The 72,089-nt window shown below is 41.1% G+C and overlaps 1 protein-coding gene and 1 long non-coding RNA gene across 8 annotated transcripts; both read left to right on the top strand.

Annotated features, from left to right (window-relative positions):
• Positions 1 to 3,280: 3,280 nt before the first annotated feature.
• Positions 3,281 to 3,855, top strand: LOC124858532. Its single transcript, XR_007035863.1, has 2 exons — positions 3,281 to 3,693; positions 3,773 to 3,855. It is a non-coding gene; the product is annotated as an uncharacterized LOC124858532 (long non-coding RNA).
• Positions 3,856 to 31,076: 27,221 nt separating this feature from the next.
• On the top strand, positions 31,077 to 55,647 carry pfkpa (phosphofructokinase, platelet a). 7 transcript variants are annotated; one of them, XM_047349493.1, is made up of 23 exons: positions 31,078 to 31,332; positions 33,647 to 33,720; positions 35,547 to 35,624; positions 35,875 to 36,064; positions 38,399 to 38,564; positions 38,642 to 38,686; positions 38,782 to 38,890; positions 39,505 to 39,600; positions 40,906 to 40,998; positions 42,008 to 42,133; positions 42,894 to 42,958; positions 43,151 to 43,220; positions 45,424 to 45,570; positions 46,459 to 46,529; positions 47,969 to 48,056; positions 48,788 to 48,940; positions 52,392 to 52,556; positions 52,656 to 52,717; positions 52,917 to 53,028; positions 53,787 to 53,886; positions 54,177 to 54,182; positions 54,662 to 54,767; positions 54,859 to 55,647. In XM_047349493.1, the coding sequence occupies exons 1-23, from the start codon at positions 31,239 to 31,241 to the stop codon at positions 55,013 to 55,015; spliced, it is 2,373 nt and encodes a 790-aa protein (XP_047205449.1). In that variant the 5' UTR covers positions 31,078 to 31,238; the 3' UTR covers positions 55,016 to 55,647. The 7 variants fall into 7 exon arrangements, with proteins under 7 accessions (XP_047205453.1, XP_047205449.1, XP_047205448.1 ...); XM_047349492.1 differs by lacking the exon at positions 39,505 to 39,600 and adding an exon at positions 39,065 to 39,160; XM_047349494.1 differs by lacking the exons at positions 39,505 to 39,600; positions 48,788 to 48,940 and adding exons at positions 39,065 to 39,160; positions 50,951 to 51,103 and having other exon boundaries at positions 31,079 to 31,332.
• Positions 55,648 to 72,089: the final 16,442 nt, after the last annotated feature.

Genomic DNA, 72,089 nt, shown 5'->3' with positions numbered 1-72,089 from the left:
TTTATTCAGAACACATCTCTGAATACATCTTCATAATACAAAATCCCAAAGAATCCCAAATCCCTGACACGAGTCAGGGCGTACATACAAAAGTCATATATCGTTGTGTATGTGAAACCCTTGACAAGTCCGATGTATCCTATTCATTTACGCACATCTTATGGCACACCCAACATTGGACTCTTAACAGCAATTACGGGAATACAAGAATCAGATCACAGCTAGACATCCAAACCGACCTACGTGACAGTTAGACAATAACAATCTCATTACTCTCATCACTCCCTTTATTTCAAGGCTGGACTGGACAGCTGTTTCACTTTTTGGTCTAACAAGGGTCAAAACCAGAAGTAATTAAATGATGGACAAATTGATAATAATGTGAGAAAATACCAGTGTCAAAAAAGTGGTCTGTATTTTAGGTAGCCTTAGCATGTGGCAATACAACTACAGAAATACCTCAGGGTAACCTTACATGCTCCAACTATTTGTTTCTGTAACAGGAGAGTTAAAATTGAACCAGGAATCCGCATGTCACTGTTCATTAGAAGAAAAACATACTTTGCATCATTACCTTTGGGTTTAAAGAAATATATTCTGTTTTCTGTCCAAGGATTATGGCCTGGGCTTATTTTACTGCAGAACAAGTAAACATATCCTGAATGTCACGTACGTTTCATGATTGTTAATCCCAGTTTGTCGAGGCTCAGAGTAATACAGGTCCTTCTCAAAAAATTAGCATATTGTGATAAAGTTCATTATTTTCCATAATGTCATGATGAAAATTTAACATTCATATATTTTAGATTCATTGCACACTAACTGAAATATTTCAGGTCTTTTATTGTCTTAATATGGATGATTTTGGCATACAGCTCATGAAAACCCAAAATTCTTATCTCACAAAATTAGCATATTTCATCCGACCAAAAAAAGAAAAGTGTTTTTAATACAAAAACGTCAACCTTCAAATAATCATGTACAGTTATGCACTCAATACTTGGTCGGGAATCCTTTGGCAGAAATGACTGCTTCAATGCGGCGTGGCATGGAGGTAATCAGCCTGTGGCACTGCTGAGGTCTTATGGAGGCCCAGGATGCTTCGATAGCGGCCTTTAGCTCATCCAGAGTGTTGGGTCTTGAGTTTCTCAACGTTCTCTTCACAATATCCCACAGATTCTCTGTGGGGTTCAGGTCAGGAGAGTTGGCAGGTCAATTGAGCACAGTGATACCATGGTCAGTAAACCATTTACCAGTGGTTTTGGCACTGTGAGCAGGTGCCAGGTCGTGCTGAAAAATGAAATCTTCATCTCCATAAATCTTTTCAGCAGATGGAAGCATGAAGTGCTCCAAAATCTCCTGATAGCTAGCTGCATTGACCCTGCCCTTGATAAAACACAGTGGACCAACACCAGCAGCTGACACGGCACCCCAGACCATCACTGACTGTGGGTACTTGACACTGGACTTCTGGCATTTTGGCATTTCCTTCTCCCCAGTCTTCCTCCAGACTCTGGCACCTTGATTTCCGAATGACATGTAGAATTTGCTTTCATCCGAAAAAAGTACTTTGGACCACTGAGCAACAGACCAGTGCTGCTTCTTTGTAGCCCAGGTCAGGCGCTTCTGCCGCTGTTTCTGGTTCAAAAGTGGCTTGACCTGGGGAATGCGGCACCTGTAGCCCATTTCCTGCACACGCTTGTGCACGGTGGCTCTGGATGTTTCTACTCCAGACTCAGTCCACTGCTTCCGCAGGTCCCCCAAGGTCTGGAATCGGCCCTTCTCCACAATCTTCCTCAGGGTCCGGTCACCTCTTCTCGTTGTGCAGCGTTTTCTGCCACACTTTTTCCTTCCCACAGACTTCCCACTGAGGTGCCTTGATACAGCACTCTGGGAACAGCCTATTCGTTCAGAAATTTCTTTCTGTGTCTTACCCTCTTGCTTGAGGGTGTCAATAATGGCCTTCTGGACAGCAGTCAGGTCGGCAGTCTTACCCATGATTGGGGTTTTGAGTGATGAACCAGGCTGGGAGTTTTAAAGGCCTCAGGAATCTTTTGCAGGTGTTTAGAGTTAACTTGTTGTTTCAGATGATTAGGTTCATAGCTCGTTTAGAGACCCTTTTAATGATATGCTAATTTTGTGAGATAGAAATTTTGGGTTTTCATGAGCTGTATGCCAAAATCATCCATATTAAGACAATAAAAGACCTGAAATATTTCAGTTAGTGTGCAATGAATCTAAAATATATGAATGTTAAATTTTCATCATTACATTATGGAAAATAATGAACTTTATCACAATATGCTAATTTTTTGAGAAGGACAGAGGGCTTACAGAATCAAAACCTTTAAATACTGTAACAATAGACTTTTCCAAGACTATCAGGTAATGTTGCATCCTGTGATACTCACTCTACACACATTTATAAATCACTAAATAATGCATGCAATCATATCACCATGATTTTAAAAAATCCATTGCTTCATTAAAATTAAGCCTGATTTATATGCGGAAATTGATTGCGCTGTAGACCAACAATATTATTTAAGGCTGCAAATAAATTTTCTGATGAATTTATTTTTTCCTTGATTGTTACAGAACAAGACAAGCATAAGGAGACAAAACCACAAAGTCTGCTTTGTCCAAGCATAACCAATGAATGAAATGCAATGTGTTCAAATATCTGCCTGTTGAAGGTTGGTTCCCAAAATGATCTACAGTGTATTAGTTAAACACCACAAAAATTAAAGAGTATTTTTCTTACAGGATTACTTTAATTACTTCCTTCAAAAGTCAGAGGTTTACGGTTGGTGAGTTTACTGTTGTCATATCCACGGTGGTTTGTGTACAGGCTGCATGCAGGCTGTGCTTGTGTGCTGTGTTCTCTCTGTGCAGGGTGTGACTGGCAGGTGCTGCTGCACAGGTGTTGCTCATCTGAGAGCAATCAGCTGGGCTACTTATGGAGTGGAAACCCAGAAGGAGGCGTCTGTTTTAAGGAGAGAATTTGTAGGTATTAAAGAAAATTTTATATTGAGAGATATTTTGCAAAGAAGTTTAGGTAGCAAACATATTCAAATTATAATTAGATTTTTCAAAAGCACTAAATTAATAAATAAAATTTGATTGTTGTAATAGTAAATAAGATTTAAAACCATGAAGAACCACACTCCATACCAGTCGGTGGCGGTAATGCACATCTTCAAGTTATTTGCCAACTGCCAAAAAACAACACAGAAGAAGAAGAAGGAGGCGTCTGCCCGTTTTCTCACTTGGTGTGGTAACAGCTAGACCTCTGCATCTCTGCAGTCCTGCTTCCAAGCAGTTTCTGATCTCCTTGTTTTTCTTCCCCTGCTTTGCAGATCCCCCTTCGCTGAAGGAAGTTGTGGAACCTTTATGGTCTCCATTTTCACTCATGTCATGTTCAGAGGAGTTTGGGAACTCCAGCCTTGACACCTCAGCCCTGAGCCTCCTCTCTGCGTCCAATTCAAAGTGCAGCTTCTCAGGAGCCACCTGAGAACGACCGGTCAACCTGACTGTCCACCCTCCACGTTAAAACTCTCCAACCATAGTGGAGTTTCCTGAAAGAGAAGAAGCAAAGCAATTCATCCTCCGAAAACTGTTCACAGCCTGTCAGCCTCAAGCCTCCGTGGAGAAGGACTTATCTCCCCCGGTCTTGCCAAGAACCCAACCCGTGTAAGTCAGTATCTAATGAACACATTCACAGTTTCTCCGTTTCCACCCAGAGTGTTTACCAGCTTCTGTCTTTCTCCAGAGAGACCCCGCGTTTCTCCACCAGCTACAGCCTTGGTTCCAGGACAAACTTTATCAGTGTTTCTAAATAAACTGTTAAAATGCTGTCTTTGTCCACGTGGTTGTGTATCTTAGAATCTAAGAACACCCCATTATAACAACTGTGCTTTTAACCAATGCGTGGAAGCCAAGGTGATGTCACAGCCTCTTAAGCTTTTAAATGCTTACTCCAGAGCAAAAAGAAATCAGCCAAAATATCAGGAATAGAATTATGGATCTCCACAAGACTAATTTATCCTTGGGTACAATTTACAGTTGGCTGACTGTTCCACGTTTATCTGTTCAAACAACTACACACAAGTATAAATACTGTTGGAAAGTTCAACAGTCATACAGTATAGATTCTGTGTCCCAGAGATGAGTGTGTTTGGGTGTGAAATGTGTGCATCAACCCCAGAACAAAAGCAGAAGACCTTGCAAAGATGCTGGCTAAAGCTGGTAACGGAGTGTCACTATCCACAGTGAAAGAAGTCCTGTACCAATATAAGCTGAAAAGGCTGTCGGAGAGGAAGAAGCCAATACTTGAAAAGCAACATTAAAAGCCAGACTACAGGTTTTGTTTTTTTTACTTTTAATTTGTCAAAAACATTCTCAACAAGCATTTGCTGAAAATAAAGTGGGCAAAGACTGTAATATAATTAAAAGTAGCTTACAGGTCATTGCTTGCACTTCAGGTCATTGTCTTTTCTCCCCATTCTTCCAGACACCAAATTACATCAATTTCTACATGTTATTTACATATAACATTCTCTTTTTATGTAATTTATAAAGAAATCATAAACCACTGCTAATAAAGATGTGCTCTGAAGAATTTGTATTAACCCTTGTGTGGTGTTTGGGTCTGTGGGACCCATTTTCCTTATTTATTAGGCAAAATGATACAATTAATGTAAATTAATTGTAAATTTGTTTCCACTCATTTCATGATTTCAATTAAGTGTTTGATTGTGAGGCCTTAAAAATCACAAAATGCAACGGGTCCACCAGACCCAGAAACATTGGCTGAGTAAAAATGATATGAATACCACACAAGGATTAAACTAAATGGGGATCATAGATTTTCCTTTCACTTTACTGCCAAGATCCTGAAAAAAAGCTGCAGGGTGGCAGACAGGATATATACAGATCCTAAAAGTCACAATAAGCAGAACTTAATTTAAAAAAGAAAAAGGTTATTTCATTTAGATCTAGCTCCATCTTAGTGACACTGATAAGAATATATAGATATGCCAGGTTTTTTTTTCTTGGGTTTAGCCCAAACTCTATCTTGATTATTCCTCGAATCTGTTCAAAAATATGTTTATTCACCTGTGAGAAAAGTAGAGCTCTGGATTTCTGTTTGCCATTCTTGAGCGGATGATTATCCAACCACTTCCACATGAACACACAGATTTTCAGAGTCAAGAAGCATTGGTAGAGGTTTTAAGCTGGTAAGTGTTGCTCTGGAACCTCTGGGTATGATCTCTAAATGTTAAGGTTACCGACTCCAGTTAATCAAATATTCTGTTTTGCACCTGAAAGTCTGTCATGAAAAAATTAACCATGGTATTGTGTTTCCTCTCCTTGTAACCGTGTTTTGTTTTTGTTTTTTTTAATGACAAAGATAATATTTAGAGTTATCAGATGTATTCCACAGTCCACCACCAGATAAAAGGCAAAGCAAATTGTCTTACCCTTTATAAGATAGAAAATATGAGCATATAAAACAGATATGGAGTTAGGCTAAAAATGATTACTGGCAGATTGAGATTTAAACTAGTTTTTTGATTTAACCAACCAGTGTCTTCTGCCTAAAAGGGATATTAATGTTTCAGAGTGACCCAGCCAGAGTCCTGGCCTGAATCTGATAGAGAATATGGGGAGAAAGCTAAAGAGTGTAATGCCAAGTAGGCATTCCAAGCTCAAACACATCAACAAACATAAATAGTCAAAATACCAGTGGAAAAATGCAGAAAGCTGGTCAGTAATTAAATGAAGCATTTACTGGAATGTGACTTCTTGTTTTAATGAAAACAGAGTTTTCAGAGACAAACATGCTTCAACAGAATTATTTTTTTAAATAAACTCATGAAACAGGCCTGGACATAAATGATGGTACCCTTAACTTAATATTTTGTTGAACAACCTTTTGAGGCAATCATTGCAATCAAACGATTCCTATAACTGTCAATGAGACTTCTGCACCTCTCAGCAGGTTTTTTGGCCCACTCCTCAAGAGCAAACTGCTCCAGTTGTCTCAGGTTTGAAGGGTGCCTTTTCCAGACGGCATGTTTCAGCTCCTTCCAAAGATGCTCAATAGGATTTAGGTCAGGGTTCATAGAAGGTCACTTCAGAATAGTCCAATGTTTTCCTCTTAGCCTTTCTTGGGTGTTTTTAGCTGTGTGTTTTGGGTCAGTATCCTGTTGCAAGATCCATGACCTGCAACTGAGACCAAGCTCTCTGACACTGGGCAGCACATTTCTCTCTAGAATCTCTTGATAGTCTTGAGATTTCATTACACCCTGCACAGATTCAAGACACCCTGTGCCAGATGCAGCAAAGCAGCACCAGAACATAACAGAGCCTCCTCCGTGTTTCACAGTAGGGACAGTGTTCTTTCCTTCATATGCTTCATGTTTCCGTCTGCGAACATAGAGCTGAAGTGCCTTGCCAAAAAGTTCAATTTTTGTCTCATCTGTCCATAAGACATTCTCCCAGAAGCTTTGTGGCTTGTCAACATGTAGTTTGGTAAATTCCAGTCTGGCTTTTTTATGATCTGTTTTCAACAATGGTGTTCTCCTTGGTCGTCTCCCATTAAGTCCACTTTGCCTCAAACAATGTCGGATGGTGCGATCTGACACTGATGTTCCTTGAGCTTGAAGTTCACCTTTAATCTCTTTACAAGTTTTTCTGGGCTCTTCTGTCACCGTTCGTATTATCCATCTCTTTGTTTTGTCATCTATTTTCCTCCTGCAGCCACATCCAGGGAGGTTGGCTACAGTCCCATGGATCTTAAATTTCTGAATATGTGCAACTGTAATCACTGGAACATGAAGCTGCTTGGAGGTGGTCTTATAACCTTTACCTTTATCAGTCAGTCATTTTCTACCGCTTATTCCATAGTGGGTCGCGGGGGAGCTGGTGCCTATCTCCAGCAGTCTATGGGCGAGAGGCAGGGTACACCCTGGACAGATCGCCAGTCCATCGCAGGGCAACACACAAACAACCAAGCATACACTCATTCATACACCTAAGGTCAATTTAGAGTGACCAATTAACCTAACAGGCATGTCTTTGGACTGTGGGAGGAAGCCAGAGTACCCGGTGAGAACCCACGCATGCACGGGGAGAACATGCAAACTCCATGCAGAAAGACCCCAGGCTGGGAATCGAACCCAGGACCTTCTTGCTGCAAGGCAACAGTGCTACCAACTGCACCACCGTGCAGCCCCCCTTTACCTTTAAGAGCTGTCTCAGGAGATTAGAAAGAACCTTTACCTTTATGTTCTTTCTAATCTCCTGAGACAGCTCTTTCCTTGGTTTCCTCTGGTCCATGTTGGACCACTTGTTTGCTGAGTATTGGACTATCTGCATGTTGTTGGACGTCACTGTGCCTCTCCAATGGCATCGGCCATTTTGTATCCAGGACAGCCCGCTACTACATATCCCGTCGAGCACTGCGACTGATATGACGAGCATCTCAAGTCTGACGTCACAAGACGCTATATAGGAAGGCCTCCATTTTGAACACCCCACCTTCAGCTGGAGATCGTGACCCGATCACCAACATCTGAAGCATCACCTGGAGAAGAGTCCTGAGTGGATTTCATTTATTCTCTCTCGTTGGCCAACAAACAATTCATAACTGAGGTTTCTGGACTAAGAAGGCCAGAAATTTCACTTTGCCGATTGAAGACGTGAGTTTAACACGTAACTAAAAACACGGAGTTCGAGGAAACGAACCGCCACCGTGTTTCATCCCAAGTCGACTTGATGGTCAGATCATATTTTTCCTTTTCGCCAAGAAGGCCAAAGGACGAGAACTGACCGCTTACTTGGAGTTTAACTGCGTACGCAAAGCAACGCTTCACCCCCCCTTTTTTTTTCATCTCACTCGCTGCCCCAGAAGGAAATTTCACCAAGTAAAACCCATCCTTTATTTTAATCGTTTATTTCTTTATTAGGAATAGCCGGGCAGGGTAGAGGAGATTTTTAGTGCAGTCAGAATCTAATGTGTTCTGAATGATATGTGCATGTAACCTTGTTTAATGAGACTTTGATGTGCTGTGTTGATGTCTGAAGCCGCTGCGCTCCTAGGTCTGGGCGTGTTTTACCATCTGCGCCCCACCTCCACTCGCCACCACACCCCTTTTTTATATTCTCATCCCTTCTTTTTTTTTTTTTTTGCCATAACTGCTGGTTGATTCAATACACACCCACTGCTGTTTGCTTTATTTTTGCTTAGTTAGATGTGTTACCCTTGTTATGTAGAACTTTGCATGTTGAGTAGGTGAAGATTAATAAATATTCACATAGATGGTAACAGAAGGTGTTTTGTGTTCATTGTGTGCAAAAGTGATTCGTCAGTCAAGATAAGGTTAAAGTTCCACACGTTTCGACAGAAACTGTCGATTAAACAGTGACATCTCCGGCAATAGTTATTAATTATTACGGAGTATTTAACGGTTGTAATTGTCAAAGGCGTTGAGCCACAATTACAACACCAGAAACATCTCTGGTCTCAATTCATAAATGAGGATTTTGGTTAAGAAGTTGATTTTGTCAAATTATGATTTTTAATTATAATTATTGATAAAGATTACTTAATCAATAATCATACTTCCAACATCCATGTTGAGTGTGGTACACACCATGTCACCAAACAGCGCAGTGACTACCTGTAGCCCTATATATAGGCCCACTGACTGATTACAAGAATGTAGACACCTGTGATGCTAATTAATGGACACCTTGATTTAACATGTCCCTTTGGTCACATTATTTTCAGGGGTTCCATCATTTTTGTCCAGGCCTGTTTCATGAGTTTATTTTTTTATATAATTCTATTGAAGCATGTTTGAAAAGCAATGTCTGACTTTCATTTGTTCATTTTCATAGATTTTTATTCATTATTACCTTTGTCAGATTCAAGTTATTTCTGTGACCATTGTGGATTTATCTTTCTTTAACCGAGGGGTACTAACAATTTTATCCACGTGTGTATTTTTGGAAATTAAATCTGAATTCTGAAAAGGTTGTCAGTTTGGTTTTCTTATTCATATGAATTAAAGAAAAAAACAAAAATGGCTTTATTTTGCTTTAGAAAATCCGTGTATAGTTTGGTTTTCCATTTGAAAATAATACCAAAAAAAAATGAATAATGAGGCAATTTTTTGTTGGTTTTTTTTTGTTTTAAAATTAATTTAGAAAAACGATTTCAAATTTTTTTTAAAGTTTGTGGTTTTCTAATTTTAATGGTTAAAAGAAAGACATGTTTTATATTTTGTTAGTTCACCATGTAAGACATTTTGGCAGAGCCAGATACTGCCAATGGCAGCACTCAAACCCTGCACTGGTTAAAGAACTTGGGCGAAATTCTGTTCCCCTGGTCACACAGCACCGATGTTATACCATATTACTACATGTATTTCTCCACAGAGTTCTTTAGGTTTAGGTATGAGTCCTAAGTCTTATTTTCCTTGAGTATTACTTCTTGTTTAAGTTTACATTACAGTGAGCTTGTAGGATATTTGTAAATGACTTTAATTTGAGGTCTGTAGTGTTGTTATTATACTGTAAACCAAATTACTCCCATTGTTTAGCGTCAACCACATTGAATTATGACAAACACGGTCTGTTTTGCGGTCTGTTTTGTGCCTCTAATTATATTACATTTCCATATTTTTGAGTATTGGTTACTCTGTATCTGTCACTCTATCATTTCAAGTTCAGTGTAACCTGTGCAGTCAATGGGCCCATTTTCACTGTGCCAGATATAATACTCACACTTATTTATGAACATTGTTCATAAGTGTTTGCAGGGATAACCTCTATTTGTAGATGTCTATTTAATTTATTTGGAGCTAAAGTTAAAGCTCGTCTAAAACGGTTTAATTCTTTGATTCTTCTTTAAGTTAGATATTCTGATGATTCATACGAATCGGAAAACCAAACTGACGCCTTTTCCAGAATTTGATTGTACGTCCAAAAATAGAATATTGAATGAATGCAAAAGTACATGGACCCTAAGAGTGCAGGTTCTGCAAAACAGTTTTTTCTATTTAAAATCAAAAGACAACAAGAAGTGCAATTTACATTTCAAATTTGAATGTTTTAGTGATTATCACCGCTGACCTTACTAACACGGCAGTCATTGCATTAATTCCCTAGAAAAGTTGTTCTCAAACTTTGTTTAACCAACACCACAGCAGTAAATAACAGATTTTCCAGGTTCCACCATACTGACACACACTTTAGATAGTAGAGCCTAAAACACAGTGGCTTCATACAGACCACGCATCAATGCATCAAATTACACTACCTTGGAGTAGATTTCTACTTTCTTTGAGAAATTATACTTTAAATAATGGGGCTGTACAGTGGCGCAGTTGGTAGCACTGTTGCCTTGCAGCAAGAAGGTCCTGGGTTCAATTCCCAGCCAGGGATCTTTCTGCATGGAGTTTGCATGTTCTCCCCGTGCATGTGTGGGTTCTCACCAGGTACTCCAGCTTCCTCCCACAGCCCAAAGACATGCCTGTTAGGTTAATTGGTAACTCTAAATTGCCCTTAGGTGTATGAATGAGTGTGTGCATGGTTGTTTGTCTGTAATTTGTCTGTAAGTACACTGTTGTGATCCTAAACTGAGCATGCATCCAGCCTGCCCATAATAGTCAAACTGACAGTTGCTGTCTAGATCTATTTTGCAGATTCACGCACATAGACTAGGACCATATTTTGAGTTTGAGCTTTGAAAATAGATGCCTAAATCACATCACATAAAAGTATAATTGGTAGGCCAAGACCTAGATCTATCCCACGCACTGTTCTGGTGATGTGCAAAAATCAATAAACTACTCTTCTTTGAGTATACTCTATAATCACATTTGAGTCTCTTGAATGAACCTTTCAAAGCCTAAGCCAAATCTAATATCCCTCAGTTGTTTATAGACCAGTTCTTGCTCTGTATTTTTGTACAATTAAAGAACTGAAACTGTCGCTCAACAGTAATTCCACGTCTTCCATGGAAATGCCATAACTGATTAATCTCTCGTGCTGCAGCTGTTTATCTGGAATGTAAATAGGCTTTCATGACTTCTGCCTAGACAATAAATGCATGAGAAAACACGATACCAGAGAGGATCCCCCTCTCCTTTCTTTAAGCATTGATTTAGGTAAAAAAAAAGGTGAAAATATAACTTGACTTGAACATCATTAAGAGATTAATTGAAATAAATGAGATGAGTTTGGGCTGGCAGAGTAGAGAGATGTTTGCAGGCTATAATCAGGGTTTTGATTGCAGACCTAGCAACTGATTGAGAGACTTCAATCAGCAGACTAAATACATCTCTATAAGCAGTCAGGTGAGAGAACTTTCAATCATCATTTAATCAAATAAGTAATATTGACGAAGAAGAGATGCGGCTCCAGTGCAAAGCTGTAGATACTGCGTGAAAACAAGACACTGAACTGACAGTGAAGATGTGTGAACTTCTTAAGAGACTAAAAATATTCAGAGCTGGGTTCGTTTTATTTAGAAAGGCAGAGGCTTTTTTTTCACTCTTTAAGACATAGGGAGTTGAGCATATCCCTGAGCAGCTGAAGAAAATGCAGTAGAGATGGAAGTGTGCTTCTTTGGTTAACAGTGTGTATTCACTTTGATAGGAACTGAATGTGTGTATCAGACTTAAATCCAAAGAATAAACTGATTGGTCGGAATATGAGTGTTTTTCCTTGCTCCTTTCCTCAAGCCATTTCTGTTCCCAACTGTTTTTCCTTTCTTATATTTCCATTACAAAATAATTGTATTTTTTTTAGATGCTGGATTAACTGTCGCAATGCAGACCACCAGTGCCTAACAAAAGTGTCTACACCCCTCTAACTAGCACTAGTGTATTTAATTGGGCTTTTATATGATAGACCAGCACAAAGCAGCACATAATTGTGAAGAGGAAGAAGGTGAAAGGGGTTTTTCCAAATAAAATCTGAAAAATGTGAGGTGTGCATACCCAGCACCCCGTTCTTTAAAACCCCCAAATAAATTCCTGTATTCCAGAAATGCACAGCTCACAGAAGACGATCCATCAACAGGACAAATACATTCTATGCTTTCGTTATTCAGCCATTGTGAAAAAGGGGTCAGAAGAAAGCCACTACTGAACGACAGCCATAAGTTGTGTAGGGGATAGAGCTAACGTGGGAGGCAGATAATTAACTCTGCATATCCCAATGAACATACCAACTATGAAACATATTGGTGGCAGCGTCATACTGTGGGAATGTTTTTCTTTAACAGGGACAGGGAAACTGCTCAGTGTTAATGGGAAGATGGAAGGAGCTACATATAGGGCAATCCTGTAAGAAAAGCTGTTTGAGCCTGTGAAATACATGGTACCGGGGCGAAGGTGGGGCTTCGTGTTTCAGCAGGAAAACGATCCTAAACATATAGCCAAATCTATAATTGGATGGTTTATATTCATGTGTTAGAATGGTTCAATCAAAGTCTAAGCCTAAATGCAACTAAGAAAATGTGGCAAGACTTGAAAATGAATGTTCTCAGAAGCTCTCCATCCCGTCTGACTGAGACCGAGCACAAATCTGAGCCTGTAGATGTAGAAAACTGGTAAAGGCATCCCCAAAAAAGACCTGCTGCTAGAATTGTGGCAAAATCAGGTTTTGCTAAATATTGCCTCAGGGGGCAAGGCACACTTTCAGATTTCTATTTTTTAAAGAATTGAAAAACAATTGAGCATTTACAATATTACGTTACTATCAGAAAAACTCTTACTAACAGTATGTGGAAATAAGATGTATATTTTAAGCTACTGTAGATGTATACACTTCATTTGAAACACTGAAACTCACATTTAGCAGCTAGAGAAAGAATACCAGATTAAGTGCTTTATAAATAAACCTGTTTAGCCAGACTTATTAAGCTTTACCAACAAGAGATCAGATCAAAAAGCCCATAATAAGTATATATCCATCACAAAAACGATGCACAAACACCTATATTTGTTTTCTGAATAACAACACATACAACAGTATACTCTATTGTTGTGAATTTATTAAAAACTGACCCTCTGTTTTTTCTGTGCAGCTATCCAACAGGGGATAACACCATATTTCTCAGGTTCATTTTTTTAAATCACTGTGTTGCTAAATTAAGATATAGAATTACCAGTTTCTGGCTTCATTTTTAGCCAGAGCCCACCTCCAAACTGAATTCTTCACAACTTGTTTTAGCAATTGAGTGGACAAAGGAACATTAAAACATGCCTAAGCTACTTTAAGAAATGTTTAAAGATTCTTCTCTCTTTGTTAGCACAGTTGCTTGAAATGAACCCTTGTCGAAAGTTTTAGATGGTTTTAGTGTTTATACCACAATTTGTATTTTGACAGAAAGTTTACCGAAAGCCACTAAAATTCCTGTCATACTGTTATTCTTGATGTTAGCAATGTCCACAGAAAAAAGCAAAAAAACATGATAGACCTTTAAAAACATTAATTAATTAATTAGGATATACTAGAGGGAGGTTCTGTGAAATTATTATAAATAGTTCTTTTACATGTTGTAGGCAAATGACAAATCATAGTGTCTTAGAAGGGTGAAGAAAATCAATGGAACGAAGGTTAACAGTAAGACAGCTTTAGCTTCTTGAAACATCTCAAACTAAAATGATGCGAATTTGACTAAAGAAGCTGCTGAAACCTTACGACAAAGAACGTTTGAGTCAAAGAGCAGATGGGCTAATGACAAACTCTGACCTGGTTTGGAGGCCGAATAAAATGTTTCATTCATTTAAACAAATCATGGAGCAGAACGAGAACATGACATAAGGTAATAACAATATGATCTAATCTATAGTCTAATAGACTATAGTTTGGATACACAGTCAGTATGTTAATGTAATGTTAAAAACTGTTTCAAGTTTAAATAACTTAACAGAACTAACCAGCAGACTAACACTGCTGGCAAGCAATTAACAACATATCCTCATTATGAACATGTGCCGTTCTCTAAAAATAAACCGTTTTCCTGTGTGCTCCTAATATTCATCACCTCTTTCATTACATCTGAAAATCAAACCTACATTTTAAGTTGACAACATATTGCAGTACATGAAACCAAACTAGCTCCTCGGAAGAAAGCATTGCTCCTGTCAGGGTCCTGCGTTTGGCCTCAGGTGTATATAAAAAAAGCAATATCTCCCTTTTAAAGCTCTCACATGCTTTCATTTCAGCAAGACTCCAAATCTTTTTTCACTCTACCCAGCTCCAACAATAAAAAGCTGCTTTCAGAATAATGCTTCAGTGTGAACTAAATATCTGGGGCTCTTTCCCTCAAAGTATATTGCCTTTTATTTAATCTTCTATTGTATTCGTCCATTACTGTTACCCTGTTAAGCTTTGAAATTTTTCTTGTTTTCTTACATAGCTTCCATCTTTACCTATCCTGTGTGTACAAAACATCCTACTTAAAACAGTTGCGTTTTATCAAGAAAAATGTTCAATAACACTATCCCACTGAGATGTACGGCACCCCGCCTGGTAAAGATGTGTGCAAAACCCCTAAAATAAATGGTTGTTATGGAGACTCAGTGACGCCAAGATTCCGCTCTTTGCAAGAGTTTTTTTTTTTCCTGATTTTACCCACGATTCCCATTTGGCCAAAGTCTGTGTCAGTCTGTACTTCTTAGGGACAGTCAGCATGGCTAGTTGGCACATTAGTGTGTATGTGGGCAGACCCAAGCTGACCTCACTCACAGTCAATCAAACATATCTAAATATCTTCAGATGAATCTGGACGTACTCAGGTAGAGTGAACTGGTTACAGACCCAACTGCAAACAAGCGTTCCCATTGGCACAGAGAGAGTAGGAGCCGATTGTCTTTTTTCAAGAACTGTATTTCTAGTTACATTAACAAAACAGCTGGAAATTTAATGCACAATAAAAAAAATTCATAAATGGAAATTTATAGTGAATACAACAATACAGATGAAATCAAAGGCACATACAGAAAATAACCAAATCAGTGCTATTGAATTAGAAAGGTGGGTAATGACGGAAAATCTGCATATTGTTATTTTAGTTGTAAATTATTTGTAAATGTTTTTTTTTAAGTTTGAGTGTTTTTTCTGTGTTTGTATTTTTTTAATAAATGGTCATTTCTGGGTATATTTCTTCGATACAGTCCGCGTTATTAGTAAATTTGGGGAAGCTGACAGTGCTCCATTTTTATTTTCTTTTTCCTCTTAAAGTTTAGAAACAGCTAATGTTTCCAATTTAAAGTGTCACCCTTGTGACAGTTGCTTGCCTTCAGTTGGTTTGACAGGTTTTGTAGGCTGTGATCTCTCACTAGCTGCCTATGGTTGTTAAGCATGTGTTTTCCCCTGTCTTTCAGACATAGCAGAAACATCACCTCCCTTACCATCTTGCATATGTGTTGGCGAGATAAACTTAGAAAAATCTGCCACATTTGTAGCAGCTACAATAGTTACTGATTTGGTTTTAGATCTGGGCAGGTTTTGATGAAAAGCTTTTTTCTTTATTTCTAGACTTACAAGGATAGCCTTAGCTAAATGGGACATTCTCTTGTCTTTCCTATTTTGAAGAGTGGCAAGGAAAAACAGACCTCTATGCCAAGTCCAATTATAGATTACCAGATAAATGTTAATAGTCACTTTAAAAAAGTAAAGGTCAAGTCTTAAATGTTACAGGCAGTAATTTTGGCAAAAAAAGAGTCTATTAGGGTGGGATTTTTCTCCGACAATGAATAAAATATAGCATTTTTAAAAATTCTTTAGTAATAACAAACGTGTATGTACTATAACAGCCCTGAATTATGAAACTGCATGCATCAGGGCCCCTGTTTTCTACATGAATCTTTGAACTGTACAGTTAGGGGCTCTTAAAGGACAACATTGTTGCGCTGGAATATTCACACGTTGAGGGGGAGGCAGACAGGAACACCAGGTGATGACAAGCAGAGAACTGTGATTGTTCCAGAAACTTCTCCAACCAAGAAGTCACGGCAGATGCTCGAGATGACAGAGGGGTCCTCAAGCGCGGTGACAGACTTTCAGCGCACGTCAAGACCCAGCTGCAGCACACTGCACCCGATCTCTCCTCTGCAAGCTGTGCTGCTAGTCGCCACACGAGGGAAAATTTGGGCTCGGCATAGAAAATAACTCTATATATGTGTGTGTGTGTGTGTGTGTGTGTGTGTGTGTACATATATATATATATATATATATATATATATATATATATATATATATATATATATATGTTTACCTGAAGTTTTTTATAATCTATCACATTAAAGGCTTAAACCTCAGAATTATAGCCTTTGCTGAATTGTGAAGTGAAAGAAAAACACTGTTATAAAAATAAACTCAAAAGAAATTCATTATTATTCATTTTCTCTCACTCTGATATGCCTACATAAAATCTAACTCAACCAGTTGCCTTTAGAAGTCACCAAATTATGAAATAGAGACCAAGCATTCATCACAGAAGCAGTCAAGAAGCCAGTGGTAACTCTGGAGGAGCTGCAGAGATCCACAGCTCCGGTAGGGGACCTCTTGACAGAACAACTGTTAATTATGCACACCACGCCCCTGCCTTGTAACATGATGGTGACGGCATTTTGCTTTAGGGAGGCTTTTCCTCAGCAGGGACAAGGAGGTTGGTCAGAGTAGATGGGAAGATGGATAGAGGGAAACGCAGGCACAATATTGGAAGAAAAACTTGATAGAAGCTGCAAAAGATTTGACACTGGAGTTTTCTTTACACTAGGACAACACTAAAAATATAGAGCTACAATGGAATGACTGAGGATAACCTGTTTTGCAAAAATATCAACCTCTAAATGTGCAAAGTCTTGCAATTGGGTACTTGCAGGACAAGGTTTTTTCACAAAATATTGACTAAAGTGGATTGAAAGCAAATACCCACCACACTTTTCAGATTCCCGTCTGTTAAAAAATGCTCTAAGGGTCCTTTTCTTTCCACGAGTTTTGCTTAGTTTGAGAGGATTTATCATATGAAATCCTAACAATATATCTTGAAGTTGTAATGTGGTAAAATATGAAAGTTTTAGGTGTATGAATACTTTTGTAAGGCGTACTGCAGTTTTCTACTCAAACCTTCTGCAAAAACGTTATTCTGGAAAGATTCAACATTCAGACGATGTTACACTCAGATCAGTTTAGTGGAGCATTTAAACACAAATGTTTTTGTTTGTTTTTTTTGTTTGTTTGTTTGTTTGTTTGTTTTTTTGTTAGAAACGGAGAAAAACGTACATGTGTGTTTTTTACAGAGTAGTGACAGTTGCCACCGTTTTCTGCTGATGTTCATAGAATGTAAAATAAATAAAAAACCCTCAGGAGTAATAGGTTCGTAGCAAAAAGAAACAATGACGAGCAACATGACAGCTGTCTGAAATGCAGCTTTGTACCTTTTAAAACTAAAAACACTGTTAGGTTTACCGGGACTCAGAGCCCCCTTTTACTGAGCCTGTGCTTCCCTCTAGTGGTCAGCTAACATCATTGCAGCCATGCAGCGCTAGAAGCGACTCAGGACTATTGTATCATCTTCATGTGTGTGACTGTATACTTCTCTAAACTACATTTACCAGGAACAAAATTACATTTTCAAATATATATGAGCTCCACCATTAGTGTGCTAGGCTATAAAATCCAACTTTCCCCTGTTTTTTAATTGTTCTTTTTATCAACACACATTCTTCACTTCATCCTGATGCTTCCTGTTTTGTTTTAGGAAGACTGGAAGGATATGCGGCTATGTTCAGCACCAGGCTGCTCTTCCCATTATCCTAATAGCTTGTTCAATGGTGCGATTTGTTATGTGGGTTCAGTGGTCAACCAAGACACACGCCATTTGCCCGGCCAAACGTCGTATCGCAGTGCTACAGCATAAAGTGTACCTTATTTGTATGGCATTAGCTCCTTGATGTGGCATAGCATATTATGTAAACAGCTGCAATTTATCAAACAATTTTAGATCTGATCTGCTTCACTGGCACCACCATGGCAGCGGCGGCGGCATTGGGACCAACACCCGCCATCTTCAGCCTCTCACCTCCGTTCCTGTGGAAGTAGCTGCAGCAGCAAATAAATTCCGCATGTGTCATTGAGCATGCTAAATGGCTTGCAACACATAATCATCTAAATAATTATGAGGCTGCCATTAAATGAGCTAGATAGATGAGACATGAGACGCTATGGAAAAGCTGGAGGTAATGTTGCAAGGTTTAAAACTGGAGATGATGGGAGGATAAATTAAAGAAAGATTAAAGAAAGGGAGAGAAATGCAGTTTTCTTTTGTTCTTGCTGCTAAAGAATACCACAGTCGAGGTGCTGGGGGTGTGGAGGAGGGGTAGGGAGGGGCGGTGGCAGAAATGGGGTTATTAGCCCAATCAGAAAAAGCAGCGAGGGACTGTGGCACCGCTCGCCACCGTCTTTTTGTCCTCCCACATTTCATTAATCAGCAACCTGAGGCCCCCCGAAATCAGGTCTGCAGATTGGCAGCTCGCTCATTTGTTGCCACGTGGCAATCAGCGCGAGAAATAAATCAGTTCACAACCTTTATGCCATTACCTGACATTATAAACCATCTCTTTGTGTTCTTTTGTTAGTCTTCCCAGCATTTTTTCCCCGTCTGTGAGCCAATCCTGATGCCAGGTCTGACCTCCATTAGTCCCAGTTTGATACTAACAATACCCTCAATTAAATGCTTTCTTTTTAAAAAGGAATTACTCTTATTACTAATAAAGGTGGTATTATCTGTTCCGCATGCAAAAACACACTGAATTTCCTCCGCTTACTTTATAAAACCCTCTTGTATCAGCCTAAATGATGCATCCTGTCAGCAGACATGAATGGAAAGTGCAATAATCCTTTACTCTTGGAGGATATTGTGCACAACTCTGCACCTTTCACACTCCATTTGCTCACAATGTCCGCCTGGTGCGAGCTTCGCTTGATCCCCCCTTAACGTAGAAGAGAGAAATAAACTGGAAATGAGCTCCTGAGATGAGGAAGATGAGAAACACAGACACATGCATCATTTTGCACATGTCCATAAAGCTCAACTGAGTCCCTTCAGCATAAAAACACAGGACGGGTGAATGCTATTCCTGTAGTGTAATATCTTTTATTTTCCGATGCATTACTGTTAAAATGGCCAACGTTTCAACAGAAAAATCAACTCTGTAAATCACACTGAAAAATACCAACAGAAAGAAATATTTTTCATAAGCTTGAATAATTCTGAACCAAATATTATATAAATAAATTACATCCAAATTTAAAATGGGATAGCAACTGATCCAACTTACTTTAAAAGATGCATGTTGTCATTATAGTGTAATATGCAATTTGGTCACGGCAGCCTATTTTATAAAGATGTTACTCAAGCATCAACGAGCTACTTTTGTTGCAGAATTCCTCATGTTTGTAGTTTACACTCACACCCATTCTTGTTTGCAAAGTAACTCATGTGCAGACCGTTCGGATGTAGAGTCTCTCTAAACAGCAGTTTTCAACTTTGACCACAGATTTACAATTGGATTTAGGTCTGGATTTTGACTGGACCATTTCAATACAATGCTTTGATTTAAACCATTGTATTAGTAGCTTTGACCCTTTGATTGGGGTTTTGCAGCCTCTAAGAGGTTTTCTTCTAGAATGCCCTGTATTCAACTCCAACCATCTTCCTGTCCCAGCAGAAGAAAAGAATCCCCATAGCATAATGCTGCTACCACCAAGTTTAACCATGGGGACGATGTGCAGTATCAATTATTCCACCATGATATGGTTTAATTGCCCTGGATTTTACTGAGGGGTATAAGACTGAAAGGGGGTTGAATTCATGTGCACACTACAATTTTTAGTTAATTTTTTTTGTTAAATATCAAAAAAGACATCACTTTCATTCTACTTTGCAATCATGCAGTACTATGTGTTGACCTATTACATGCATAAAGTTCAGTTCACTGAAGTCTGTAGTTGTAACATGAAACACAAAAAATCTCAAAGAGTATTAATACTTTGCATTGTACTGTAATTTTATCAGTTCTCTTCTAGATTCATTTCCTTATTTTAACTAAAACTTTCTTTACAACTGCATCCCCCCCCCAAAAAAAACTCCTAAAAACCAAGCCAATGAAAAAAGAGAAATGCTTGTTATATATATTTGTAGTTGTTCCCCACTGGGGATATAAAGGAAAACAATGCTTTCCAATATCTTGCTCTAGTTCTTCCCATGAGAGAGACACCGTAAGATTGAGCTCTGTACCTTTGGGTCACAATGTCTGCTAAAACCCAATCTGAACAATAACAACCAATCTGAATGACAACATGCAGCCAGTAAACACCCAATCAATATAAGCCTGTAACCTGCTCAAACTGGCAGCTGATTTCCCCGGGGATACAAAGTAGCGATGAGCAATGCAATAAGGGACAAAGTGTGAGGTGTAAAATGACCAAGCAGGAAATGTAATCTGACAGGCCGAGCCTTTCCTTAATGGACAGATGGCTGCTGGGATGTGAGGCTGTGTCATGAGTGACCTCCACGGGGAGTTAATAATAACCATCAGCCTCGGCCTAGGCTACTAATGATCATAAAATTGTGTGCTAACTCATTTCAGCAGTATCCAGAAATTTAGCTGTTATCATAGTGATTACTATTTAAACAGATATTTGTTTAAATTCTGAAGAGTTTGGCAAGCAATCTGAATGTCACTTTTTATTTACATTGACATTCAACTTATTAGCACATGCAGAATTTTAAAATAATTCAAATATCAAACACTATCAACAACAACAACAAAAAAAAAGTCACAGGCATGAAACGTAAACACAACTCATGGCACACTTAATGAGATTTAGCAAAGAAGTTCAGGGTAAAAATAATGTCCTTCAAAGTATTTTGCTGCCAAACCCCTGGGGTTTTTCCACCGAGCTCCCGCCTTAGAGTTTTATGACCCTTTGTTCGAGATTTGGGGCTATCAGCTGCTAGTGGCTAAGGGGTTAAGCTGCTACTAGCTGATAATTCCGGTCGAAAAAGACACAGACGGAGAAAGGTTTCACAGCATAGTGGCTTTCATCATTTTTCCAACTTAATCCAACCTGTTGTGTCATTCTCATTTGTCCATAAACTACTGGTTACTCCATCGACCCTCCAACACATATCCTTGTTTTTGATTATTTGTGTACCACTTTTTGTAGAATAGTGCCTGTTTAGATAGGTGAACGTTGTTGGTTCAGAATAGTTTGATTGTAAGTGGGACCACTGGTTTAATACATTTTCGCATTAATAAAGAGGCAGCGATTGTGTTTATTTTGTGTAAGAGTGATTATCTGTCAAGATGAGGTTAGAACACCACCGTTCGGTAAAACGGTTGATAACACAGTGACATTTAGCTTGGTTTTGGTTAATAATTATTAATTATTGATGATAATGAACTAATTCTAATTATTAAGTGCTGTGAGCCCCATAATCCCACCACCAGAGTGTATCTCTGATCTTTATTCGTAAGAAATGATTTTTGGTTAGAGTTTATTTCTTCTAAATTATGATTTTTTTTATTATAAATGTTGATCAATATTTATAATCAATAATAATAAACTCTTACAATACTTAAAACTATTCTGTTTGTGTTTAATTGATATTGCGCAGCTAACAAGAAAGATTAGCATGCTTATTACAGTGGAAAACATGGCTAACAATCAAGTTGTTAGTGTTTTCATTAAGTGCATATTAGCACAAAGTCCCAACTAGTTGCTGCTGTACCAAACCTAATTAAACCTGTCATATCTCCATGCGATAGAAAATTAAAAAGCGTGCATATTTTAACATTTTTAGACCACCTAAACTCAGAAACTCAACTTAAACACACTTAAAGCCCTGATAGATACAAAGCTACAAGTAAGCTATATTCTTGAAAGCCTAAAATTCTACACATTATTGCAGTGAAAATACAAACTAAAACTTGCTGTGTATTTAATGCACACTTATCTGTTACAGGGATGACACCTTTTCTGCCAGCTGGTTATGATACAGCTGGATTTAAACGATATTCTATGGCACATGGCATCCTTTGACAGTTTGGTGCTGTATGAAGCAAAACACCAAAGAGAAAATCAGACAGATGAAGAGGATCTGCATCAAGTCTCCAGCTGCCAGCGTCATTTCTGTAGATTCCACCAAAGCCATCTTCTCAGCAGCCGTGTTGAGTGTGAGCATATTATCCCTGGAAACGCCTGAAGGGTGTGGAGACAAGCTAATGCAAAGGAAACATGTTACCCCTGTCGAGAATCTAAAAACGTTTTACATTTATTTTTTTATGACATATATAAATGTTCTTTTTATAAAAATACTATCACTAGAATATTTTCCCAGATGTCAATTTGAATACATTGATGCACGCAGTGAATATTTCTGTATACCGAAATATTCAAAGGATTTCCCTTATTCTGACACAATGAACCACTTTCCATTTATTACATAAAATACACTTTTTGGATGCTAAGAATTTGGAAAAATCAGTTTTGTTTGACTAAAGTAGAGACACAGGAGGACATTGCAAAGCATAACAATGTATCAAAACTGTTTGACTTTTTCCACTGAAGAGATTACCAGTACCAGAAAACAAAACCATCAGATTAGAGTGATGCTGCAATCCTCCCAATTTAACCGAAAATAAGCATTAAAACCACATTTTCATCATGTTTCCATGTGTGACTGTAATCGATGGACTCTCTCCTGCTAGACTTACCTTTATGCAACAGAAAAAAATGACTTGCAAATTGTTGCAGTCAAATAATTCCTAAGGTCTTCAGGTAAATTGTGAATATGTGACTTATTTGCATTACACTTCCAGACACTTAAAGGCTTAGTACACCTAAAACAGAGTCTTTGTATCTAAATATTATTCACTTCCATGCTAGAATATGTGCATCTCTTCATAGATACATGCTGGCTTTATAACAGTATGTGGATTTTATCATCTGCTCTTTGTATACCCCTGGGATGAATTGTGTTATGAAATTGCTACATGTTTAGCTTTGTATTTCATGAACTACCAACAGATTGCTATACAATGCCTTGGAAAAGCTTTCCTTTCCCTTAAACCTCTTCACAATCATTCTTCTTGTGGCTCTATGTTTAGGGTCGTTGTATTGATGAAAGATGAACCTAAGTGCCAGAATTGTCTTTTGCAGCTTCTACCAATTTCTTTCTCCATGATTGCTACCCTGTCCCTGCTCAAGAAAAGCATCCCCCACAGCATGATGTTCCCACCACATAACATTTTGCATGCAGGCCCAAAAGTTACATGTTGGTCTCATCTCAGTAGAATAGCTTCTTACTTATTTTTTCCACCTGAGCTATGGATCTCTGCAGCTCCCCTAGAGTTGCCAAGGGCCTCTTGGCTGGTTCTCTGATTAACCGGCCCGGCCTGCCAGTTCACATGGACGACCATTTCTTGGTAGGTTTACAGTTGTGCCATTGTCATTTAGTTAAGATGTACCAGAGTAAATGAGGCTAAATAAAAATGCAAGCCAAACTTTTGAAATTTGTTCTTTAAAAATAATGTATCATGTTCCTTTCAATTCACGTTTATGCACTTCTTTGTGAAGATCTATCTGTTCAAACCCTAATAGAATGCATTGGTTGTAATACGACATATTGTAAATAACCTGGAAGTGTTATAAATACTGTAAATGTGTTCAGTGTGGATACATGCTGGGTAAAACGTTTTTGAACTGAATTTTCCCCCAGATACCGAAATGTTGACTGAATTAATAGCGACAGCAAGGATCACCGTCTTTGCAAGATTCAGAGACACAGATGAAGACTGATGCATTCAAGCAGAAACACAGAATCAGAAGTGACATGCGTGTGACATTCACCCTCCCTACACCGTTGTGGCCCATATCTGAAATGGCACGCAGCGTTTTAGGGAAAATGGTTGTGGCACATTGTCATATGTGCTGGAGGAGTGCATTACTTAACTTGTAGATATGTCAGCTGGTTTTTACTGTCAAATAGATTTGCACTAATGTAGAATATATTTGCCATACCAGAGCTCCCTTCACTTTAATGTGGAATCGGGCTGTTTCCAGATGATCAAGGACAAGCTGTTTTAACCAGTGTTTTAAATTAAGATTATACAGACATTTTGTCAGTGAAACACGTTTTGCACACTTGGTGGCTTTAAGAAAAGCATGAAAACTGTCCTTGAGCATATTTACACTGAAAAAAACACTTCTCTATTCTGTACAAGAGCTCGCAAAATGCCTCAGGTGACATCAGATTTTATTAAAAAGAATGTTTTTCCCCCCACAGACCAACCTCCTGAAATTGTCCAAAATGCAATGTTTTAGGACTTTTGATTGAAATGCAAGTGAACACGTCAAATAAATGTTTAATTTAAGTTATTGATCGTTTTCTACAATGTTAAGATTCAGTAAACTAAATTTTACCTTGTCTTTTCACCCTTTGCTGAGAATATCCCAGCATCTGTCTCATACTTTGAGTTCAAGAGTATTGAAGTAGGGATGCATCTAAAAACTGCAGGGTAGTAGCTCTAGACTTTGACACCCTTATCTAGACTTATTTTGAAATTATCTTTCTCCCTCTCTTAAGATAAAAAAAAGGGTTTTGGAAATGAGGAGAGTCTACTATTCCTAACGGCTATTAAATTGCACATTGCAAAACCACTCCTGGCCCTTCTGGGTGCACAGATGGCAAAGAGATGGTGAAGAAAGATGACAATGATGTACTAGCCGGCAGACACGGAGACACGGCAGCTGAGAGGTTGTGGTCAGTCGGATGAACCAAGCCTTGATCAACCATATTAAAATTAGGCTGCTCAATTTTCATTTACTGTAGTATTTCTTTATCTCCTAGCAAGATAGCTTTTCAGATTATTTACAATTCTTAAGAGGGGAACTGACAAACATCTGGTCAAAGAACCCAGTCTGGTTCATTCAGAGGTGACAAAAGACCCAAGGCTAAGAGTAAGGTGTCTTATTAAGTTATGTCAAGCTTTTTTCAGGGGTCAAAATCTGTCGGACCTTAAAGGCCTTCCTCTCCTCCAGTCCTAATTCGCTTTCCAAACCATCCCTAAAGTTCAAACAGGTATTTCAAAATAAAAATTATGCATGTAAACCTTGAGATGGGTCCTTTCAGGGGAAGAAACAAAATGATAAAAAAGTCCCTTCTTGATTTCTTTTTTAAGTAGTTAGATCTCATGTTTATTTGCTCATGTCTTAATTATGTAAACATTACATTATGGGGGTTAATAATAGTTCAGATATTGATTCTTTTAGAGACCTGATTAAATATAATTATTCATTTTAAAATGGAAGGGCTGAACGTCCTTGCAAACAAGAGGGTTGTGGGTTAAAATGCTGGTTGGGCTCTTTCTGCATGGAATTCTTCCCATGCATGCATAGGTTCTATCCGGGCACTCCGCCTTCCTCCCACAGTCCAAAAACATTGGTTAATTGGGTACCCTAAATTAGGTATGTGTGTGTGCATGGTTGTTTGTTCTGTATGCCTCTTTGGGCCTGTCATGTACTACGGTGTGACCCACCTCTAGGAAGCATGATTCAGAATTGTGCCGCCACCAATGCAGAGCTTATTTAACATTGGCAGCAGGTTTCTGGGAATGTATTTCCAAATACTGTGAGGTAAAGACAACTGCCTTTAGGCATGAAGGTCAGCAAACAAGTCATTCTTGTCCAGGAAAAACGTAAAGGTTAGACTGAAATTCTGATGACTAAAACAAGAATGGTAGGTAGACGACTGGTGCAGAGATATGTACAGAGATATCCTTCTAAACATTTGGGATGTCCGGAAGATAGTTTGTGTGAATTAAAAGCAATGTTGAGCCTTATATAAAATTGTCATTCAAAATCATCCTAAAAAAATGATAGAAATTGTACATCTGCATCAGGTCCAATTGCTGGAGGAACATTCTTGAACTGCTGTCGGGGGCTACACAAAATGGTTCCATGGGCTGCAAATGGCACCCAGGCCACATTTTGGGCACATCTGGTTTGGAACAAAGCATATTTACGTGTCGGAATGGCCCAGTCAAAGTCCGGATCTAAATCCAATTCACAATCTGTGGCAGACCTTAAACATTGACATTGTCAGACGGTCTCCCACCAGTCTGCCTGAGCCTGAGTTATTTCGAAAAGAAGAATGGGCAATAAATATGTCTCTAGATGTGCAAAGCTTGTAGAGAGACATACACCAAAAGACTTACAGCTGTAACTGTCATGATCCTGGTGTGTGCATGTGACTTAGAGCATGAGCAGGGTAAGTTTTCTCTCTGTAGGGGATCAGTGAGAGGGCGTTTTCCCGCTGACTGTAGCTTCACACACCTCTTGGTAATTTCCCTTCTCAAGATACTGAGGGTATATGCTGCTGGAGGACCAACCTTCACCTGATGCTCAGCCTTCTGGGTAGACTCAAGCCAACCTGTATCTCTCTAAGAAACAGTTCCTTAACCAGTTTGTTTTTGAATTTACCTTCCTTGAGTTCAGATCTTGTTTGGGACCTCTCAGGTTGTATCTCCTCGAGCCGCTTCTTGAAGCCACCCTTTGACAGATCACAGTGGAAAATCATCCACGACCTCTTTTAAAAGCAGCAAGCGTCCTCAGCCACCACTTACCTTTCCCTTCTCCAACCACCTCACTCAGATCACAAACCTCCATCAGTTACCTTCATACTGAACTCCTCTCAGGGCATAACTCCACTCAAAGACACCAGGATTACTGGTTTTCCACCAGGATCTTGACTAACTCCCCAAGCCATCCTTCTTCAACCAAATCAGTAAGCCATATTTCTTTCAATCAAAAGACCCACAATTACCGCTTTGCTCAGCAATATCTACGTAATTGCTTCTGTCTTTTCTAGATGCCACCAAAGCACATTATTGAAGTCCCTCATTCACAACAACTTTTCCCTTTTGTTGATTGAAAGACTAAATATTTAAAGATGAGTGTCTTCGTGTTTTGATGGTGCATGTAGATCAGGAAATTGCCTTGAATGATGACAGTAACTGCATCGAAAGGTTGTTCTACCTAGTATTGACTATGTATTGACTATTGACTATATGGACTACAAATACACATCACACTTGTCAGATTTTATTTTTTTCAAATAATCAAAAACCATGTGTTATTTTACCTCGTCTTCACAATTATGCATTTGTGTTGGTTATCAAAAATACACAAAAGGTTTTGGTTTTTCCATTGGAACCTTGTTCACATAGATGATTATGACAGTGACTCAGCTTTTAATTTCCATGTATCCAGAGGGCTCCACATTTGTTCACCAACTAACACTTCCTTCTAAATTTGAGATCTGATTTAATTAAAATATAATCATAAGTGAGCTTTTATGAGTTAGTATGATTATTTCTCCATCATGTGGCCGAGAAAAAATGATTTGCACTTGTAGTTTGCACTAACAGCCTCATGATGGAGACACAGTCTAAGGCTACTAATTGTACATTTAATGTTGCTCAGAGAGAACTTCCATGGAAAATCAGTATTGAGTCTGGCATACAGTAAGCATGACTAAGAAAAGTGCATGATTCATACTGTGAATTTGCAATAAAAAATGTCTGGAGCAAGCACAGCTTTGACTCAAAGGGAATAATTAAAACTAGGCAAATGTTTTAAAACTAGAACTATAAAAAAAAAAAAAACATAAAAACTAAACACAACTGGAAAAAATTAAACTGCAGGTCTGAAATAGCTGCTTTGAATTTTATAGGAAGTAGCCATATTTATGGAGGAGTTATCCCAGAACCTGATTCATTGTGCCAAGAAGCAGAAGACAACCAAAGCAAGATGTAAATGAGACAGAGACAAGGGCAGGAGTAAATAAACTGCCACAAAAAGTCTAAAGCAATGGTGTGCAGTAATGCACACCTCCTTAATATTATGGATAAATACTAACAATATGTTTAATGTTGCTGGTGTAAGAGTCTGGGTACATGGCTAGATGAGTGGGGATTCAGACACGTGGCCTAATACCTTCTGTGTAAAATCATATACTTAGAATATTAAATCAATACTACTACTACTACTATTGATAACAATAACAATGCCACATTGTAATTGTTGAACAAATGGCACTGAGCTTTTGTTTCCTTCCAGCTGTTGTCAAGTAATGTATCCCCCTGTGCTAAGAATTTGAAATACCATTCTTTCTTTTTGTTCTACTTCCAAGAACTTCAAATGTTTTGACTGTTTTATAATAGTCTATACCTGTTTTTTCCATGCTTTCAAGATGTTTTCTTTCTGCTTTTTATTAGTTTTTTTCTGGTCCAGGCTTTCTACCTGACAACAACGTTATACTCTTATACTCACCGGCCGCTTTATTAGGTTCATCTTGTAAAGCAGCGGTTTCGACCCCATTTCGTTTTTACAGCTGTCTTGGTTTGTCTTGACATTGATTCAACAAAGTGCTGGCAGCATTCCTGAGAAGTTTGAGTGTATATTGACATGAAACCATCATACATTTGATACTGATTTGTCATATAGACATCCATATGTGGATAATCTGTTCAAAAATCACCTCAGTGACTGTGGGTAACATTGGAGTACAGTTCAAGAAACTAGTTTTAGACTATTTGAGCTTTGTGACATGGTGCATGATTCTGCTGCACGTAGTTATCATAAGATTGGCGCTCTGTGGTCATAAAGGGTTAAATACAGCTATAATTGCCCCACACTATTGCACTACCGCCAACCTGAACAACTAATAAAGGGCAGTTTAACTCGATGTTATTATGTCGTTTACACAAATTGAAGGCAATTTTGATTGAATTCAAGACTCTTGTAATGCAATATATATATATATATATATATACATAAGCAATCTGCATGGGGTCCAACAGGGGGCCTGTGATGTCCTTCAGGTGCTTCAACATCAGTCGCTCAAAGGATTTCATGACCACAGAAGTCAGGGCAAACAGGTCTTTAGTCATTTAATCCTGTAAAAATGTGTTTCATGGGAACCGGGATGATGGTGGATGATTTGAAGCATGACCCAGTTCCAGAGACTTGTTGAAGATCTGAGTGAAGATGGGGGCCAGCTGGTCAGCGGAGGCTCTCAGGTACCAGGGGAGACATTGTCAAGTCTAATTAGAGATCTACCTGCTTATGATCTAATTAAATTGTATTTATCTGCTATGCCATCTGTTATATGTAGACACTGGTTCATCACTTAGCCAAAGCCTGAATAATTTATACTGTAGTTCAGAGCAGAGCTGGCCAAAGGCAAAGTAAACTAATGCCCCTTTTCTACTGGCACGATTCGGCCCTACTCGACTCCACACGAGTCGCTTTGCAAGCTTTTCCATTACTGTTTTTTCCATACCTACTTTTTTGGTCCCTGCTCCTGAGCAGGTACAAGCAAGGCTGAGTTGGGACTACATGTGATGTAAACAGACCGCTGTTTGCTGATTGGCCATGGGACCAGGAGAAACAAGAGGGTTTTTGCTGAGGTAGTGCAGGGAGAAGTTAATAAAACTCATGGGCGACTACAACAATATTAAGGACAATGGCCGAAATATAATTCTACTATTTACACATCATAAACCATGCCTTAAGGCTGAAAGACAAGAATAAGGACACTTTTTTCTGAATTACAGGCAGGTAGGGGGCGCTGTGTTTAATAACATCTTAAATCAGCTGATCACACACAAAGTCAGCAGACACAGATACATTTGCCTCAGAACACACAAAACTACCAGCATTAAACAGAGTCTTTGGTTTGGAAATTTATTGACGGTCCTTAAGCGAACCTGCTTGTTCAGGGGGAAGAGAGCAGCTGCCTGTAATCAGACTGCCTTCATTGATTCAAACAGGAGGAAATCTCTGCTGAATCCGCGGAGCACGAATATCTAATGTCCAACCTAAAACTATTGTCCTCGTTATTGCCACGGCTGAGACACAAACTTCCTCATAAAGCCCAAAATTGACTTCTTTAGGCAAACTTTGGAGTTTCCCCAGTCCAGAAAGTAACGTCTCCTTTCCACTCCTCCTGCCAGACCCCCCATCAGAACCACTGTGGTCCAGAGAATCTGTGGTCCAGATAATCCCAGTGGATCATTTTATATATGAAGAAACACAATACATTCTTGCATATACAAAAATACAAACATTATTAATATTTAGTTTATTTATGTTTTTATTTTCTATTAATTTTTTTATGTATATAATTTCACGCAGATTAATGTGATAATGTCACACAGTGACGTTAATAGCAGAACACCACACTACACTGACACCTGGAGGCGGAAATTCAGCAGCCATAGCTTCAGCCGTCAGCAGGTCAGTGGAAACAACTGGTACCATACCAAGTAGAGCGAAACCGATGCTATCAGACTAAATATTTTATGAAGTAATTCGTGGAATTGAAACAGCACAAATTTAGTATTTATGTTTTACAATTCCATCTATTGATACCATTTATGTATTTTCCCGTTGTAAATCTTTTTTTTTTTTTTTTTTAAGTTAGATGTATAATAAAGAAACAGTACGTATAGATTATATAAGAGGAGCTCTAAATTAACTGTAGTGAACATTTGTAGTTTGAAGGTCCCAAAATCTACATCTGTTTAACCTTGGGGGCTGCCCTGGGTCAAAGCAGTGGGATACCTAACAAAAATAATGAAAAAAAAAAGTATGTAAAAAAAGATGAAATAATAGTCAGAAAATGAGTGAAAAGCCGATAATTTTCAAAGACAGGGGTACGAAATCCATCCAAAAGCTTAGGAGAAATCGGCATGATTCAGAGTGCCAGAACGGATGACTCAAAGCAGGCTAAACTTTATTTTAAAGTTGGGTTTACACCTCAGCCACAAAAAGTCTAAAGATCGAATGAAGCACCTTCTACTGCTCATCCCGCCCACTGTATACCTGTGTTTCCTTGGATTGGTTCATCGTCAAGCTGTGACAGCTGAGTGAAAATGTGATTGGTCGCTCGGTCTGCCAATGACTTCGAATGCTGGCTGTGCCGGTTAGTCGTGGAACAGGGACACGGGAAGCATAGCGGCCATACCAACGGCAGGAGGAGCTGTGAGGACTGTTGCCCTTCATCACATTTCAGTACAACCTGTGCAAAACTGTGAGAAGACCACTCTGACTGGAATAAATATTTGCCACCTGAGAAAATGTCGCAGTCAGACAGCAAGAAGAGATTTTTTGAGAACCTGTCTGGAGCAGGAAAAGCCATCGCGGTGCTCACGAGCGGAGGAGATGCTCAAGGTAACTTGTCGCATTCACGGACAGGGGTTAGAGGTTTTTATGTATTAGTGCGGACATGCCCGTAGATGGAGAAAATACACCACCTTGCCAGGGATGCTGTGGTGTTAGTGATGAGTAAGGCTATGTATGTGCAACATTATATCTTTAAAGCTTTGCGCAGTGGGCCTTTTAGTGTCTCGTAAAGTAAAAAAAAAACCAGAATGTTCTGCCATCCAGGAAGGCACCAGTTAGCTGAGATGCTAATATGACGCATCGTGATAACTCAGGTATCCGCATCCCCAAGCTCTCTTAAGCTGAGCAGCTCAAACAGATGTCAAGGTCGAGTTGTGTGCTGCGTTTCCCCTCAGGAAGACGTGTTATAAAGAATTTCATTTGAATGAGGAAGTGAACGTCGCAGGCGTGTTCATTACCACGCAGCAGCTAACACACCGACTCCAAGCAGCCAGAAACGGCTGAGGCAATATTGAGGGAGACGAGAGCTGAGGTTTAAACAGCAGACTGTGGTCCAGCGGCGGGATGCCTCCACGCTGTGTACGTGATGAGCAGCACCCAACCGGTTATACGTCACAGAGGAAACTCTTGGTCACGTGCTCCATCGGCTCCATCTCTTATTGATTGAAACACAAATGCGCTCAAACGCAAAGGAGTACAATTTACATTTACAAGAATGAATTCTGCTCGAGCTAACCCTCATTAATCCTCCGCAAGGATTTATTCTCATTTCTAACTTTTAAAACGTTTTACAGACTGAGATTAATATGCTGTGTAGCCTAGCCGTGATAAGTGATACTCTTTAGTTGTCGTTTGTTGTCTGGTACTTCGTTTGTTCACCACAGTAATAAACTATATTTGTAGACAGAAAATTTATGGCAAAACAAAACTCTCTCTCTGGTGCCATCATGTTATTTTCCGTTCTCTTTGAGGTCTTACCTGTCACCTTTGATTTTCCTTTCTTTCTCGAAGAAATTGCATCAATAAAGACAAAGTGTGTGGTGCATGTTTTTTTGATGGGGGCATTGATTTTCACTTCCATAGAAAAAGAATTAATTATAGGTTTATCCTCATTCATGTATCCCTCACCTGATTTTTAATAAACTCAAAAAGAGATGCATCATATTATGATAGTTGCGTTTATAGATAGTATATGGCCGGCGTTCTTTGTCTTGATGCATATAATGATTTGAGAAGTACAATAAAAAAGTTTTTATTTTTTTTTCAGTATCTAACCTGTTGATCACCAATAAGAGTCACTCTAGGCAAGATTAGCCAGTTCCAATCTCTGGCTGATTCATTGGTTTATTCCCTCCATAGTTTACTATTCTTTTCAATGATCTCAAATTCTTAATGTGTAGATATGTCTAAGTAGTTTATTAAAAATGAAATAGTCATAAAAATAGATTTGGTTTTGGTCTTGAATTTAGGAATAACCCATCCTGAGCAGACCCTGGAGCAAAGTAAGGTTGCATATGCATGACAGGAGCCGAGCACCAAAGTCAGAGGGCATTGTTCAGCCTTGCTTCAGTCTTTTTACCCACTGTGGCAGACAAAGCGACGGTCATGCAGAATGAGAGATTGGGTGCTTCGGACCAAAAAAACCTCAGAGTAGAAGAGTGGGAGAGACTTCTCAATAGGCGTTTGTGCACGGTTATGTAACACGTCAACAGGTTTGTAAGTTGCTGTTCGATTCCAATAATTGAAAATGGTCCACTACTTGACTTGACTGTAAATGAGTTAACATATATCTTTTTAAAACAGACTTTTTCATAGTAGCTTTAGTTGGGCTCCTTTGAAGTTGAATACAGTATTTATCAAATAAATAATTGTTGAAGACCTATTGCACAGTAAAACATAAAAAAACCGCAACAGATATGCAGACTGTTTTTTCAAGTCTTCTCCCCTACTGTCCAATACTGTCAGCTTTTATGTTGCTAAGCAACAACACTCCAGTGGCCCACTGGGTTCTGACAGATCTGTTGATTTAGCTCTGTTCCAGCCAGCCAAGTTCTATCAGTCCTGCAGCGAACAAAGCAGTACCTGTTGTCCTCACAGTCTCCGTACAGCATGACCCTGCATTCACTCTCAAGTCACACAGTAGAGTTTCTCCATTAATGAGAGCATTTTGTACCAACTGGAGAGTAACACAGAAGAGCTGGAGAACATTCTGCCCATAAAAGGCTTTGGCTCTGCAATAAGAAACAGACTGGCTCCAAACGAACTTAAGCATGGATTGTCCCCTCTAACTGCACTGCATTACAGCAAAGCTACTGTGCGGTTAATTATTCTAACCATTTTTGAAATTCTCTGTCCTCTGCAGGAATGAATGCTGCTGTACGCGCTGTGGTTCGAATGGGGCTGTACGTGGGCGCAAAAGTTTATTTTATTCATGAGGTGAGCCATCCATTTCTTTATTCTTACTCACTCTCACTAAAAAAAAACATGACTGCACACGAATACTGTCACATGGGTCTACTTGTGTCCGCTTTCACTCTCACAAGAACGTTTTGGGGTTCTCTCCCGGCCACAACGGGGTAAAACTGGACCCTGGACATGTTGCCAGGGCAAGCCCAGAGAGCCAGATGGTTATGCAGATCACATTCATGGCTGGTTTGGAATCACTGATTAGGATCACACGCATCAGTGTGGGAAGAAGTCACAACAGCCAGAGAAAACCTTGATTCCAAAGCTCAATGAAAGGTTGTGAAATAAGACCCTGTCAGCTGGAAGCTACACTCCTCTTCTCTGTGTTACCAGCTCTGAGCTATCACTTTAGAGTTTTTATTAAAACTTTCAGATTTAAATGTGACGTGTAAAATCCAGATCAATGTTTTAAATAAACAGTAACATGTCATCAGCACTCACATGTATGCTTCTTTTCACGCAGCAGATCTAAGCAGAGCTTTAGGAAGCAGGAGCTGTACTCTGCTGCTTAGACTGTGATTCCAGTTCATCTGGGTACTCTGTGTGCTGCTTGGGTTCACCCTGCGTGATGTTACATAAGAGACTTAGGGCTTCTGCTGGTGCCCGACAGGAACTCCTGTGCCACCCTCCAGCTCACAAAATGAGGACGGACAAACTTTAAATATGAAAGAATAATGCTGATGCAGTGGATTTTGAAAGTGGACACACCCCTGGTAAAGTCCCAGGGTTTTGTGATGTAAAAAAATGACACACGGTGATAACTGATTTGAAACAAATTTGTACAGTTTAGCTGAAAAACAAGCACATCTGTTAAAGGAAAATGTAAAAACACTGTAAGCCCCTAAGTTATCACTTAGTTGAAGCAGCTTTTGACAGCATTCAGTCTCCTGTGGTAGGAGTATATAAGCCTTCCACTCCGTCTTGCAAAAGTTCTCCACACCTGCCTTAAGTGAGAACATCTCTTATCCACAGCCATCTTTTAGCCAGTTTTAGTCCTGAACTTTGACTAGGTCAATCCATAACTTGTTTTGTTTTGTGGTGAAGCCATTATTTTGTGGGCTGTTGTTTGGATTTAACAACTTCATCCACCTTGACAAAACCACAAGTTCTGCCTAAAGAAAATCAACCCCACAGCATGGTACTGCCGCCACCATGTTTCACCACCGGTATGGTGATTTGTCTTTGTTCTGCTGCCTAATCTAATATGAGACATTTTCATAACTGTAGGAAATAAGTAGTATTTTATTTTATTTTTTTACAATTTTTTGTTGTTTTTTTTTTTTGCGGCACTAGTGTTTTTTTTTTGTTATTGTTCGAAAGTAGGCTGACGGGAAGTGGGGTGAAGAGAGGCAGAAGACATTCAGCAGAGGTCTCAGGGGTTGGGGCTCGAACCCGGGACAGCTATGTCATAGACTGAAAATCTCTCAGTGTTGCCGATTGTTTCCTGGCATCTGCTCTGACTGGTTGGTGTCCCGTCTTTTCATTAATTTGGGAGAAATGTCCAGTTTTGTAACGTCGCTGTTGAACCATATCGTCTCCATTTTTGATGGCTGTCATCTAAAAATCCTGTGCACTCTTTCAGTACCCTTCTCCTAACTGATACCTTGTTTAACACCCCCCACCAGATTAAAGTAAAATATTTTCACATCAGGAAGCCTTGCTCTTTTCCAGGGGTGTGTACACTTTTGAGACCCACTTACATTTGGGATAAATTCTGTTTTCACTTTAAGGGAGGACAGTCATGTCACTTGAGCCGATCACCTTATAACATATTTTCTTTTCTGATTTTTCCTCAGGGGTATCAGGGTATGGTAGATGGAGAGGACAACATAATAGAAGCCACATGGGAAAGTGTCTCCAGCATGCTACAAGTGGTAATTACTTTTGAAAATATTCTACACATGTATTTGTAGCAGGTGCTCCATCTTCTGTGTTGTACTGTTTTGAAATAGAAAACACAAGTCCAGTACATTTGAAGACCATTGTGCTTAGTTTGTTGTTTATTGTTTAATATTCCAACAGTCTGTGTTTTTCCTCATATAAGTGACAAAAAACAGGGTTCTCTATCAACACCTTAATTTAGCCCAGAGCCACTTTCCGTGACTTTTCCTCTGCTGTCGTCAGGGCGGGACTGTTATCGGCAGCGCCCGCTGCAAAGACTTCCGCAGCCACGAGGGCCGACTGAAGGCAGCTCACAACCTGGTGCAGCACGGCATCACCAACCTGTGTGTGATCGGTGGAGACGGCAGTCTGACGGGAGCCAACCTCTTCAGGGAAGAATGGAGCGGTCTGCTCGCAGAGCTGGTGGAGCAAGGTAGTGGAGCACAGTGAAAACATAACCTCCTTTTTAAAGAAGTACTGGGCAGTATACACTCACCGGCCACTTTATTAGATACACCTGTCCAACTGCTTGTTAACCCAAATTTATAATCAACCAATCACATGGCAGCAACTCAACGCATTTAGGCATGTAGACATGGTCTAGACGATCTGCTGCAGTTCAAACCGAGCATCAGAATGGGGAAGAAAGGTGATTTAAGTGACTTTGAACGTGGCATGGTTGTTGGTGCCAGACGGGCTGGTCTGAGTTATTTCAGAAACTGCTGATCTACTGGGATTTTCAGACACTACCATCTCTAAGGTTTACAGAGAATGGTCTGAAAAAGAGAAAATATCCAGTGAGCGGCAGTTCTGTGGTCGCAAATACCTTGTTGATGCCAGAGGTCAGAGGAGAATGGCCAGACTGGTTTGAGCTGATAGAAAGGCAACAGTAACTCAAATAACCACTCGTTACAACCAAGGCATGCAGAAGAGCATCTCTGAACGGATGGGCTACAGCAGCAGAAGACCACACCGGGTGCCATTCCTGTCAGCTAAGAACAGGAAACTGAGGCTACAATTCGCACAGACTCACTAAAATTGGACAATAGAAGATTGGAAAAACGTTGCCTGGTCTGATGAGTCTCGATTTCTGCTGCGACATTCAGATGGTAGAGTCAGAATTTGGCGTCAACAACATGAAAGCATGGATCCATCCTGCCTTGTACCAACGGTTCAGGCTGGTGGTGGTGGTGTAATGGTGTGGAGAATATTTTCTTGGCAGACTTAGGGCCCCTTAGTACCAACTGAGCATCGTGTCAATGCCACAGCCTCCCTGAGTATTGTTGATCACCATGTCCATCCTGTTATGACCACAGTGTACCCATCTTCTGATGGTTACTTCCAGCAGGATAACGCACCATGTCATAAAGCACGAATCATCTCAGACTGGTTTCCTGAACATGACAATGAGTTCACTGGACTCAAATGGTCTCCACAGCCACCAGATCTTTGGGATGTGGTGGAACGGGAGATTCGCTTCATGGATGTGCAGACGACAAATCTGCAGCATCTGTGTGACGCTATCATGTCAATATGGACCAAACTCTCTGAGGAATGTTTCCAGTATCTTGTTGAATCTATGCCACGAAGGATTAAGGCAGTTCTGAAGGCAAAAGGGGTCCAACCCTGGACTAGCAAGGTGTACCTAATAAAGTGGCCGGTGAGTGTATGCTAGTCTTGAAGAAGTATACATACTACTTAAATTTTGTCATGCTTCAACTACAAACTTCATTTTGTTGGGATTTTTAGTGGGATAGACCAAAATAAATCAGTGCCTAACTGGAAAATTGGCATATTTTATTAAATGTTTATGCATAAAAAAATTCTGAAAAACATTGAATACATTTGAATTTCACCCCCTTTACTCCGATACCCTTTAAATAAAAACCAGCTCAACCAATCGCCTTCAGAAGTAGATAGAGTCTATCTTTTCTTCACTGTCAGTATAAATCCAGGTGTTCTGTGAAAGCCTCATAGGTTTAATGAACACCAAGGGTCACAAAGACCAAGAAACACGGAGACAGAGCAGCGATACAGTTGTGATGAATCGTAAGCAGGGTTTGGTTTTAAAACAATACCCTTACTCTTTGAACATCTATCGGGACGCTGTTTAAGTCCGTCATGTGAACATGAAAGAGTATGGCACACATGCAAACCTAATATAAGATGGCCCTTTAACTTAACCAGAGAGCATTAATCAGGGAAGCAGAGCTGCAGAGTAGGGTCGGGCAAAATTGACCTAAATTATATCATAATATTTAGTGGTATTTATTGTGATAGCTATAAAGATGATGATAAGAACTATTTACAACTACTCTGTAGTTTTAGATAACCGTCTTGCTATGCAAAATTGCCAGGGACATACACCCTTAGACTTGCAGCTGTAACTGCAGGAGAAAGCATTTCTGCATTTGGACTCAGGGCTGAATTCAAATGTACTTCAGATGTATCCTTTAGCTTCCACTTCACAATTAAGTACTAACGTTCAGTCGGTCTATCACATAAAATTGATGCTTGTGGTTGAACCGGGACAAAATGTAGAGATGTTGAAGGGGTGTGACAAAATTTTGCATGAGACTATATGTAGTATTTTGGTACCTCTTAGTATTATCACGTTTTTTTTTAATCTGCTGGAAGAGATTTCGTTTAACTGCTGAAAGCGGAAAAGAGTTTTTCTGGCTTTTTGAGGCCAGCAGGTGATGACACCGCTTTTGATACAAAAACAAAAGTGTACCATTAGTTCATAGGAATCTTCTGGTCTTCTCAGGACTGATCGAAGCCGATGCCGTGCAGAAGTACTCTGCCCTGCACATCGTGGGGATGGTCGGCTCCATTGATAACGACTTCTGTGGAACTGACATGACGATCGGCACCGACTCTGCTCTGCACAGAATCATCGAGGTGGTTGATGCAATTATGACGACTGCACAGAGGTGAGAGAGAATAAGTTAGTCACACTTTAGTCTCCAGCACCATTCCTATGATCATTCTGACTGTTATCATCTTTTAGCCACCAGAGGACGTTTGTGTTGGAGGTCATGGGCAGACACTGCGGGTAAGAAAACTATACTTTTTAGTGCGCCAGAAACAACAGAGACCGTGGTCTGCTCTGCTGACATGAAGCTGGCATGTCTGTGTGTAATATCGCAGCTACCTGGCGTTGGTGAGCGCTCTGGCTTGTGGTGCAGACTGGGTGCTAATACCTGAAATGCCTCCAGAAGATGGCTGGGAGGAGAAGATGTGTGAGAAACTATCTGCGGTAACTCAGTCAGATTTCTACAACTTCTAAATGAAGCGCACCATAACAGTGTTCTGAACAACTATTTTTGTTTTTCTGCATAAAAGAAATGAATAGATGAGGCTGATGTTCAGTCTTTTAATGTTTCACTGTGTATTTTCTGCTTTGAAAACATCTCAATGTTTTATGATTCAGACCCGTTCCAGGGGCACAAGGCTGAACATAATCATAGTTGCAGAGGGAGCCATTGACAGACATGGGAAACCTATAACTTCTAGTTTTGTCAAGGATGTGAGTACATGAGTGTGGAAGAAGAAGGGGAAGCCAGAAGCACGGAGACCCGCCTGGCGCAGTCTTAAATAAAAAAATAACCTGAACGTTCACTGCTGCTGTTTCCTAACAGTGTGTTAATCTCAAGATGATAAAGTGTTGACAAGCAACGATAGAAGCAGGATGCAGCTGATTACATGAGCCGAAGCTGCAGTGACAGCTCGGCTTTTATCATAGAGGAAGCTGTTGTTTCTCTCTCTTGTCTGTCTCTCTCCCCTCTTGGCACCCGTGCTTCTGAAAGCCCATGTCACAGCCACACTCAGTTTTTCTGTCATGTTGTCTCTCCACCACAACCTCCTTTGTAGAACCGCGCAGGGATGAAAAGACTGAATATCATAATTGTCGCCGAAGGGGCGATTGATCGTAACAACAAACCCATTACAACTGACTATGTTAAGAATGTAAGTACAGAGCTCTGTGCATTGAGCCTCCAGCCTCCTGTTTGACTCTGACCCTGCCCTGATGTGGCTTTTGACTCTGTGTTTCTGGAATGCTCTATCAGGCTCATTGCTAGTTTGGTAATGAAGTTTCACTGTACTGTACTCTTAACAGCGTAGGACACTCATTAAACCATACACATGTTTCCAAACCAACAGCCACTTGTTATTAGAGATGCACTGATCTGAATTTTGTGAATTTATTACCTGCAGCTTTTGTAAAGCTTTGACCTGCCTCTACCATTTCCAGGTCATTGTGGCTCCTCTTTTGGAGCTATAGCATTTCAAATACTTTTTATTTTAGCCTTCCTGTTGTCAGCAGTCATTATTTGTATTAGATGTCGAAGCAACATCATGCTAAGCTACTACTATTTTAAAACAGACAACATTATCACTGTGGTGGCGTTTTAAAAAGGCTTTAGCATCTGATATTAGCGTGTAGTGCGATTAGCGAGGCTATTATTACAAAGACAGCAGGTACCACGAGTAAATTCTGGAGAATGTAGCTCTTCACCTTCAATCTGAGATTTCCAACATGTATAGAGTTTGAAAGCTCAAATGAATAAAACAGAGCAACGTTGCTGTGCTTCGCTCAGACTTCCTGTTATCGGCTGAAAGTCTTGTTCTCTCTTGAAGCCAGATTAAACCTCCTTTAAATAGCTTCTTACTCGACTTGTGCATCCCCTGACCTCATTTTAAACACGCCACTGTTACTCAGTATAGCTTGAGTCTTTTTCCCGGCGTAATAACTTCCATTGAGTTTTATTGTTAGCGTAACCTGGTGCTGTCTTCACAGATTAGACACAGATCAGATTTTTGAGTTTCCCTCCAGCGAGCCCTTTTCTCGGTGCATCTCTATTATTTATAGCCGCTTTCACACATATTTTTTCATTGTTTTTGACACACTCACTCAATCATTTGCTCCAAGAGATTATCAGTTTACCACACCCCTTTAACTAACTGGTTTTAAGATCAAATACTTTTTTTTTTTTATAGTAGCTGGGTATTTTTTTAATGGTTCGCATCCTGCCTGGGTTCCTCTGTGAGCTACACGCTCTTTGCTAACATGACTGAAAAATTTGAATGGCTTGCTTGCGTTTTGCAGTTTCCCCTTCTCTTCAGCTTTTATATTGTGTTTCTGTTTTACTGTGTGATGTGCCCAGTTATTTGTGAATGTGTTTTCGCATAAATAAAATGTATTTAAATACATTTCCTGAACCAATACATGACGATATTTGGTGCTAAATCCTTTGTGTTTTATCATCCAAGCTTGTTGTCAAAAACTTGGGTTTCGACACACGAGTCACCATCTTGGGGCATGTGCAGAGAGGAGGGACGCCGTCTGCTTTTGACCGCATCTTGGTAGGTCCACCAGTCAAGTTATTCTCAACCTACAGGTCATAAGGTCATGTTTAAGGAGGGAACATAAAACATATAGCACATTGCTTTTATTTGTAATTATTCATCAGATGAAATATTCTTAACATAAAATGCACTGTGATTACGTTGTTGTTCGTCCTTATCAGGCTGATTCCAGTTTGAGTCCCTGACCAAGAGACCATGTATAGCGTCAGGTTAATCATGATATTTAAAGTAGAGGCTGGCTTATTGGGATTTTTGAAATTGTCATTGCTTTACTTGCCGTGTAATTCTATGACCGATTAATAAAATGGATTTTTTTTTTTTTATGGCCTATAAATACAACACCTTATAGTTCCACACATTACCAGTATATTAAAAACTGTTTAAACAATCATGGCCTTGGATTTAGTTCTAGGGTCCAGAGGAGATCAGTACACACTCATATTTATGGCACGTTTATTAAAAGCTTGTTCTGAATGCAGGTCTATGGATAAATGAATCCTATCTAAAGCTGTGGCCGATGACACTTAACATCTTCATCTTTTATTGCTGGATTAGCATTTTTGAAGGACGTTTCAAATTGCTTGTCATTATTTTGTTGCCTAATCGACAAAATATCAAACAGTGACTCGCACCATCATAGAAACCTGTTTTATATTTGAAATGGAAGTTACAGACAGGGATGCGTAAACATTGTAACCTTTGGAGTTGCATTAGTAGTGGTAGAATATTTCTGGTTAAAGCCTCGGTGTGTTTGTCTGAGGGGAAATGGTGCCGGGTTTTAAGTTAAGCACGTTATGAGCTTTAAGGCTGAGCACATGACTCAACGCTGACTCTCTACGTTCTTACTACAAGCTTACCAAGTACAGGCCAAGAAGTAAAAATGAATGGGAAAACACAAGGACATTTGATATTAATGTTTTGGTAAACCCGTGCTTGCAAAGTAAAGTGGTAATGATGCACTTTTGTCTTTTCCTGTGTGCCTGGGTGTGCATGTCATCTCATGAAGGCCAGTCGCATGGGAGTGGAGGCCATTCTCGCCCTCCTGGAGACCACTGCCAACACGCCGGCCTGCGTGGTCTCTCTGTGCGGGAACCAGTCGGTGCGCGTGCCTCTGATGGAGTGTGTACAGACGGTAAGCCGTAGTGCTGAGCTGGAAACAGTCCAAGAGATCCATACTTTTAAGTAAACTTGCACACACTTCATCAACGTACAGACGCTGACAGCAAGACAGAGCCAATGAGAACGAGGAGCCAGAACGGCTGTAATGTTGAATAGAGAGCCGCGTTGTTTCTGGTTAATGATCATCTAAAGCTTTCTGAAGGATTGGTGATGACTGCCAGCATAATGATGTAAGAACTAATCATCCCCTCTGGAGCACAAGAGAGCTTTGTTTTTCTGTTGGCCTGTCATGTTTGGATTTTGGCAGATGTCACCAGGAAGATTTCCACTGTTGTCTAAATATTTTCAGTTTTATTATATATCAAAACAGGGAAATCTCTGTTCTTATTTTGGCAGGCAAGTGATTTCTTTCAAAGTTCAAGGTCAAATAATTAATGACAAATGTCATCGTTCTTTAAAATGTTCCTTTTTGATTGTGTTTGGGTTTATAGTTCATGACGGGTATATTCATTTCCATGCCTGAAATTAAAAGGCCCAAAGGAAAGGAGACAATACAGCAGACAGAGTGATGACCTCATATTCAGTCTGCATTATATTCATGAGGGTTTAATTGTGTTACAGTAATGCAAGTTATTCAGGGGACACCCTTCTCACGCCATTCAGACTGTAGTCTGCCTAAAGCTTTATTACACCAGCATGACTGACTTAGCAGTGTGCTGTTGTTTGCATAAAAGCTGAATACAAGCAATAAAATCCTTCTCTTTTCCCCCCAGACTCAAGAGGTCCAGAAGGCCATGGACCAGAAACGGTTCGAGGAGGCCGTTAAGCTTCGGGGCAGGTATGACTGACAGAGAAATCTTAGCTCTAAAGCCACCACCTCCCTTTAGTATAAAGATGTGATAATTTGATTATCATCAGCTTGGACAGCTAAGTTAAACCTCAAAAGCCTCAGAGTTTAAAAGGAAAATGATTTCCTGGGGATTCCTCAAATTGAACAGGAGAGCTGAGTGTTTTTGGTTGTGTTTTACAGGAGCTTTGAAAACAACCTGAGGACATATAAACTGCTGGCTCACCGTAAACCAGAATCTGAACTGCCAGTTGTGAGTACAAACCACACGGTTACACGGGTTTTCACACACAGTCACACACACAGTAGCAGTCCAGAGAGCAGGTTGCTTCCCAAGAGCCAAAACAACCTGGCCAACCCTCTGATATGTTGAATTATATTTAATGTCCTAAGGTTGTACCTCAGCTGCTGCTGCCTGATTCTTGGCATAACAAGATGCAGTCAATAAGCGAAGCATTCCTCTAAATATGTAGATTCACCAGACATGAGGATTCTGGTTTACACAGATGCATTCTTACACCGGGGGTTCCCAAAGTGGGGGTCAGTTGTGAGATGATTTTCAGAATCATTGTGATGTGACCCCTCAGTTGTATGGAGGTTCAAAAGGGACAAAATAAAATAAATAAATATATCATCAAATAAATGTACCATTAAACGTCCTATTAAATAATTGAAGTGTACCTATTATATATTCAATACGTTAATAAATAATGAAATATACAAATAAATTATGAAACTCTCCAAATATTTATTAAATAAATACATCTAGAGTAAAAGAATTAAATGTATTTTTGGGGGTCGCCTGTTTCTGATCCTGTTTTGGGGGTCACAGGCTGAAATGTTTGGGAACCCCTGTCTTTTACAATGGAAAAAAGTATTCACATCCCGCTGAACCTTTTTTTTCCTATTTTGTCACAATAAAACCACAAACGCAGCTGACAAGTGAGAGATAAAACTGTGGAGAAGTTTAAAGCAGAGGTAGGATATAAAACATTATCCCAAGCTTTGAACATCTGAAAACAGAACCCCCGTTTTGCCACAAGACATGTAGGGGACGCAGCCAACATGTGGAAGACATGAAATGATCTGATCAGATGAAAGAAAACTGAACTGCTTGGCCTACGTGTAAGTACTATGTGTGGCATTAAGAAGGAAGACTGCATATCATCCTGAAGACACTATGCCAGCGGTGAAATGTGGTGGATGCATCTCCTCACAGCGTTGATAATTAATGGAACGAAACACAGAGCAACGCTGCAAGAAAACCTTTTAGAGGCTGCAGAAGAGCCTAGACGTCTGTGTAAGAATGGCGCAGTCAAAGTACAGACGTAAATTTGATTGAGAATCTGTCAAGACTCTGAAATAGCTCTTCACCAGTGCTCTCCATCTGGTCTGAATGAGCCTGAACTATTTTACGAAGAACAGATAAAAATGTCCGTGTCAAGATGTGCGCAGTTGAAAGAGACCAAAAGACTTGCAGCTGTATCTGCAGCAAAAGGTGGTTCTACAAAAAGTTGACCCAGCAGGGAGGATTAAAAATGCATGTCACACTTTACACATTTTTATTTCTTGAAAAAACAGAGACATTTTGCATCTCTATTCCTTTTCTTCACAATGATGCATTACTTTGTGTTGGTCTACCACATCAAGCACTAAAACCTACATGTTTGCGTTTGTAACTTGGCAAAATATATTAATGGTAAATGGCCTGAATTGTATAGCGCTTTATCAAGTCCACAGAGACCCCAAAGGGCTTTACACTACATTCAGTCATCCAACCATTCATACACACATTCACACACTGATAGTGGTGAGCTACATTGTAGCCACAGCTGCCCTGGGGCAGACTGACACAAGTGAGGCTGCCATACAATCGGCGCCACCGAGCCCTCTGACCACCATCAGAATATAAAAAAACAAAGGGGAAATGAATACTTTTTCATATGTTAGTTGTGTTGGCATCCATGACTCCTGTGATAAAAGTTTTTTGCAGCCAATCATTAGATAATATAGTAGTAATTAGTTAGCCTGAGCTTCTATCACCTGTTTGCTAAACACCTCTAATTGTGGTGAGTGTAGGGCGTCAAGAGGCTCGGTTGTAGTTTGATGTGACATAAGAGGACACCTGAGTCTCCCTCTGAGGGATGACCTATTATTCAACCCAGCCTGGAGCTGCTGTGTCTCCAGAGGAGACGATTCACACTGAAGGTTGCTGAGATGTAGAGGCAGCAGCTCGCCTCAGGGTTGGACTCAGTCTGCATCTGTAATGATGGTTTCTCCATGTTACTGAGAGCACAGCATCAGCTAGGTATGGATTTCTGCTTTAGAACATCAGCAGCTGTCCTCCGTCATGCAGTGTCATTTAGTGAGATGGGTGAAGCTGCAGTATGAAGGATTGAATGTCTGTGTGTTTGCAGTGCAGAAATAACCTGTTGCTTTCTGTATTCCTTATGCAGAGCAACTTCAATGTGGCGGTGCTGAATGTTGGCGCCCCCGCAGCAGGCATGAACGCCGCCGTCCGTTCAGCCGTCAGGGTGGGGATTTCTGAGGGCCACAAGATGTTTGCCGTCAACGACGGATTTGAAGGATTTTACAAAGGACAGGTGAGCTGCTGTTGACCACATCAATAGGATCTTTTTGGAGAATCGTAACATGAAAGAGATTTCGTATTGGAATTAAATCTGCTCCTAATTGACTCACGAAGCCAGTCGTAGATTTTTCTAATCAATAACTCACAGTGTGTTGGTTTAGCTTGATGAGTCAGATATTGCACTCTCACTGCTCGCTCCCTCACTGAAGAATAATCAGGGAAACCCAGGGGATAATCTCCACAGATTAATGTAAACCAATTTCCTGCACCGACTTTCACTGAGCAGCCTGAGCCGATGCAGTACCACAGGAGACCAACAGATGGCAACAGAGCAGTTGGACTGTTCTCTTTGCAGACTCAAAATGACCTCTTGGTAGAATTTTTATGATTCTTACTTCGGCTTTTAGTGAAATTAACATGGATTGAGTTTTAAATTAAGTTTAATCCAAGGGAATCTAATCTGAGAGAGTCTTTCTTTGTTCTGTTACTGACAGAACTGGTTTCACACTCTTCCCACTGATATGGTTTTGTCCTGTTCCCACCGAGAAAACCTAAAGGGCTTCAGGTCATGAGGGTTAGTTCAGAGCCTCCCTGTTAGACATCTTCCTAACTTCTAAAGAAGATGTTATTGAACCTCTGTGGATCAAATAATGTATTTTATTTTTTTCTAGTTAATTACTGTGATGTGAATGAATGTCTATGAACTAGAAAAACAAAGAGCTATCATCAACAGTGGTGTAATAAACTGCTAATTTAAAGCATCTTGTTTTGCTTTGACATTTGCTTAATATTGGAAATGAAAAACCACTCTTGCCTGTTCTTTCTCTCTTGTTTTTATTAATTTTAGAATGTAAAATTTGCCCGTGTTTGATAAGATATGTATGTGTTGTCCTTTTTTCAGATTAAGGAGATCAAATGGGGTGATGTTGGTGGCTGGACCGGACAGGGTGGCTCCCTTTTGGGAACTAAAAGGTGAAAACCTTAGACTAAGCTCAAGTTTATACAGTTTTTATTTTCTTGTAATGATTATTGGTCAAGTTAGAGCTTATTACGGTGGAAAGGAAAGCAGCACTATATTAGATCAGAACCTGAGTAGTCAGATACGAGCCCTGGCAATTAAATATGGAATAACTTCTTGTTAAACAGGTGTCAAACAAAATTATTTTATCTAAGCACTGAATATTCTGGCTTTGTAGAGCACACATATCCAACAACTCCATCACATGTTGTAATGAATGGGGGATTCTTTTTCCTAGATCAAGTAGAAGATGGAAAATCTGGAATTAGCATTTCTATCACAAATATCTGCACAGGTTTAAATCTGTAAATGAGTCTGCAGTTAGGAAGGCTGCAGAGCTCAATGAGCTGCTGCACCGACTTCAAGGAAAGGAAACATGGCTCCAACAAGAAATGTTGGTTGAAACAGTGGAAAAGATTATAAAACTCCTTCAAGTTAGTAAATCAGCACGGAAAGGCGAAAGATGTTTGTTGTTGCCAGGCAACGGTGACTAAAACCTGCAGCAAGTCCAGACAAAATAGGAAGGCTATTAAAAACAGGCGAAGTAGGAGTGGAGGTTTTTTGGACTAAACTGTAAATAATCAGGAGGTGGGATTTATGCACAAATTATTTTTCAGTTATGTAGTTTGTTGTTTTTTTTTTTATTAGTTTCTTATTTTTAGTTTAAATTGTTGTTTTATCTGATAGTGAATTATTCTGTTTTCTCAGTTTTATTAATATTTTTTAGTTTTGCAGTTAATCACAGACACTGATTAATGAATGTTAGCTAGCCAGCTAGTTCATTTTCTATTACTTAGCTGCTTATGCTATTCATTTTGTTTAATTTGAATTATTTTCCATTTCACAGTTATGTAGTTTTTTTATTTGTTACCTAATTAGGTAGTTTTTTGTGTTTTTATGATTTAGTTTATTTATTTGAGAGCTGATTATTTATTTTGTTAGTTTTTTGGTTTATTAGCTTGTTATTTTAATATAAGTATGCTTTTTATTCATTCCCTAGTTTTTTATACGAGTTCCTCAGTTATTTTAGTTTTTTTTTTTTTTCTAATTGGTGTTTTATTTGTTGTGTTTCTGTCGGTATTTTTTTGAACAGTTTTTTTGTTTAGGCTGGTTCGGCTTTGTTTGGTTAAGAAATTAATTGGTGAGTTTTTAATTAATGACATGATTAAAAATGAACAGTTTTCAGGTGTGTTTTACAAAGCGAGAATGTTCATCTGTGGAAAAAAGTGGTTTTGTATCAGGTCTGATTGATTCTGTGCTACAAATTAAAACAAGGGGCTGAATATCTTCCTAGAATACTAATGACTTTATCACTTTTAGATTTACTCTTAGAAGTCTCATGGAGTGCCCGTGTGAATACAAAACTAGCGTTAATTTTATTTCTCTTCCTCAGAACGCTTCCTGCAAAGCATGTTGACAAAATTGCTGAGCAGATGCGAAAGCACAATATAAATGCTCTGCTAGTAATTGGTGGATTTGAGGTACGTTAAAATCTTTTCTGTCGCTCCCTGTTTATTAGCTTACTTTTTCTTATGAGCGCTGTCTTTCATTTTGTTTACAGCTTATAAGCTCTTTAGTGATGTATATTTATCCCTCATCATATTAAAACAGACAGCTGTTGTAATTTACTCCCATTATCAGATGTGCTTATGTGCTGAATCTTGTTTAGTGTCTGTGTATTTCATTAGTCCTATCCCCTTCATGCCAGCACACCACCATATGGTTCATGTGTACATATCAATGCTTCAAAGTCATTTCTCTGCCGAAACAGAGCTGACGAGTTTAGGAGCAGCACAAATTGGCCAACTTTTTTGTTTTTGCTGTAAATGCAGATGTAGTAAGTGAATAATTTGAAGCATTTGGATATTTTGAAAGAATAGCGCTATTACTGAGTCAGATCATTTGATTTGTAAACAGTGAACATCTGCTCTTCTCTAGTCATTTCATGCAATCCTGTTAAGATGCTCACCAGCTTCAGTTTTCCTGTGATGTATGAAAGTAAAAGCGTTTTCCTTTGAGTGTCTGTGGGGCTGAATGTGGAGACGTACCTGTCTGTTTCGCTGCTGTCCGTTGTGATAGACCTGGCTCCTCCCCTTGGCATCTCCCACTTATGTCTTTTCCTTCCTTTTGTGGCAAGTAGAACCTCTCAACCCAAACCCACCTGCCATAGTTCCACCCCTGCACTACTAAAGCCCTTGGCTCTGCCCTGCAGGCCTTCCTGTCGCTGCTGGAATTGTCAGCGGCCCGTGGGAATTATGACGAGTTCTGTGTGCCCATGGTCATGGTCCCGGCCACGGTCTCCAACAATGTGCCTGGCTCAGACCTCAGCATTGGCGCTGACACGGCTCTGAACGCCATCACTACTGTAAGTGATGGGGCCTGGCGACAAGATTAGATGACCTCAGCAACACACAAACAGATAAAACCCGCACACACACATGCATTCAAGCATGAAATGCACAGACACGCTGACACAGCAAACCCAGTTGTTGCAAGAAGGGAGAGATCGCTCACTCAGTCTTTTCACCAGTGACTCTGTATTCCTGCCTCCCTGTCAGAGAATTATTTGGCAGAAATTCTTGTGATGGTCAGCATCTGTAAGCCACATCTGGCATACAGTGGAGCTCCACTCAGAGCTTTGGAAATTCAGCCACACAGCGTGTTTGCTCTGAGAGGCCAGACTGGTGAAAGTCACATTGTACAGTAGCATCCCTCCCTTCCAGAACAGGTAAGTGAGTGAGTGAGAACATGGAGGCATGCTGTGAGGTGCACAAGCGTCGTGACCGCCATGTTTGCTCTGCCTGCCCCTCTCTGTGTGTCCTCCTTTTTCTTTAGCATGAAGATGAAAGGTGAACAGAATGTAAACGTAGATGTCTTGTTGGTTCACAAAGGAGACTTTTCTTACAGACAATATGAAAACACAGCACTTCCTCTTTTTGTTGTAAAGTTTGCACCATGCAGAGGAAATGGGTAGATTTACAAGGCTAGCCTGGCTGCAGTCTTCACCTGTCCTAAACGCAGACGGAGTTTGGAAAGAATAAATGTTAACATGATGCTTTTATGCACCATGAAGCTTGTTTGCATCAAGAAAAAGAAGCGCCTTAAATTCTCCATTTCCGGCTATCCATTAGTATAGTGGAAAAGAATGGTAACATTTGACCTTTTCTCATTGTCATGAAACTTTGAACTAACGCTTTTAACTGAATGCTTATGGCTTTTTAACTCTTGAGTTTGACCCATCTCACTATTAGGATTAGAAGTCCTAATTTAGACCTTTTAGCATAATTGTTGATTTTTAACAATATATGTATTTTTTAAATAACATAACTTAAATTTTTTTTAAGATTTCTTTTGCCGCACTAGTGGCCTTTATGTTTCTTGTTACTTGAAAGTAGGCAGAGAGGAAGTGAGGTGAAGAGAGGGAGAAGACCAGCAGCAGAGCTGTCTGGGATCGGGACTCGAACCAGTGACAGCTGCGTTAAGGACTGAAGTCTCCGTTTATGGGTCGCGGTCTATCGCTACGCCATGCAACACACCCTTAATTATGTCATATTAACCTTGAACTAATTATGACTTAAACTAAGACTTATTACTTTAAATTTTTCAATTTTGTAACTTTTAAGCTGACGTTTTGACATGAATTCATAATTAAACCTATTTTGAACTTTTTATCTCAGAATTTTTACTTTGAAGGTCACCATTTTAACATTTTATTTCATAATTATAAATTCTAATCTGTTTTCCTTGGTAGGGAGAGATATTTACCCCCTGACAGGAAATGATGTAGCACATCATTAACGAGTTAGAAAACTACTATAATGTTCTGAGAAAGCATCTCGTGGCGTTCAGGTAGCTTATAGATGTCCGAATGGATACTTATGGCCACAGTCTCCAGCAAGCTCATATTTGACCCCTTCAGGCATTTTTGGACGCTGGTCATCATCTTCTCGGTTTTGTCGTTTTTCCCCCACCCTGTGTTTGCGGAATTGATCGGTGCTTCTTGTTTTGGTTGCTGTGTATGAAACCTCCATAGCTTTATGGTTGCTATATACTGTATCACCGCTGAGGCGCACAAATGTCATTCTTTCTCTTCTTTCTTTCCTGTCACCCTTTGCCCTCCTCTTATTATCCCGAGGTTCTACCACCCATCTTTCCTTCTGTCCAGACCTCTTCATTATACCTTCTTCGCTATCCTTCCTCCCTTCTTTGTTTACACTCCCGCATCTGTTTGCCAAAGGGAAGCCACAGCAGCTATCACACGGGAAAAGCCGGAATGGCAGGATACGCTCTCACAGACTGAGAGGGTTTTATCTCCCTCTCAGCGGCCGGCCCTCTTTAGTGGCTCTAACACGTTCTCTATATGCTGCCGCTTCAGGCGCTTGAGTGTCTGCTGCAGCTGTATGAGGTCCGCGACACCTTTGAGGAGTTTTGCATCCCGATGTGTATGCTGCCTGCCACCATAAGTAACAATGTACCGGGCACAGATCTAACTATCGGGGCAGACACGGCCCTGAATGCTATCGTGGAGGTAAGGCAGTTTGAGCCGCCTGCGCCGCCAATGAAGCTTTGATTACTTTGTCTAAACTTTTAAAGTTTTTAAAACATGAGGCATCAGTAGAAATAATGGTCCAGTGCTAATAATTCACATAATATCAGGTTATAAGATCAGAGAATGCGAAGTACATGAATACTGAAATTCAGATTATTTTCAAATTGGCTGCTGTTGTAGCTTCTAAAGCCTTGTTTGCACCACACCGGATATTTCTTCACTTCATTTTTTCTGTTTTTGAAAAGACAGAAACAACCCCCAGTTGGTGGGGTGGAAGAGGTGGTTATTAATGACATAATTCTATATTTATTAGATTTTTTTTCAGAATCTGTTCTTATTTATTAAATTTCTCTGCACAATTTAAATACAGATCAATAATGAAAAAATACAATCCATGTTCAGTTGATCATAAATTAATGAGATCATTTTATATAAAAGTAGAAACAAAACAACACCACACTCAAAATATGATTGGGAATTTGAATAAAATATTTAACAATAACAAGAATCACTGTCACATCTCTTTAAATTAATACATTTTTAAATAACTTTTGATCTGTTTTACAGAAGGCCTGCGTTTTGCTAAGTGGGACAAGTCATTCCATAGTTTAGCTTCCATGTATTGGTCAGAAAACAGTTTTTTCTTTAACCCTTTAGTCATAAATGTACCTCAAGTGAGAAAGAAGACAAAAAGCTCAAAATGGCTCTACTTTTGCTGTCCTTTCTAGCACAGCAAGCTGGAGTGGATAGTGTGTCTTTCTGGCCTTGTTTTTAATTATCTTCCCACAATCAGAGTTTAAACAAAAAAACATTTATTTGAATTATCTGGCAGTGTCGGCAGGGTCTCGACCTCATCAGCTGGCTGCAGAGTGACCTGATACTTGATTATCAGCGCTGGGCCATTAAACAAGCAGTTGACTCCAGCTAAGGATAGAAAAGATCGCCCCATTGATGTTTTTACATGTAATGTGCTCTCTCTTCCTGTGCAGGTCTTCAGTCAGTCTGGTAAAAACAGCATCTAGCCTGAAATGATGAAACATTTAAATGACCAGCATGCAGTTTTGGTGTTGTTGTGTTTCTCATGTGGAATGTCTTACAGTATGCTAACAGCTGGATGGCAAATAATGTGCTGGTTTTGACTTTTTCAAATCTACCTTAATTCATTTATGTATAGGTCAGAAGGTTAGATATGTGTACTGAAGTGACGGATTTCGCCTGCATCTGTCTTTAACGTACTGACTTTGTGAGCTTGGTGTGCATGTGTCAGACTTGTGACCGCATCAAGCAGTCAGCCAGCGGGACCAAGAGGCGCGTGTTCATCATCGAGACTATGGGGGGCTACTGTGGCTACCTGGCCACCGTGGGGGGGCTGGCCGCGGGGGCCGACGCAGCTTATATCTACGAGGAGCCGTTCGACATCAGAGACCTGCAGGTAAGACACCCAGAGACGAGCCACTTGGTACAGGGTGTTCAGGCTTACCTGTTAGTGTGCCATCTACTGGTTAACACTGGTCCATGTTTCTTCCCACAGGCTAATGTTGAACATCTGACAGAGAAAATGAAGACCAGCATTCAAAGAGGACTGGTGCTCAGGTTGGGGACATTTTAGTACAAGCCCAAACTGGTTATCTTTATGATAGAGCATATCTGTGTTTCTGTCTGTTTTTTGACTCTAAGCTGCTTATATACTAAACAGATCATGTGTTGATGTCAATAGCTTCTAAGCTCACATTATGTAATACTCATGCTGCCAGTGAAACATGATACCAAACACCTTGTTTGGTTTGCGTAGGAATGAGAACTCCAACGTGAACTACACGACAGACTTCATTTATCAGCTGTATACAGAAGAAGGCAGAGGAGTGTTCGACTGCAGGAAGAACGTGCTGGGACACATGCAGCAGGTACTGTTGGCTCGTCTCACATTTACGCTGCCATAAAGTGGATTATTCTGCAAGTTATGAGGGGCATCACACTGGGGTCGATGTGTTGGATGCATGCATATCCCCCGTTTGCACATGAGGCCTTTCGTTTGTGTGTGTCTGGAGATTAGCACAGATGAATCTGGATCGAACAAAACTTAAAGAATCACGGAGAACTACGACACAGAAACAAGCACATAAAAATGATTTATTTAGAGAAGAGTTTCAAAAACATTTATTTTCATAAGTGTTCTTGAACTTTTTCACATTTTGTCAACCGTTGTAACTACAAACTGTAATGTGTTTTACTGGGAATTTATGTGACAGACCAACATAAAATAGCTCATAATTGTAAAGTGGAAGAAAACGATACATGGTTGTCAATATTACCTACAGTTCAACATCTTTAAAGTGTGGAATCCATTTTTATTCAGAGCCAGTAACTCGGATAACCCTAAAGAAGGACCAGTGTAATGAATTGCCTTTAACTGACTGATAAACGGAGTCCATCTCTGTGTAATTTAGTCCACAGTAAATAATCCAGCTGTTCTGTTTCAGGCCTCAGAGGTTTGTTAGACAACATTGGGGAACAAATAGCAAATGTGTTTGTTAAAATGGCCAGCATTTTTTCTTGGCACAAAAAAGGGGATATAAAAATTTCATAGATCAGACTCTTCCATGAGTGTGAGTTAAAATGAATCAAAAGAGGGATGTGTCAAACATTACAATTTCTTTGAAAGGGAGGAGCGCCGTCGCCGTTTGATCGTAACTTCGGGACCAAGATCTCAGCCAAGGCCATGCAGTGGCTTTCCCAAAAGCTCGTGGAGACGTACAGGAAAGGTAAGGTCCACTGTACCTGTTTGTGGTGGTAGATGATCCGATCTGTGGACGCTAGAGGACCCTACCTCCCTATAGGAACGTGACAGTTGTAAGGCGGACCTGTCATGGAGTCACTATGTCTCGTTCGCTTTTATCCCCTGAATTGAAATTAATCGATTGTTTTTTTAAATATTGCAGTTTATTGACCAAAACCTGTTTGAAAACTTTGACTGTGAGAGATGAAAAACTACAGTTAAATGTAAACCTGTTTGTTTTTATGTCTTATTTCCCTTACACATGGATGACGTAAGATGAAGGTAAATCTTGCTTTTTATGTTGGCTCCATAACCACCTCCATGTTTTTATTTAGCTGTCGCCGTGTGCCATTTAGTGCCATCTATTGTAGAGATTCATACTTCCTGTGCAGACACATGTGGAACACAGCTCCTTCCATGTCCTCCATGTTTACCAGCCGCTGCCATGCAGCTCCATTTCCAGTTTATGACTCATCTGAAAATAATCTGGAAGTGCGTAACCGTGGGCTGGAAAAAGCTTTTCTTATTGCTGCTTTTCCCCACATCTCCTTGTCTGTCTGTAGCATTTTAGGTTGTTTTAGTTGATTCTGGTTTCTGCATCATCACCTCTTTTGTTTAGATGTCATTAGCGTTTTATTTAGAGTTGCCAGTAGAGTAGAGTAACTACGATCATTTCTCATTAAAACACCTCGCACACTGAGGATGATGTTGAAGCGCTTTCCTGGGCTTCCACCTGTGATTGCTGTAGTGTTTCCCTGTAGGTCGGGTGTTTGCCAACACTGAGGACTCCTGCTGTTTGCTGGGGATGCACGCCAGGGCTCTGGTCTTCCAGCCTGTTGTGCAGCTCAAAGATGAGACTGATTTTGTGTAAGTAGATCACAGATGAAACTGAATAGGACACTACGAGCGACCAGGGAGAACACTGATCTTCAAGGCGTCCGTCTGTGTCTTTATTCAGTCACAGGATCCCCAAAGAGCAGTGGTGGCTGAAGCTGCGTCCTCTGATGAAGATCTTGGCCAAGTACAAGACGAGCTACGACGTGTCTGACTCGGGACAGGTCGAGCACGTCATACACAGCCGACCAAAAGAGTCAGATGCTTCAGTCGCCATGTGAAGGACCTGGCTGTGCGGTGTCCCATATAGTCCTGCCTGTGTGTGAGACTAGCAAGTTTGAGCTGTTACTCCAGATGTTGTAATGGAGGCCCTGTGAAACGCCCACTTTGTTTGTCCCACATGTTGTGTTCATTTCCTGTTTCTGCCATTTTCCTCCAGTTTCACTCGTTACCATTATACCTTCAGATCATGACTGATGAATTTTGACCTAGGCCCTGCAGTGCTCCCGACGTTACATACGCAGAAGTCTTGCCATGCATATGCGTGTTCTCGTTGCCCTGGTTGTTTAGTGTTGTTGTTTTTAAATTGCACTTTCTCTGTCTCCAGTTGCATAGACGGGTTCTGATTGCAGAGCTGCACGAGGACAGAATAGACTCTTTATCTGCAGTAAAAACCAGAGCATGTGTCTGCCTAGCACAAGCGTGGGGTGCAGCATATTTATGAGACTGATGCAACACTGTTCTAATGCTGCAAGTCAACTGTGTATATTGTTTATTTTGCTTGTAAACAGTTATATTATAATTGTACTGTAGGCAATGCTGTAATGAGTAGTTGTCTGTCATTGATCCAACAGGCTAGATGTGTACGAGAGCTAGGTTTACCACAGAATAAAATCAGACCTGACAAGTGTAACGTGTTGATTATTGTCACTTTATTATTTACAATATTTCCTCCATTTTTTTTTGGTGCAAAATTAGGACTCCAAAGACACAAACTGGGTGTCAGATTCAAGTGATCACAAACATACACAAAGCATCTGGAAAGATGCAGAGTGAAAAAAGATTGACGTGACTTCGGGCAAGGCAATCAAAACTATATGAACAATTAAACTACAAGATCTTCCAAGTAAAAACGAATCAAACTGTTCCTCAGTGGCTTTAAAAAGAGGCAAATGGAGCTCAAAATAATCAACCAAGGGAAGCAAAAATTACAAGTTTAAATGAAAAATGAACAGGGACACAAAATAACATCAAAAGGAGACAAGTACAAAATGATTATCAAATGGATTTCAACCCAATGAAAGATTAATAACAAATGGGGAAGACGCCAAACGACACCAGAAAGAGGCAAAACAAGAATGTCATCGACAAAGATGCAATTAAAGTACAAGATTAACTTTAGAAACAAACTGAAGAAACAAAAAAATGTCAAAGATGCAAAACAGCATTATATAATTAACAGTGGCAAACATGAATTCAGAAAAGGTTAAAAACAAATTGAAAAAAAAGACAAAACAGCTACACAGTGTAAACGCTTACAAAGAGAAACCACGGTGGTGCAGTGTGTCTAGTTACTGTTCAGGGAGTCTTTTAATTGTCTTCCCACTGAGGAGAGGTGGGGGGTCCCTGTGACTGTCTCTGCCAAGACTTCTGCTGCCTCACAATCCGTTAGTCAGGATAGATGCTCCATGCTGTTAGGGAACACAGTGCAGTGTGACGGCAACTATATCAGTTTCATTTAATCTTACATGATTATTTAGCCGTTTTACCTCAGAAATGTTCGTGACCATATTGATGGAGGACTGAGATGTGCAGGGATTAACTACATGTTAGAACGTTTTAGAGACGAGCTCTGTTGCCAAATACACCCAGCAGATGGCGCCAGAGCACTGCCATGTCCACATCACTCCCCCGGTTCATTGGGTCCACTGTGACACGGATTCCCTCCATCACTGGCTGTCCACCTCTTCTCCTCACATTACCAGAGTATGGTGGCTTTTTACCAAAGTAGATTAACTCTGTGACATCGTTTGTGTGTGTGTACTGCCATAATTAGGAATTAATCTGATCATTTAAAAGAAAATTTCAATTTCCCATGGGTTTATTAATTGTGTGTACATGTAATTGGGCTCCTTTTTTTTACTGGTTAAATGGACCTTTTTTGCCTGTGTTAACTGGGAGTAATTACATACATATACTGTGCTGAGGTCACTGCTTGGCGACAGTGGAGTGGCGGTAAATGTAATTTGAAGAAAAAGCTACCTGAATAACCTTTGCTCCCTACAGACTGTCCAAGAATAATTATTATCCCTGACTTAGACCTGTATGGTTAATGCAGCTTCACACCCACGGCTCAGCACTGGAAGGAGACCGGTCTCCTTTCAATAGAATTTCCCAAGACCCAGATGGCTATGTGGTTCATTGTGTAGGCAGTTTTGTGTTGCTGGCTGCCTCTCCCTGAGCATGAAATTAGAAAATTCAATAATTTGGGTTGATTTAGGAATGCAAGGGGAGAGCATGGGGTCATATGCACATAGGTAATCAATACTAATTACCATTTTATTTCTATCCCCCCACTTTCTTTTCTACTACAATCACACATGAATCCGATCTTGCTGGACTGATTAAAGGTTGCAAATGAAGCATCCTCACCTCCTGATTCTCATCAAAGGCCAACTGCGCCCTCAGTAACTTTGTCTTCATTTAATTCCTTGCTGTCTTCAGACAAGGCTCCAATTATAAGCCCGCAGTGAATCTCTAAAATGGCTTGTGCACATTGACCTTTTTAGATTAAAAGCGTATTCTGAATCTCTCATGGACTCCCCTGCACGCTAATTTCCCTCCTAATGAACCGCACTGGTTGGGATTCTAGTGCTGTAATAACTAGTTAGGAGCCAGCTGTCCTAAAATAGATCACAATAGAGGTAGCCTGTTAACAACAGCAATGAGAGCCAATACATCCAGGCTGGCTGTGGTTGAAAAAGCTATTTTTTTTGTTGTTGTTTTTTTCTCAGATGACTCATATGTGACACTCTGGATGAATATTAATGCAAAGGAGAGGCTATACGAGTATAAACGAGCACATGATGCATACGGCAGGATGAAAAAGCACAGAACAGCAGAAGTTATGGGTTTTTGATATAAGCCGACTGCAGTCCCCGTCGGCCGCATTAAAAAACGCACACTTTGACGGCGCGGGCTGCCAAACAAATGAGCATGAATTACAGGACCTGTTTGCAGACTTCGGATTGGGGATTTGATCCAGCCCCCGCACACATGAGAGAGGCTTAAACTTAAAACAACTCCAGTGAGTCGCTCTCCAATTTAGGGCCTCCCGAAATCCAGCAGCCAAGAAGCTCTCTGAAACGCTCATCTGAGAATCTCCTTTTGACAATTAAGACACCCATGGAGGCATGGAAAGCTCTCAATTCCATTAGCCTCTGTGCTGTTTCACTCTATCTGTCCACTGAGCCTTAACTTACTTATTAGTACAAGGCTGCCATATTTTGTTAGGGAAGCGATTAGTGGAATCTACATGAAAAGGCAATTTCCCCTCTTCCTTTCTTTCTCCTTGCTCCCTCACACTTCGCTGAGATCAGACAGATCTAAAGAATGGCATTTGCGCACTAATGAAATTCGCTCTGCACCATTTCGGATGTTAATCTTGGGATGGAAGTGTCTTGTGTCTTTATTTACTCGTTTCTGTGTGACAAATGGTCAGAGTTGGCAAAAATCACATTGGCGCTGGTGTGCTTCCCCCTCTTTTACCAAAGGCGGGTGGCAGGGGCTGGCAGTCAGCTTAGAGACTGCAGCTCCACTTTGATGTATTGGAGTTAATATCTCCCTGACATTTCTCAGGACAGATTTTCATCACTGGATTCATCTGTACTTTTGAGGCTATGTGATAAATGAGTCGGGACATTCATTTTCCTCTCCTCTGTTGCATCTGTAGAGGAACGGCGTGCATGTGAGTGCACACGTAAATACTGTGTGTCCACTGTTGAGATGCAGGGGTGTAAATCTCTGCCTGAGCTTTTGCAACCCTATTCATGTGTGTGTATGTGTGTGTGTGTGTGTGTATGTGTGTGTGTAACCTCAGTGGTGCCTGGTGTGACACAAAATAGACCGTGGCATTAATGAAAGTGACATTAATTTGACAGAGCGCTCACTAACATGCAAAGTCACTCGCAGTTCATAAGAATAATATTAACTCGGCATTAACATGCAAGGCTGTCTGTTGCACCAGATGCTGAGCGTTTTGGAGAGCGGGTGCTGCAGTCTGTCTTTCAGGGCCACAACTAGATGATGGCTGGATGTATGCAGAGCAAGAAAAGCCTCTTTGCTCATGTTTGTGTGGTGCTGACACACTAAAACTCCCAACATCGTGGCTGCAGGGAGGCCAAATAGCTTCCTTGACTGAGGGAAAGGCAACAAGATGGTGGGTGTGGGGGGTGAAGTTGAGGGAGCGGCGTTACTGCGCTTTGGGAAAAGATTCACACCCTTTGAGTCTAACTGTAAAGTGGAAGGACACATGGTTTTACATTTTTTCTTTTACAAATAAAATCTATAAAGATTGGGAGGCATTTGTACTTAGCCTCCTTTACACTGATACTCCTGAATAAAATCAAGTGCAACCAACTTCTTTTAGAAGTACCGTATTTTCCGCACTATAAGGCGCACCGGATTATAAGGCGCACCTTCAATGAATGGCCTATTTTAGAACTTTTTTCATATATAGGGCGCACCGGATTATAAGGCGCATAGAATAGAAGCTACTGCAGTCAAACGTTTGACTGGGGTTGCGTTATGCATCCACTAGATGGAGCTGTGCTAAAGAGAATGTCAACAAATAAGTCAGTCAGTCAAACTTTATTAATACACTACAAACCAGCGTTCTGATAACTCCATTCACTCTCATGGTAAGGTCTCCTCTACATAGAAATCTATTGAATAGAGCCAACCGCACGTTAGGAATGCATTGGAGTCTATGAAGTTGAAGTTGAAATCAAACGTTAGTTAAAACGTGAAAAGGAACTTTTCCCTCATTCAGTAAACACGTAAAAGAAACAGTTTGATGAACTAAATCAAACGTTAGTACTGTTAACCTTTCCTGTTTCTGTCCCCTGACCGTAGTCTGATGACACAGGGGAGACGCTTTCTCCAGGGCTGAAGTTACTAGTTTCCTCGGGGTTAACTCACTCACTCATACGTTGCTGAGTTGAGCATGAAGAAACAGCATCAAAACACTGAGTTGTTGACGAGATTCGAGGTTCTTTTTAATGACTTTGCAGCACGTAAAAACACAGGGCTTACAGACTCATACACCGCTGCTCCGGTCGCCGTCTCTACCCACCCCACACACACAATAATACCGACGTCACTCCTTCACTCTTGATTCTCAGCTACGGCAGCACACAGCGCCACCTCTGTCCGGAGGAGTAATGTCAACATCTTCCATACACACACACGAAACATACACCCCACACACTGAGCTTCTAATCACATATAGTTCAGGCAATTCCTGCAACAGTACATTCAAACGTTATACACACACAAGTGGTGTTGGACTAGGAGTAAGCACAGTACAGGTGTTTACCGCTATTACTTCGGCGACACCCCTGACTACGGTAGCCGTAATGCTGCAAGTGGTGCGGCTTTGTAGTTTACCAGTCGTACTGAAACATTTTGACAGAGCGCCGTGTACAACCAGTATGGATCAACCAATTAACCAATTGATCCATATATAAGGCGCTCTGGATTACAAGGCGCACTGTCATTTTTTGAAAAAATTAAAGGTTTTTAAGTGCGCCTTATAGTGCGGAAAATACGGTAATCTACGTAAAGGCCTCAGAGGTTTACAGGAAAACATTGGTGAACAAACAGCATCATATAGACTTTCCTTGTCCGATGAGCTAACCCCTCCCTCCTACTTCCCTATGTCTAAAGGGATTGCTCAATCCAGCTCTCCATCCAACGGGTCCAGACTTCCCTAAACCTGAAAGGTCTTACTAAGCAGGTTTACTGAAGGTTCTGTTTAAGCTGGTGTCAGGAAATGACTCGCCTAGCCTCTGACAGCCTTCATCCAAAAGTCTCGCCCTTCTTCAACTGGAGGTCTGGACGACTGAGTAGCCTATCGCAGTCATCCACACTTTCAACAGTCACTTTTGTTCACGGCTGCTCATTCCCTAATTTTACAACTGGTTCTTGGTATATGGGCTAAGTTAATTTTAGTGGCTCGGCACGAGCCCCAAGGGCGCTGTTTTAACAAACTTGGCTAAGGCAACCTATAAAAACCTCCTAAAATATCTTAGAACCAGGCAACAAGACTTTTTACCACCAATGAAAAACCAAAAATACGGTGACTCAAATAATTGAATGTCCACGATTTAACTAGAGTTTTATATGCTTTCTTTAATTAGTAACGCTTTTGCAGGGGTCAGTAACAGCTTAAATTCAGCAACACAAAATAATTTCAATAATAGAATGAATCAATCAACTCAACTTGTCTTTCCCTGATGCTGAAACTAGTCAGTTTGGAGAGGCTTTGAAGACGGAGGCTCATCCATGCACCTGATGGAGGAGATTCTTCTGGTAACGAGTGGTTTCTTGAAGGTAATAATACTTAATCTTCAGTTTTCTTCCTTTAAGTGGCAGGCACTGACACTTCAGGCTTCGATAGTTAAACAAGGATCTTTGTTGTTATATGTCTCCGAAGACAGTAGTTTCCAGAGGCTGAAGAGTTGAAGGAAACCCGGAGACATAAATGTTGTTAATTCAGGACTTCCGGAAGCCTGAAACTTAGAGCGATCAGCTGTTCACTGATCAAGTTCACTTCTGTTGTCTGGATAAAAAGGCTTTAGATGAAATCAGATTCTTAATCTTGAGGCACAGTCCTTTCTGGGCATACGGGTTGATCCTCTTTTTAATGCAGTCGATCAGTTGGGCTGTGTCTCTGTTCCTTTTCCATCTAAGCTTCTTTTCTCCGTCCGATCTTGTTCACTGGTCTTCTGCGAGGAAACAACCCCGTTCCCTCCTTCAGCCTTGCTTTTATGGTGCTTGATGCTTTCACCAGTCAGCCGCTTATTAGGCTTCTCAGTTATTGCCCAACTTATTCAGCTCAGCTTCTTGGTTATTGCTCAATATTTTAGTCATGGTCATCGTGACCTACTGATGCTGTTTCTTGGCCTTGGAGATGCTAGTAATAGCCACACAGCTGGCTGCAGTCGCATCCTCCCTTCCCCCTGGTAGCCTTCAAAAGGTTCGCTGTCAGCATGCAGCCGGCTCTCGTCACTCCCAGTCATCCTACAGTTCTTTCCCTAATCTGCTCAGTTTTAAACTTTACACAGTATTACACACCCTTCAGTTTTCTGCATTTACTTTAACACACAGTTACAAAACCATCACTTCATTCTTTTTATTCATGCTTCACAAATGATTAGTTATATCTCTTTCATATATAGCTGATTGAGACTGTCAAACCTTAATGTTTTTTACTCTAATTCTCAGTTCTTACCCACATTTCAATCATACATCTTTTAACTTGTTAATCAAAGGTTACTAATGTCATTTAATACATGTGAAAGAATGTAAAATCATCATACATCATTTCTTTGGATATACTTGTTTATATTTTTGCAAAAGATAAGACAGATAATATGTGGCAGATAATATGTGGCTCCACACAGGCCTCTCCAGTCTCTCAGTTCTAGAATATGAGAACATGCTTGTTTCACTCCCTACTGCTTCAACTGTGTATTTACTTTAATTATTGCATGGATTACACATAAGGGTATTTATTGTAATTTTTATGGAGTTAACTGTGAGCAGTTACTAAATGTTGCATGGATTACATGGAAAGATCTCACCCTATTTTGACAACCCCTTCTTGAGATCAGACTGTATCCATGCCTAAAGTCCCAAAAGTCAGAGAAAATCAAGGTCTGTATCATAAACACACAAGGAGAGGACCTCATCTTCCAAGAAGTCTGAGTCTTGCAGCGGAGACCAGACGTCGAAATCTCAAACTCGTCGATGAAGTCAGGATGCATCAAAAGGGATGACACAGGCTCCCTCTGGAGGACAGATGGTGAGGGGGACCTATCAGCAGCTGGGATCCGCTGCCTTCCATGTGAGATGGTGTCAACAGGGCTATGCAGAGTCGAGAGGATTGGGGGTAAGGGCAAAGGGGGGGAGAAGGGTTGAGGAGGGATTGCCGACACGACCTCGGCCAGCAAGCCATCAGACAGCTGGGGAGGACCCGTCTCCTCTCGCATAGAATCACCTGTTGCAGACGTCTGGGAAACTAGTTCCTCCAGCGAGGCAGGCTGGTGTTGTTCTTCATCATCACCTGCAGAGGTTTGACAGGTGACGCTCTTGGTGGTGACAGAGGTTTGAGTGCTGCTCTCTGCAGTAGTGGTTGACACCTGGCATCCTTTGACGTCGCTGCCTGGAGGAGGCGAATCAGGGGAGCTATGGGTGCCAACAGCAACAACCCTCCCATCGAGTAGATGGAGGGTAGGCAACCAGAATCGATCTTTAGGATCTTCCCAGATGTAACTGATGATGGGGAGATACATTCCCCCTTGCTGTGTCTTTATCCTAAAAGTGTGCGCAGCAGCCCCGAAGGCCGATGTCCAGGTCACCTTGTATCGTGTCTGAAGAGTTTGGCTCATGGTCATGGAGATATAGGGGAGATCCCCAGGACCCTCAATGCAGAAAACACTTGTCACTGTTGCATAGTCGACAGCAATTGAGAGACAGTGGTGACACCAGTGCGCCTCAGGCGTAACCCACAGGTATCTGACCACTGAGGCTGAAATTCCACATCTGGAACAAGAGACTGTGTCTTGGAGAGATATATTGAAGACCTGCAAGTGGATTTTGCAGGAACATAATGGTGACCCTGGATAATCACCTCCAGGGTTAAAAACTAAAGAAGAGATTGAACTAATTATAGAAGCATGCGTTCTAGCGGGCGAAAATCAGACTGTAGTGCTAGACTACTTCTCTGTTCCGTCTCTGGGCGGCCAGCCAAGGGGAGCGAAAAAGTGGAGGTTGAGTGTCACGAGGTGTTGGGGGAAGTAATGGAAGAGAGCTGCTTAGGTCATAAGCCAAACCATAATGGCTAGATCAGAAGTGAGTTCCAGCCAATAAAGGAGAGAGAGTACTCCCCATCCTAAGCTCCAAGCCCCCAAACTAGCTAATTTTAGCTAAGTGTGCCTCCATTATTGCAGTTACTATCTTAGCAGGTGCGCGACGGGTGGCATGAGGTCTGCTCAGCAGTATCTCAAGCACTAAAGCAATGGTGTCGACACAAAGCCACAGTGCTACCATCAGGCTTCTCCTCCAGTCAATGCTGACCCTTCCCATAAGATAGGACGCAAACAGAGACAATGCCACTTCCCATCTGCGTATCCAGAAATGGCCAAAGATTAGTTTAGCATATCCTTGGTTGGCTGACCGACCAGGACCCGGTGTGGCAATAGCATAGCCATCCACAGAGAAGAGCATAAAACTCCACTGTACTCACTTGGACAGGCTCGGAGATAGTGGTGGAATTGGTAGTCATGATGATAAGCGACTGCAAAGGCTTAGGCTCAACTGCTGTCTTCAAACCCGGAACTCAGAGTGACCCAAAGCTCCCCAAGCCCTGGGTCTTATACTTGGGGTGTCCCCTCCCTCAGGGGGAGGGGCTGATAGCTCCTCCTGCCAGGGCTGAGCAGGGACCGAAGAAATTGCTGCGCAAGGACTTTACATATTATGACTACAATAACTACTCCTTCAGCAGCAAGCACATAAGGCCAAAGCATCATAAACAAATTAGCGATCCAACCTTCAACTACTGAAACCCCTTCCTCTATAATGTGTCCGGCTTCCTGGGCAACTATAGTAACTATAGGGGTTGGACAATGAAACTGAAACACCTGGTTTTAGACCACAATAATTTATTAATATGGTGTAGGGCCTCCTTTTGCGGCCAATACAGTGTCAATTCGTCTTGGGAATGACATATACAAGTCCTGCACAGTGGTCAGAGGGATTGTAAGCCATTCCTCTTGCAGGATAGTGGCCAGGTCACTACGTGATACTGGTGGAGGAAAACGTTTCCTGACTCGCTCATCCAAAACACCCCAAAGTGGCTCAATAATATTTAGATCTGGTGACTGTGCAGGCCATGGGAGATGTTCAACTTCACTTTCATGTTCATCAAACCAATCTTTAACCAGTTTTGCTGTGTGTATTGGTGCACCGCCTTCAGGATACAATGTTTGAACCATTGGATGTACATGGTCCTGAAGAATGGTTCGGTAGTCCTTGGCAGTGACGCCCCCATCTAGCACAAGTATTGGGCCAAGGGAATGCCATGATATGGCAGCCCAAACCATCACTGATCCACCCCCATGCTTCACTCTGGGCATGCAACAGTCTGGGTGGTACGCTTCTTTGGGGCTTCTCCACACAATAACTCTCCCGGATGTGGGGAAAACAGTAAAGGTGGACTCATCAGAGAACAAACATGTTTCACATTGTCCACAGCCCAAGATTTGCGATCCTTGCACCATTGAAACCGACATTTGGCATTGGCATGAGTGACCAAAGGTTTGGCTATAGCAGCCCGGCCGTGTATATTGACCCTGTGGAGCTCCCGACGGACAGTTCTGGTGGAAACAGGAGAGTTGAGGTGCACATTTAATTCTGCCGTGATTTGGGCAGACGTGGTTTTATGTTTTTTGGATACAATCCGGGTTAGCACCCGAACATCCCTTTCAGACAGCTTCCTCGTGCGTCCACAGTTAATCCTGTTGGATGTGGTTCGTCCTTCTTGGTGGTATGCTGACATTACCCTGGATACCAAAACTGTGCTAATTGAACCTTCACACTCTGCTCTTACTGGTGCAATGTGCAATCAATGAAGATTGGCTACCAGGCGGGTCCAATTTAGCCTTGAAACCTCCCACACTAAAATGACAGGTGTTTCAGTTTCATTGTCCAACCCCTGTACGTTGCTGACTGAGTGTCCTAATGTCTCATACCAACTACAAGCATGCTAATACGCTCCTTCCCCACAATTCTTCCAGGTTTCTTTTGGTGGCTTACATGTGAGGTTGGAGTAGAAAAGATTATATCCTACCCAGTCTAAACCCTTATCTATGCTGCCAGAGCATAAATGCTGTCGGAAAGCATACAATTCGGCTAGAGCAATTACTGAATCAGGAATGAAAGGCACAATAACATCCATGATGCTTTTCCTATGCCTGAGATTGTGTCCCAGTACGGTCTCGCCACAGGTCGAGCCTCCACCGAGAGATCTTCTCCACACTCCTCCAATTTTCTTCCACACAACTTCATGTGCATAGGTGTTGTACTCGTTATCATAATGGGATTGGCATAAATCAGTCCAACCTGTGACCTCTTGGCAGGGTCTGCGGGCAAGGCATATGGTACACTGAGTACGAGCAGTGTTACACTCCATACACCAGGGTCGTGGGTGAACAAATCTTTCTGGCCAATAGAAGGGATGCGGCCAAATGTCGCGCTCTTTGGAGTAAATCGTTGCTAAATATTGGTATTTAACCCGGTAGTTATCAGTCTGAGACAAACAGGGAATAACCCATTCTTTAACTTCATACTCCTGCAATCCCCACGAGGTTCGGGACCAATCTCTGCTGTGTCCTTCAGCCCAGGCCTACAGGAGCATCTTTGCTATTCTGATTTTATTTAGGACAGAGCAGTCATATCGCCATGTTGACATGACTGAAATGTCAGCTTGCCACAGGTCACATTGGGGGGAAGCTCCATTGCTTGACCACACAGAGTTGTTAAGACTGTCAAAAACTTGTTGTGCCACACACTGGTCAATTTTATGAAAATGCCTTGCCGTTACATTCAATAATTCATTTGGTTTAGGTAGTTTTTGGACATACATATCTGCATAATAAGGTCCTTTCAAACCTTCACATGTTTGGCTTTCACCCTCTGGGAAGTCTCCTTTGAAGTGGGGAACACCATAAGCTTTCCATAACGTTGTGTTCAGCCATTCTTCATGTTCAGTCCAGATGGTTTTCTACCAGGAGGTTATGAAGGAGAGGTAGACTCGATGAGTGTAAAGAGGGGCTAAAGGCAGATAGTTCTGAGTGCGGCATTGAGTGAATATGTGTGAATATGCAAATGTCTGAGCTTGGTATTAATACATTCCTGCAGGGCTTCTTGATTCAGAAATGCCAACAGGTAACTTGTACGGTTTCTTGCGGGGATGACAAGGCCCCAGTCGGTGTGGTTGCTGGTTTGCTGGGATGCGTCTGGTTTAGTGGACACATTCTAGTCACAATTTAACTGATATTTCCCTCAAAATTTCCAACAGGGAAACCAGGCTGGGCAAGTCACAACTCTTGAAGGAGCCTTGTGGATAACTTCAGGCTCCCAATAACCATGGCCTTTAAACTGTACTAAGGGCCGACAGGCCCAGTCGCAGTGCCACTCCGGGACCCCTCGGTCAGGGTGAATCCAATTGCAGCGAATTGTACGGCGGATGAGTCGGTGCAGAATTCTCACCCATATTATTACTCCTTTGTCAGTGAGTTCAAGGTTGGAGATAGACCAGGTGTGATTGACGAGTTGTTGGGTCATGGAGTCGTTTATCCATGCTGGGTTTCTCTGTAGAACCTTCTGCAGTCTAGTGAAATTGGTTTTTTGGCTTTCACGAAAGAACACAGACTGGTTCTTTATGGGAGGGTATTCTGTCCAAGGCAAAAAGATGTTCAGTAAGGTTGTGTTCCAGCAAGTTTGGTTGGCATATTTTGAAGAACCATGAGCGACCTTAACATGGGTTTAGTTCCATGGTCCCACTCCAGCTTGGTAAAGTATAACTAACAAAAGAATAATGTCGATAAGCAAAGCAAAAAGCCCAAGCAAAGTCTTTAAACAAGACGCTTTATCCGTAATCTTTATCCGTTTCCATAGCTTGGGTCGAGTAGAGGGACTTGTGTTGTCAGGGTTGTCGGGAGGCTCTTCATCTTGGGCATTAAAAGTAGCTACAGGGGTTGGACAATGAAACTGAAACACCTGTCATTTTAGTGTGGGAGGTTTCATGGCTAAATTGGACCAGCCTGGTAGCCAGTCTTCATTGATTGCACATTGCACCAGTAAGAGCAGAGTGTGAAGGTTCAATTAACAGGGTAAGAGCACAGTTTTGCTCAAAATATTGAAATGCACACAACATTATGGGTGAGATACCAGAGTTCAAAAGAGGACAAATTGTTGGTGCACGTCTTGCTGGCACATCTGTGACCAAGACAACAAGTCTTTGTGATGTATCAAGAGCCACGGTATCCAGGGTAATGTCAGCATACCACCAAGAAGGATGAACCACATCCAACAGGATTAACTGTGGACGCAAGAGGAAGCTGTCTGAAAGGGATGTACGGGTGCTAACCCGGATTGCATCCAAAAAACATAAAACCACGGCTGCCCAAATCACGGCAGAATTAATTGTGCACCTCCACTCTCCTGTTTCCACCAGAACTGTCCGTCGGGAGCTCCACAGGGTCAATATACACGGCCGGGCTGCTATAGCCAAACCTTTGGTCACTCATGCCAATGCCAAACGTCGGTTTCAATGGTGCAAGGATCGCAAATCTTGGGCTGTGGACAATATGAAACATGTATTGCTCTCTGATGAGTCCACCTTTACTGTTTTCCCCACATCCGGGAGAGTTACGGTGTGAAGAAGCGTACCACCCAGACTGTAGCATGCCCAGAGTGAAGCATGGGATTGGATCAGTGATGGTTTGGGCTGCCATATCATGGCATTCCCTTGGCCCAATACTTGTGCTAGATGGGCGCGTCACTACCAAGGACTACCGAACCATTCTTGAAGACCATGTGCATCCAATAGTTCAAACATTGTATCAGGATGACAATGCACCAACACACACAGAAAGACTGGTGAAAGATTGGTTTGATGAACATGAAAGTGAAGTTGAACATCTCCCATGGCCTGCACAGTCACCAGATCTAAATATTATTGAGCCACTTTGGGGTGTTTTGGAGGAGCGAGTCAGGAAACGTTTTCCTCCACCAGTATCATGTAGTGACCTGGTCACTATCCTGCAAGAAGAATGGCTTAAAATCCCTCTGACCACAGTGTAGGACTTGTATATGTCATTCCCAAGACGAATTGACGCTGTATTGGCCGCAAAAGGAGGCCCTACACCATACTAATAAATTATTGTGGTCTAAAACCAGGTGTTTCAGTTTCATTGTCCAACCCCTGTAAATAACTGAGAGGAATCATGTCTGAATAAGTCTCTGGCATGGTTATCCTCGGGAATAGCCTGCTAATTCCAGTTGATCTGCTTCTTCAGTTCTGTCCACTCGTCCTTTGAGCAGGGTTTCATAAATAGGTGATGGGTAAGGCAATCCAGGTTTCAACCCCTTCCACACCCACGTCCACTGGTAGACTAGCCAGTGATCAGGTTGTATCTGTGGTTCTGCAAGGTTATATCCGTCTATGACCCGCCTTTGTCTATAGGTCTCATAAGCCAACCCCACTTCTGACAGGGTACAGATTGACGTGTACAGTGGGTGGCTGTGAATCAAGAGTTCGACCCGACAACCTGGCCGAGCCGGAATGGTACAGTGTGGGTGTGGAGGGTTAGGGTAGACCGTGCTTTCTCTCACTGAAATGGGTAATTGGGTGTTGTTGAAGACATATCTGCCAGGTTGGCACTATTTTTTCCTTGACTTCCTTTGACATAGAAGGTGATGTGGCTGGCCCAAATTAAAGCTCTGGCCATTGAAACTTCATAATACATGCCTTGTAATGGTTCTTGATAATGTGGTCCCCATCTGATTCCCAGAACTGCTCCTTTTACTTCAAGGTGGACTGCATTGAATATCCATGGCAGGCTTTCGGGCCCCTCTGGTGAGATTATAACTTGGGTATCCAGTGGGTGACGCCCTTCGTTGCCAGGCCAGGACATTTTGCGATATTAGAGGAAAACGTTACTTACATTCCATGGCAAGGCTTGGCATTTTCCAGCATGGTCAGGCTTTTGCAGATCTGATTTTCTATGCTACTCTATATTGAAGACAAAATAACTTTCTGAGGATGGATAAAAAGGGGCAAAATCCGCTCTCGGTCTGTCCAGTAGAACTAATCCTGATGGCAGTTTTAGATAGGGGATTCCCTGCATCAGGTCATTCCAGGAGTTAGGCCCAATTTTAACTCGGTCATCAGTGCAAGTACCTGATGGGGAATAACATCCTTCTTTTTGTGTTTTTCTTTTCCTTTGACGCTTGACAACTTTTGTCCCTTTTCCTTGTTGGTTCGTAAATCTTTGTCCTTTCTTGTCCATTTCCACTTCTGTGGCAAAGAGGGCCAAGGGCAGGAATGTGAGCATTCATTCCTGTATGCTACTGCAACTTCTACTTTTCCAGGGTCTTCTTTTTGCTGTTCTGGAATGACTGTTATTGTTGCTCGTATACACCTCTAAATGGGACTACAACCATTTGCACTGCCAGTTGTACCCTCTGGGTGGAGCTAGGGTCAGTGAGTGTGTCTGCCCAATGAGCCACAGTACCTGGAATCTGTACCACCCTATTGCGATGCCAGTTTTCAGAGGTTACGATGAACTCTCCCACCTTCTGTTTGGGTCTGGCTCCCTGGCTGCCCCAGGCATCTAAACTGGTGGTGTAGTAGTATAGCCCTGTACCCCGAGCACCCCTTTCCTTGGGAGTGTCAAGCAAGTCTTCCAAGGGGAGGTCTGGATTTGCAACGACTTCTAATATTAACTGTACCCAGGTTGTCAACTCTCAGGGCCCAAACCATCCGCTTGGCTGTGCCTGTTGTTCTTCATTGTCGGGAGGTTGTTTCAGTGCAGTGCCGAAACCCTCTGGATCCTGGTCTCTATACACTCAGAACACCAGGGGATACTATGTGGTGGTTAAAGGTGGGCGGCTTACCTGGCCAGAGGCTGGATCACATGGTCAGGACTCCCTGATTGATGCTGTCAGCAGATCTGTTGGTCCCCCATCCAGGCCATCATTCAGGTGACCCCATCCTTTGGTTCCACATAACCCTTCATATAGTGGAGGAGCTGATGGTTGAGCTATTAATACCACACTGTCTTGATCCCGGGGTGCCTCTCTATATGGTGCAGGCCTCCCTTCATCAGGATGCGGTTTAAAGGATCTGAGTGGATCATAAAATCGCTTTACTTGCCACCCTTCTGCTTGAACCACCTGCATCAGCCTTCTTGATCTTGTCTGGGCTCCGCAAGAGTCACAGTACTTAAGAAATGAACCGTCCCACAGGCAGGTACACTCTCTTGGTCTTTCTTCACGCAGATCCCACTGGGTCACAAAGACTACTCTGGGGAGAGTGGTGATGCGGCACCCCCCACAAATGAAGATGTCCGTTACCTTGACAGGCTTGTATGGCAGTTTGTCTAACTCGTTGCCACCGGTGTTATGATTTAGTGGTTTCTCACGTCCTGGTCCTTCCCAGCAGACTTTGAGCTGACTTGGGCCCGTGCAGATTGCGCAACGGTTCTTGACCTCTCGCCACCACAGCATTTCATGTTGACAGGAATCCTTTTTTAGCAAGTTCCAACTTCTTCAAGGGTCTTCTTGCCCAAAGCCCTGAAGTGGTTCTTCAAATGGCAACCACCCCATATACAGTGGCCAGTCTGATGTAGGGTGGCATGGTGCTTGGTTCACTGGCCATCTCTCTTTCTGGTTATCCTTAGCTGAGAATTGGTTTGAGCTGTTCAACTCCTTGGATCCCTCTCTTCTGTAACAACACTGTTACGATTTAATACTTACACATGTCAGTGGTATTGTACTTGGGTTTCACTGCTGTCGACACAGGGTAATCTCGTGCTCTCACCCACACTCGTTGTCCCTCACGGAATGGCACCTTAGGCGTTGGCTTCCCTGTTTTCTCATTGGAGCTCTGCCCCACTTCTTGTGAAGAGAATGGTCGTTTGTTGAGTTCTGCTGCAGGGGAGGGTCTACTGACTCGATGTCTGTCATTCAGTGCTTGTCCTATTTCTACAGCTTTGATGCTTCAGTCACGAGAATTTGCATTTTTTGCAATCCAGTTCTTCACCAGACCTATGGTGCGTTATTGTGGAGAGTAAACTCTCATTACTCCATATCTCTGGCACCAGTGATCAACCTGTGCATTGCGAAAATGAGTCCCATTGTCTGTTCGCAGTTCCTTAGGCACCCCAAGGGAACTGCAGACTTGCTCCAGCATGGCAACGACACTGCTGCCGTTGGCTCTCCTTGCTGCTCTTACAGTTACATACCCTAACATTGAGTCTACTAGCACCAGAAGGTATTTCTCACCTT

The sequence above is a fragment of the Girardinichthys multiradiatus genome, chromosome 21 (genome assembly GCF_021462225.1).
Source record: "Girardinichthys multiradiatus isolate DD_20200921_A chromosome 21, DD_fGirMul_XY1, whole genome shotgun sequence".
NCBI classification, from domain to species: domain Eukaryota; kingdom Metazoa; phylum Chordata; class Actinopteri; order Cyprinodontiformes; family Goodeidae; genus Girardinichthys; species Girardinichthys multiradiatus.
The sequence above is the reverse complement of the archived record's forward strand: the minus strand, read 5'-3'. Positions and strand labels throughout refer to the sequence as shown.

What these genes read in the sequence shown, in the direction of transcription:
- pfkpa (XM_047349493.1), top strand. Translation starts at nt 31,239, where the DNA reads ATGTCGCAGTCAGACAGCAAGAAGAGATTTTTTGAGAACCTGTCTGGA. An exon ending in GAGCGGAGGAGATGCTCAAG is followed by an intron (nt 31,333 to 33,646) that starts GTAACTTGTCGC and finishes TGTCCTCTGCAG; the next exon opens with GAATGAATGCTGCTGTACGC. An exon ending in TCCCTTTTGGGAACTAAAAG is followed by an intron (nt 46,530 to 47,968) that starts GTGAAAACCTTA and finishes TCTCTTCCTCAG; the next exon opens with AACGCTTCCTGCAAAGCATG.